The sequence below is a fragment of the Hydractinia symbiolongicarpus genome, chromosome 1, assembly GCF_029227915.1.
Source record: "Hydractinia symbiolongicarpus strain clone_291-10 chromosome 1, HSymV2.1, whole genome shotgun sequence".
NCBI classification, from domain to species: Eukaryota; Metazoa; Cnidaria; class Hydrozoa; order Anthoathecata; family Hydractiniidae; genus Hydractinia; species Hydractinia symbiolongicarpus.
Window position 1 is genome coordinate 28,842,963 of NC_079875.1, and position 72,089 is coordinate 28,915,051.

The window sequence follows — 72,089 nt, forward strand, 5'->3', positions numbered from 1 at the left end:
AAAGAAAGAAAATATTATCAAAATATGTACAGAATTGATTTAATGTATATCTCCATCTGTCATTGGTACTCTGGTCAGCTGCTTTCCAGGAGAAAAATTTGGAGAACTATTTTACAGAACTCTGAAGCATGATAAGTAATTCACGAAAATTTGATTCTAAAATGCAGATTGCAACAAGATCAAAAAAGGAACTGCAGTGGTGGGTAGATAATATATTGACTAGTTTTAACACAATTGGTTTTAGCACAATTGGTTATACAAACCCTGACTTAGTTATTGAAACTGATGCATCAAATACTGGATGGGGTGCTGTGTCTGAATCCATCAAAATAAATGGATTTTGATATTAAATTTCAATCTATCAATTGATGTGTTTGCTTCGAGGACGAATTGTCAAATGGAAAAATTTATTTATTTCCTGCCAGACCCAGATGCTTGGGGGTGTTAATGCATTTTTATTTGATTGAAAAGATTTTAAATTCTATCCGTTCCCACCATTTTCACTGATACCGAAAGGCTTGCGAAACATATTTTTTGACAGAGCTACTGAAGTAATTGTTGTGCAAAACTGGTCATATCAGTGTTTATATTTTCAATACCAAGAAATGCTAATTGGAGACCCTATCCTTATTTCCCCTAGGAAACACCATCTGACTTTACCGTCACGTTCTGAAAAAACATACCCAATGCAGGAAAGCTTGACCTATTAATTGGGATAGTGTCTGGAAAGCTAAATATGTGAACAATCTCTCTCATGCAGCCAACAATATTATTAGCTCGTCGCTAGGTGATGGTACAAGGAATCAATACCTAATACATATCAGGAATAGATGAACTATTGCCTGTGTAAGTCAATTGATCCGTATCATCATAATATTGTTGAAGGTCTGGAATTACTTAACTGACCTCTTTGTGAATAGCACAATGCATTATTCTGCACTTAATACTGCAAGATCAGCATTATTAATCATAATGGAGCCTCAGTATGGAATTACGTTTGGGAAGCAACAAAGTATGAAACGTTTTACGCGTGGAGTATTTAAATTGCGTCTGCCACGTAGCTCCTTTACGTATGATATAGATATTGTTTTACCGGACTGTGACTTTTTTATGTATTCTTTCAGGACAAAGAAATGACACTATTTCATCAATCGACGTACGTAACATTGTGTTTCAACCAAGAAAAATTGTTGTGTTTATAACAGAACTTTTGAAAGCATCTCAACCTGGACATCATGTTGCTCCTTTAGAAATTTTAAAATACGATCTATCAAGAAATGAAGATAATAATTTACAAAGAGGTGGCAAGCCACCGCAATGATGAACTCAACCTGTTAGGTCTTTGGAAATAAGCTAGAGGTTGTACTCCTCTAGAGAAAATGCCTCTAAAAGCACAATTCTCCCTTTTTACAAGGAAATAATTAAAAAATATATAAAAAACTAAATAGGACACAACACATTTGAAAAGATGAACAGAACTTTAATCAAGGGCAGGTGGGTTTCGACCCATATTTCTGAACCTGAGTACCCTGGATGTCTAGCTAGGTCACCTCGAAGAGGTCCTCGGACGGTCATCAGCAGAAACTAGACATCCCTATCTTCCTAAAGTAAGCTTTGACCACTTTCTGTTCAACTGTGCTATTCTTTGTTTTTAACTGCTAATACTTTTTTTTAACTGGGGTGAAAGGTATGGAAAGGGTACCAGGGTAAGCAGTAATACGAGAGGCAATTTTTTACACAAGGCCGTTGGCAGTACTTTGGAAAAAGAAGGTGAAATCTATGCTGCAAGATCTTTTACGTGATTAATACTTTTTGATTTTGCTTTATACTATGTTTTTTTTGCGATTTGTTGGTTTTGGCATTTTTATAGCTTCTAACAATGATATCTTATGATTGGAGCATTTATTTTCTTTTTGGTAAACTTTTAGTTAATTATGTGCATAATTATCACAATCATGTTGAAAACCAAACCAACCCTGCTCTCAGGGGCCATTTTCCTCTTGAGATCTAGAGAAAGTGCAAAAAGGATCGTGGGACCCAGTTTTAAATATTTTAGTTTTTCTAATTCAAGTTTGACTTTAGGTAACTTCAGAAGATAACCAGGGTTTCTTGTCTTCCTGCAATGATTATTGATTTCGAAATAATCGTTAAAACTTGACCGCAGATCTTATCCGGGGACTTCTTGACGAGACAGCACGCTTCCTTGTTCCCACTGATTATACACGGAACCTTTACTCACGGAAGCTAATACAGTGGCTTACAATTTATTCTAACTTGATATAGTTTTTTTACAGGGGAACCACCTGAAAGAAATTTGCGGCTTTTGTTCAAACTAAAATTCAAATAAAAAAAAAACATTTTACTAATTGCTTGTAAGTAGCAGAATGTTCTAAAAGAAAAATTGTATTGTTAATTTTTATTTACAAGAAAATAATAAATATTTAAATTTTGACGGAAGTGAGGATGAAAACGAAAATATTGAAAATATGGATATTTCAATTACACCATGGACGAATAAGTCATTTTTTGACAATTTTAAATTGTGGTTGGTTAGCCCCGGTGGTAAGTGAAAAAATAAACGTGCTAGACAAGTGCAACTAACATTGAAGGACACCAGCCGAAATTCATACGAATTATCCGTTCTTTAATTTTGAAAAAACAAAGAAAAACTGGAACTATAAAAAGTTACCTTCATTCCCTATGTCATTTTTACAAGTATATTTTGTGTGATACACCTGTCCTTTTCAAAGATTTCGTCAAGGACTGTCCAAGCATAATAGTTATCATGGGAAACTGAATTGTAAAGTGTAGAAAAAAAGCCAAGAGTGACAAAAGGATAAAAGATTTGGAGCAATTGGATCAGCTCATTTGTCGCAGAAATATCAAAGAAGTGTTGGCCACTCAAGCAATTCACCTCTGTTTGAGATTAAATATGAACTTATCTCTGCTTGAATAACGCGTCAAGGACGGGTGCTTTGGCTAACATTACAACCAAAGAGTTCATGCGAGGGGGAATGGCAAAATGGAATATATACTGTGTTTTTAACCACAAAACTAATCAGTATTCTTTCAACATTTTCGAAATAGGTTTGAAGGCCTCATTTATGAATAAGGTTCTGCCAACAACCCGTTTTTTACCCGCTGGAGCGGAAATGAAATCTCTTCTTCGATGGCCACAGGGCAGCTGAACTCATTCTGGAATAAAGCAGTGGGAAGAAGTTTGTTGCGACCACATCTTAATGCAACGCTAGTCCGCAAGACGTGTGTCCCTAAAACTCATTCTTTGAGGCCGGATTTGGAGCAAGAGTTGGCAAAATTAATGTGCTACTCCAAGGCAACAGCCAGACGGTCGTACTTTCTGCAAGAACGGTCAAAAAATGCTGCAGCAACAAATAAGGAAGTGAGATCTGTACTACACCAAACTGGCAATGAAAGAAAAGTCAACATTACATGCAAGCTTTCTAGATCTTACCTCACTACAATTACAAGATAAAATACAATGTACAATGCTTGGGAAATGGATGAAACGTTCCAAGTGTATCCACGGATAGTGAATGATCATGAGTCACATATATTTCCAATTTAGGATTGTCATAGATATTGTTTATATTGATTTAATTTAGTAAGTAATTTTCTGTGATGACCGCCTTATTAACAGTCACGAGTCATATGTTTTCTTTTTAGAAGAGCTGAGATAAGAATATTTTAACCGGAATGAGTCAGCAAGGGGGCTTGACTACACTCAGTCTTGTCTTTGGAGAGTGAATACTCCACTTATTACCCCAGTCAAAAATAAAACAAAATCAAATAAAAATTAAGTTAGCAAGGGGGTTTGATCATACTAGGTCTTGTCTTTGGAGAGTGACAACTCCACTTATTACCCCAGCTAAAAAAAAAGCATTAGCAGGAGGGTTTGATCACACATGATCTTGTCTTTGGAGAGTAACGACTCCACTTATTACCTGAGTTAAAAACAAAGAATAGCACAGTTGAACAGAAAATGGTCAAAGTTTACTTTAGGAAGATGGTGATGTCTAGTTTCTGCTGATGACCGTCCGCGGACCTCTTCGAGGTGACCCGGCTAGACATCCAGGGTACTTAGGTTCAGAAATAACGGTCGAAACCTACCTGCCCTTTGTTAAAGTTCTGTTCATCTTTTCAAATGTGTTTTGTCCTTTTTATTTTTTTAGATTTTTTTTTAATTAATTCCTTGTAAAAAGGGAGAATTGTGCTTTTAGAGGCATTTTCTCTAGAGGAGTACAACCTCTAGCTTTTTTCCAAAGACCTAACAGGTTCAGTTCATCATTGCGGTGGCTTGCCACCTCTTTGTAAATTATTTTCATATGCAGTTTAAGTAAGATGAGTTCTTAGGGACTATTTTCCGACATTTAGGACATTTCAAATTTAGAACTTGTTTGTCAGCCATTAGACTAGTTTAGAACATATATATACCAATTCATGTAAAAATAAAATAAAAAACAGACTATAAAACAAACATAATAGCGAGACTTACTCAATCTTTTCAATGTCAGATTTTGATCGGATCATGATAAATTTACCCTTTTCATCTTTTTTGGCGCGCATTTGACCATTTACGACGTAGCCTGGATATGTGTACTTAAAGTCTGCATTGTTTTTTGTCAAGTAATCTTGCAATTGGATGTAGGGAGTGTAGGTTTGAACTTTTCTGGTGTCTGCAACTTCCTGATTATCATTTCCAAATCGTAATGGCTCACTGTTGTCTCCGTTTAATTTCAGGAGATTTCTTGTTTGTCCAAAAAATCTCATGCGGTCGACTTTGTTTTTAAACCGAACAATAATAGGCGAGTACTTCAAAAACCCGACGCGGTGGGAAACATCAATTTGTGATTTGTCGAAGAGGCTAAAATTCGCGGCTTTGGCGAGTTTAACAACAACGTCTTGTGGGTGCAAGGGGTTTCTGTTCAGAATCAGTAAGGACCTGTTTTCGTCGCCTTGGCTTCCCTAACAAGCCTTTACGTTCCCTATTAAAATCCCTAACTTTAACATCCATGAGTGCTTCTTTTTACATCTGGATGTCTCGAAATTCTACCACTTGGGTTGAGCCTGAAAAGGCCCCAATCATGCCTGAAGTTTCTTCTGTTACAAATATGGAATGTAAGAATTCAAAAACCCCTGAGAAATCTTCCACAAGTCACACAAAATCTTGTAAAATCAAAAAACCCGAAAAACTTGCTACAAGGTCTTCCAAAACAACAGTCGCGTTGCCATCTTACCCTGATTTTAGGAATAGCGGTCTAAAAAACTTGGGAAACACATGTTATGCAAACTCAATCTTACAATGTTTTTATAACCTTCCAAAAGTTAAAGAAGCCATTTCTGTCAGCAAAACAACATCAAAGTTAGGCGAAGCATTTGTAGGTGTTCTTCAACGTTTGGCTGTTTCTAGAAGTCCAGTTGATCCCTCCCATTTTTTGCGTGCTATGAAACATCATATCTCAGCTGCAAAGGGAAGTGCATTTAAAGTCTTTGCTCAGCACGACGTCCCCGAGGTTCTTGAATATCTCCTACCTGGTCTGTCATTAGACTTTCCATTTCTTGGAAGTCTTTTTAGTATTGGCATCAAGACATCAACCACTTGCAATTCATGTCATATTACCAGCTCCTCAGAAGTTATAGCACCATGCATCCAACTTTCTCTGCACCCTACGTTACAATCTTCCTTACATAATTTCTTTGAAAGGGAGGAGTTGTCAGACACCAATGCCTACTTCTGCCATGTTTGCAACGCTCATCAAACTGCTCCAGTTGAAAAAGAGGTAGTGCCGTGCGGTTCCCATCTCATTTTACAGCTAAAACGTTTAGCCAGTGCCAACGGCCTTGTGTCAAAAATTGCCTCTCGTATTACTGCTTACCCTGGTAACCTTTCCATACCTTTTACCGTAGATGGAGAAGTGAAATTTCGTAAAAATTTTCAATTAAGGGCTATTCTCAACCATTGCGGAAACTTAAATAATGGTCACTCCACAACCATAGCCTTCGACCAAATGGTACACAGGTGGATACATTGCAACGATAGAGCAGTAATTTTCTGTGATGACCGCCTTATTAACAGTCACGAGTCATATGTTTTCTTTTTAGAAGAGCTGAGATAAGAATATTTTAACCGGAATGAGTCAGCAAGGGGGCTTGACTACACTCAGTCTTGTCTTTGGAGAGTGAATACTCCACTTATTACCCCAGTCAAAAATAAAACAAAATCAAATAAAAATTAAGTTAGGAAGGGGGTTTGATCATACTAGGTCTTGTCTTTGGAGAGTGACGACTCCACTTATTACCCCAGCTAAAAAAAAAGCATTAGCAGGAGGGTTTGATCACACATGATCTTGTCTTTGGAGAGTAACGACTCCACTCATTACCTGAGTTAAAAACAAAGAATAGCACAGTTGAACAGAAAATGGTCAAAGTTTACTTTAGGAAGATAACGATGTCTAGTTTCTGCTGATGACCGTCCGCGGACCTCTTCGAGGTGACCCGGCTAGACATCCAGGGTACTTAGGTTCAGAAATATGGGTCGAAACCTACCTGCCCTTTGTTAAAGTTCTGTTCATCTTTTCAAATGTGTTTTGTCCTTTTTATTTTTTTAGATTTTTTTTTAATTAATTCCTTGTAAAAAGGGAGAATTGTGCTTTTAGAGGCATTTTCTCTAGAGGAGTACAACCTCTAGCTTATTTCCAAAGACCTAACAGGTTCAGTTCATCATTGCGGTGGCTTGCCACCTCTTTGTAAATTATCTTCTTGGTTCAGAGGTATCATCTTCTCCAACTTGATAAGGTATCCCCGATATTTTGACGTTTACACTACTTCTATGGTATTGAGCTGATTCATTTGATGTAGCTTTCACTTGCTCCAACTGGGCTTTTTTAGTTTACGAAGTTCCGATATCTCATGTTGTTTCACTAGAACAAAAGCTTTCTTTCTTCATAAGAAAGTGCCTGACACTCCATCACTCTATTTCTAACATAGTTTATATTCCGCTTCATCGCCATGCCCTCTACCTTTAAAAAGCCTATCCTCTGTACTAAAGTCTGCTAAGATCAGTGGTCATCTTCTCCTGTGAGTCTCAGAGTCAACTCGAGTTCAAGAAAATGCATGGTTTCCACCAGCCATAAAAGTGTCCCACTAATTGGTACCCATTCTTACCGCAAACTTGTATCAGATGTTGTGAAGGACAATGAGGAAGACACCTATTATGCTCGAGCCGTTCAGCTTCATGTCCAAAGTAACAGGACTAAGTGGTGATCGTTTATTAAATACGATCTTTCTTCCTACTGTCTGCCGCAAAGTTTATTTTCGTTTTTCATCGGCGCAACCTATGACACGCTACCTTCTCCTACAAATCTTGTCAAGTGGGGAATTCAAAAGGACAAATGTTGCACTCCTTGTAAAAAAACCCTCTAGTAATGTTTCCCACATTTTAGGCGATTGTAAATTAGCCCTTTCACAATGTAGTTACTGTTCTACGTGTGTTAGTTACAGCCATCTAGATGTCATAAAATATCCTTTGTTCAAGCTGGTAAACGTCTTCCCACCTAAAAGCGTTAAAAGATTCAAGGAATCCTTCACCTGGCCTCTGGTTGGAGATTATTTTCAGACTTAGACTTAACTTTATTAGTACCACCTAATCTTGCTGTAACTTAACTTCGTCCGGACGTACTTGTAACTTCTGCCATGACCAAAACTCTAATTATCCTTGAATTAACTTGCCCATGCGAAGAGAACATGGAGGCATGGAGTTAAAGTTGATAAATACTCATCAATATGTTCCGTCTTGAGATTAAACAATTGGTCTGTGCATTTCATTGCTGTTGAAGTAGGAACTAGGGTTTTTTGTTCCGAAACAGTTAGAATCTGCCTCCATCGCCTCGGCTTCGTACCACTCTGAATTCTCTTGCTATCTCGAGATTCTATGTCTTGGATTCATCCTGGTAGGGATCCACAGCATACCGCTCAATTGATAGCAACTCTTTCAAAGAAATCATCCAAGTCACAAGCAACTTCAACCACGAGCTTTAAGGACAAGAAGCACCAGGGCGTAACAAAGAGCTCCACAACCTTGCCTGCACAAGAATCACTAGTCAGCAACAGCAGCTTGCTAAATTTGGGCATCACATGTTGTACAGTTAACACTGGAGTTGTGTTGATTTCGTGTTAAATGATACTATACGTTCGTTTCGTGTCCAATATGTTTGTTATGTGCATGTTTTATTGTTCTTTTATAATGTATTGCGTAATTAACTTGTGTTTTATTTTCGTCTCTCAAGTATGCTATTTTCGCTCAAAAAGACAAAGTAACAAGTTAAAATCAAGTTTCAAATACAAAAGTTACAAAGTTTTGTTTTATCAAATTTCAAATAAATTTCGTCAGTTAAAGAAGTTCAAGAAAGTTATACACCCACAATGTTCATCCTGTCAAGCCCTGTAAAGAATAGTTGGTATATGTTTGTTATTTATTTAGTTATTATTCATTTCAAATTTAGGCGTTGTGTTTTTCTTTGTATTTCATATTTTCTGTGTATTTGTTTTAGTTTGAACCTTGTTTAACAAAAAGTTTCAAACAATTCTATCAGGGTTTTTTGTGATCCCGCGAAAACTTAACATTCAAACAACTATAACCCAAACCTACAAAACTTGGAACCTTACTTCAAAAAATTCATGAGTAAAAGAGTCCAATCCAGAATTGATTATAAACTTTTGCACAATACGGGCAAAAAAACCCAAAAGGAAATCGCATCAGTGTGTGACGAATCAATAAACGAACTTTCAAATTTACTTCAAAACATCAGTGTTGATGATTTAGATATGGCAAACGATAAAATTGTCAAAATTAATGCTTTACTTGCCGCCATAAACGATTTTGTTGATGAGAATGAAATCGACTCATTTGCCGCTGTTATTTCAGATATTGATGTTTGTGTTAAAAAAATCGAGATTAAAAGGTCAAATTTGCGTTCGCTTTCTAATCAAATCAAATTAAATATTGGTAAAACTAAATTCAAAGCAGAATTTGCCAAAAACGTCGAAATGTCTTTTGCTAACATCAAAACTTATATAAAGTTTGCCAAAGATGTGAGAAAATCAATTAGAGCAAAAGAGAAAGCGGATTTTACCAATAAAGAAATTTCAAACGAAAAACATCATTTTGAAATTACGAAACAAAAAATTGAAACTACTGGTTTTGTCATCAATGAAATTTTTCGCATGATAAATGAACTTTCAAAAGATTTTCAAGTCAACAAAGACACAAACGATGAAATAGTTAAATAGGAATCAAATTTACAACTTAAACTTTGTCAATGTGAAAAATTAGCAAAGAAAATCCAGTATTTGTTGGACACTCTCCCGTCTAAATATCCAGATAAGGAAAGTGTTTTGCAAACGATAATGGAAGCTTATGAAAAATTAAATTTTCAAAAGAAGGAATATGTCGAAAATCTTAAAACTGAAATTCAAACCAGGAAGTTATCCAAAGAGAAATTTTTTATTTCGTCAAATCTTATTATAAAATTGGAGAAATTCAGAGGTTATGAATCGAAGCTTGATATTTATTCATTTCAATCCATGTTTGAGGAGCTTTATTAAAAAACAACACCTTCAAAATTGTTACCAGACTTACTTAAAAATAATCATCTTGACGAACCTGCGCTGTCTTTAGTGAAAGGTCTTGAAAATATTGAGGACATTTGGATTGGATTAAAAGGAGCATATGGTGATTCCAAAACAATTCTTCAAAAGAAACTCGAAGATGTTAAGAAATTTGGTCCGCTATGGAAATTAAAAAGTCACAATACGTTGCAATACGGTTTATCAAAACTTATTACATTACTCCAGGATATTCCTTCTCTGTCCAAAGTTCATAATATTCAAAATAGGCTTTATTTTGGTGATGGTTTGAATATGATTTACCATATTATGCGAGATGCGAGAGTTACTAGGTGGTTTTCTTCTATCTATGAGGAAAGTTTACAAGAACCTGAAAAGTGGGAGAGATTGATTTTATTTCTTGAGAAGGAATTAAGGATACAACAAGAGAAGGCTTTGGTTACTAGGCATCAGGCTCCTGAGTACAAAAAAGATAAAAAAAAATTATCGCAATGATTCGAGAGATAAGTACAAAAGTTACCATATAAATGATAGGCAAAGCGATAAAGCCCCCATATGTCACATCTGTAATGAATCTTCTAGTACTCATATTGCAACCAATGGTCCAAATGGTACTAAAATTATTCAGTACTTTTCATGTCAAAGGTTTGCTGAAATGACTCCCTCAGAGATATTCCACACTATTAAGGCTAAAGGTTTATGTATTCAATGTCTTTTTCCAGAAGCATTACAGTCAACAGGTAAACATTCACAAGGAAAGTGTCAACGCAATTTCGTATGTCCTCATTCTCACCACGACAAACACACGGTAAAGAAACACGTTTTGGTATGTCAAGACCACTGTGAAACGAATCAAGATGCTCTTCAGAAGTACAAAGACAGATGCATCCTTAAACAAAAAGTACCTTTGCCTGAATTCGCAAAGAACATCAAGCTGTCATTTCATACCCAATCAGCTTACGTATCACTGAAAGGTAATGCGAAATCCAACTCTGTAGATATCACTGAACATGCGTCTACATACTCCAAACAATCAAGATACAAAATGAGACGTACACCATATTCTTTGATAATGGATGTGGAGATTTCGTATGCAGACATGAAGCAACTAAAAGAATAAATGACACTCAAGAAAGAGCTGGTCCAGTTACACTTGGAGGAGTTGGCAATTTAAAAACTGAATCACCACATGCCATCTACAGCGTAACGTTACCACTACATGATGGAAGACAAGCAGTCATGACAGGAGTTTGCATAGACCGTATCACAAGTGACTTTCCCTTGTATCCTCTGAGAGTGAAAGTGTCAGACGGCATTCAAAACCATTATCGCAATCATGGAGGCAGATAGAAAATCTACCACAGTTACCAGAGTCCGTAGGAGGTCAAACCGACTTTATGATTGGAATCAAATACCTGCGATATTATCCCGAAATAGTATTTCAGATGCCTTCAGGTTTGACAGTTTATCGATCTCCTTTTTGAATGCATTCGGTGGCAGAGGAGTAGTAGGAGGACCACATTCTGTGTTTACAGAAATAGACAAATTTCATCATCATAATCGATCCATTATCAGCCAACAATCGTACCCTAGCCAGCAGTATAGTCTATATAAAATGGGCTATCAAGTCAACCCAGATATAGGAATTCTAAAAGACAGTCATCAATTTGTACACCAGCTGTCAGTAGAAAATCATGAAAGTCCCGAAACCTACATCGTCCGGAAAAATGAAAATATTCGATCAGGTAGAAGAAGTTGGTTCAGAAATCAAATATAGACGTGTTGATTGATTGTAGATCATGTCAGAAATGCAAAAATGGGGAGAAAATTGAAATTCTAAGCTTAAAGGAAGAAGTGGAACAGGAATTAATAGATCGGTCGGTTTCAGGAGATGAGTCAAGTAACCTCACAATAGCCAGACTACCATTCATTCATAATCCTGCAGTGAAACTTGCTCCAAACAAGAAAAAAGCATTGAAAGATTACTACACTCAACTCAGAAAGCTTAACAAATCTGTTAAAGATAAGGAAGATGTTATCAATTCAGAAAAGAAAATGCAATCACTTGGATTTGTGGAGTTTGTGCACAACCTTACACCGACACAACAACAGTCATTAAAACACCATCAACTCTATAACTTCATTCCCTGGCGTGCGGTATGGGGAAAATTGTTTACAACACCATGTCGACTTGTGTTTGACGCGTCACAACCCACTGACAGTGGAACAAGTTTAAATGACATACTTGCTATAGGTACTAATAACATGAATAAATTGCTGGAAATCTTAGATGTCAGTCCAGGATCTACATGGATAGAAGGATTCGAGTGGATGAAGTCAGACGTATCAAAATTTCCTGCATACAAATTTATCCGAAACAATAAAAGAAATTGCACACCATGAAGAATCACCAGATATACTTGTTTTCACAGGTTAAGAAAAATATCTGACGAGGTAATATCCAGGTACGAATTGTCAAATTACGTTATCGATCCATTGAAACATAGATTCAGTCAAGTTATCCGATTACTTGGACTTATTTACAGATTTATCAGTAACTGTAAAAATAAATGTTTTATTACAAAATCAAATAAGTCCATCTCTGAAGTGGAAGCAATTATCTTGCCTAGTGATGACTTGAAGACTGCCAGAGAGTACTTTTGGAAAAAAGCAACTGCTGAAGTTAAGAAATTCACAAAAAAAGATGCTTATGCTAAAATATCAAAAGAAAACAACAATATACTGTATTATATAAAACGTATTCTACCAGATCAGAAGTCCACTATGACAGATGTTATGTTACATTTGACAAGTTCCACATTTTTTGCACCAATTGTTGATAAGTATTCACCTATTGCTTATAGTATACCGTATTTCCTCTAAAGAACGCCGCGGCGTTCTTTACAAAATGCAATTTTTAGGTGCGGCGTTCTTTAGAGGGTGGCGTTCTTTGCAGGGCGGCGTTTATTACAAAACCATGAGTGAGACAAAAAGCAGAAGTTGACGTTAAGTATTTTCTTTAAGATTAAATATAGATAACAAAAGAATTAAACTATGAAAAGTCTATTAAACAATGTCAATGTCAATGTCGCTATCTCCGTCCGAGTCTTCGTCGATAACATGAAAGGACTCATAGCTTTCATTTACATCACAATCGTAAATTTCAAATGGGTTGTCAGAAGATTGGTCTTCTTCCAATGCCTCAGTTGCTTTTTTCATCAAGGTAGCACCAGATGAACAGGACGATCCTTCTTTAAAACAATGGATTTGTCCATCCTCTGATCCATCAAGAGCTAAATTTAAACCACTTGAAAGATTTGATAATCATTTCCGTGCTCAAGCCATTCCATGCGTCTAAAACCCATTGCACTAGCTTTCGTCGCGATGGAGGTTTCTGGTTTCCTCTTTTTGTGAACTGTTGAACACCTTCAACCATCCATTCGTTATAAAGATCGATCATCCGACTCTTAAATGGTTTATTCCATGGGACATCTGGTGCCTGTATATATTTAGTGCAGCCTTATGAGAATTATGACATTCTCAATTCTGCCTTTTGACAATTCTTGTTTCACGGAATCCATCATGTGGCATTGAAATGAATCCCAAGCTAACAAGCGTCGATTAAAGGAAAACTTTCCTAAAACTGTTTGCACATAGTGTAAGGTGAGTTCCTCGTTCATCCATGCATTTTTTGAGGACACAACTACGCATTTATTTTTGAATTCAGTATTTAGTTCTTTGCATTCGCGTTTTGCACCACCAAAAACAATAAATGGTTTAAATTTACTTCCGTCTGCCTTTGCTGTCAAGCATACAGAAATTCTGACATTTTCATGACCAGTCGATTTAAGCATAATTTCTCGTTCGCCACGCTGTGACACCGTTGTAGGTGCTGTCATATCCGCCCAAACAGCAGTCTCGTCCATTGCAAGAATCGAACCGGCGTTGAATTGGTATTTCTTTGACATTCGGCGGACATGTACTACATACTGCACCAACCTGTCCACAAGATACGCTGGATCCTTTTGAACTGTTGTCGTTCTACGACGTAATGAAAGACAATTTCGTTTCATGAACTTTTCCAACCAACCTCGACTAGCCTGGAAACTATTTTTTGCAACAGTGTCCTCTCCAGCTTTTTCATCGTGCATTGCTTTTGCTTTTCTCATTATCAGTTTTCTCGAAACACGCAAAGAATTAGCTCTCCTATCATGTATCCATTCGAGCAGATCTTCTTCTAAATCAAGATTCTTGATTTTGCAACCTCCTCCTTCTAGTTTGAATCTTTTCGCTGCTCCTTGTTTCAACTTCTCCACATTAGCTCTCCATTCTCTTACTCTTTTTTCATCGACACCGTACTTTCTTCCTGCTTCGCGATTTGATATACTAATTGCATGATCAACAACTGTTGTCTTAAATTCAAAGGTAAAGCTTCTTCTTTTTTCCCCTTTATGGGATATTAACTGCTTCTCCTCGTTGTGCGACATTTTTCTAATGAACTTTCACTTACAAACATAAAAGTGTGTAAGGTTGATATATACAGATTGGGAGCAATTATCTTGTAGTATTGTTTACTGGTGTCAACTTTTTCTTTAAACACTATTAACAATCCAAGGGAGTGTTATTTTCGACGAGATCAAAAGCGCGGAAAATGATTTTGAATAGAATTTTTTCTCTATAAGAAAAAGTTCTATTTTTATCAATCGTTGATTGCACGCTCATACGAAATATATGATAGCTACACGTGGAAGTCAGAGATTTGAGAAGAACATGGCTCGAGTGATTCCTAAAACATTTGAAATGTATTTCATCATTAAATTCTCTACAAATATTCGCGGACATCATGTTTATAAAAATATATGGACACCCATTATAGGAGAATCTTTGGTTTGCAAAGAAGACAAGAGAGTAGAGGCTCAAGAACTGGACAAGAATGCAATTGGAACGTACAAACTCATGGACGGCAACGAAACCTTAGTGGGACATTTGCCAATAGAGTTGTCAAAGCTGATATCGTTTTTTATTGAAATTGGAGATAATCATGTAAATGCGACAGTTACTGGGAAACGAAAACGAGAGATTGGTTTGAGTGTACCTGCAAAGTTCATTTGTTTTACATCTAGCAAAAGTTATGCTAAAATTCTTCACGGTGAACTGTTAAAGCGTAAAACTAAATATTCGTGTTTGTCATTAGATGTAGAAGAATTTTGTGAAAGAAAACAGATCAAATTCATATAAATACCAACTTTTTTTACTTTCCCTATTAAAATGGTTTTTTTCTAATAAACGCCGCATCTAAGGTGCGGCGTTCTTTGGAGGGCGGCGTTCTTTGTACCACAACATCAGCCATAAACATAAAAGTCATGGAAGCTTACAGCACCTCAGGTTCAATCCAAGCGTTTATTCGGTTTTCATGTAAGGTTGGATATCTAAAAATCCTTTTACCAGACGAAGGAAGCAAATTAGTGAGTGGATGGAAAAACATGAAAATCACGTTTATGGATTTAAAGGGTGGAATTAAAAAAAAATGGGAATTAAATTCGAGACATGCCCTGTTGGGGGACACTATGCATGGTAAAGTAGAAAGAAAAATTAAACAAGTTAAAGAATCTATATTAAAATCAAATTCAAATGAGAGACTTTTTATACTACAGTGGGAGACTCTGGGTACAGAAATAGCCAATTGTATTAATGATCTCCCATTAGCTATTGTAGATGTCACAGCTGATTTTGAAAATGCTGATCTAATAACACCTAATCGTTTACACCTCGGCCGCAACAATGACAGGTCACCAGTTGGTCCTATTGCCTCAACTGTTAAGCCTTGGAAATTTATTGATCAAAACCGTAGGATATTCAATGCATGGTTCAAATATTGGTTAAAAACCTATGTACCTAAACTAATGAAACAACCAAAATGGTTTCGAAATGATCTTAATATCAAAATTGGCGACATTGTCCTATTCCTAAAAGCAGAAAATTTGTCAGGACAATATATGTATGGTTTAGTAGTTGATGTTGAATTTGGGAACGATGGTCGTATAAAAACTGCTGTTGTTAGATATCGAAACTCAAGCGAATCGACTAATCAAGTGCAAACTGAATTGCATGAAGCTGCGTTGAAAGCAAAAGCGATGTTAAATTATATTCATTAAGACAAATCTCAAAATATTAATTATCGATATCAATTATCAATCAAAAATTTTCATTTGTCTGGGGGCAATGTACAGTTAACAATGGATTTGTGTTGATTTCGTGTTATATGATACTATACATTCGTTTCGTGTTCAATATGTTTGTTATGTGCATGTTTTATTGTTCTTTTATGGTGTATAGCGTAATTAACTTGTGTTTTATGTTCGTGTCTCAAGTGTGCTATTTTCATTGATAGAATTTATATATGTAGTTTTTTCACGTTTCCTTATTTATTCCCGCGTAAAAAGACAGTAACAAGTTTAAATCAAATTTCAAATACAAAAGTTACAAAGTTTTGTTTTATCAAATTTCAAATAAATTTGCGTCAGTTAAAGAAGTTCAAGAAAGTTATACACTCACAATGTTCATCCCGTCAAGCCCTGTAAAGAATAGTTGGTATATGTTTGTTATTTATTTAGTTATTATTCATTTAAAATTTAGGCGTTGTGTTTTTCTTTGTATTTCATATTTTCTGTGTATTTGTTTTAGTTTGAACCTTGTTTAACAAAAAGTTCCAAACAATTCTATCAGGGTTTTTTGTGATCCCGCGAAAGCTTAACACATGTTACATCAATTCCATCTTGCAATGTTTTTACGTGTTACCCCCAGTCGCCACAGTTATCTCTGCAAATGACTCCAATATGGCGATAGGTAAAAGTTTTGTAAGTATTCTACGCAAATTTTCCTCCTCCAAGATTCCAGTGAACCCTTCTTCATCCTAGAGATTCTTGAGTATCTCGTACCAGAGTTGTCTTTAGCCTTTCCTTTTTTATAGATTATTTAACACTTGTGTGAAAGTCTGTACTACTTGCAGCGCTTGCAATAATATTAGCACCTCTGAGCAAGTAAGTCCATTTCTTCAACTGCCTTTGACATTAACTTTACAATCTTCAGTAGATAACTTTTTGGAGAGCGAAGAATTGTCAGGTGTTAACTCGTTCTTCTGTCACTACTGCAATAGTTACCAAAATGCAATAGTTGAAAAAGAGGTCGCAGAGTGCAGTTCAATTTTGTTTCTGCAATTAAAGTGATTTGCCTATGGGTCTTGTGTCGAAGGTTTGTTCTCATGTCACATCTTACCCGGGCACCGTTTCTATACCTATCACTGTAGACAGTAAAGTCTCATCTTACCCAGGCAACGTTTCTATACCTATCACTGTAGACAGTAAAGTCTCTTGTCGCAAGCACTACAACTTAAGGGCTGCAATTAACCACTCTGGAAATTTAAACAATCGCCATTACACTACTGTTGCTTACAACCAAGTGCATGGTAAGTGGTTTCATTTCAACGACAGAGCAGTGGTCCCTTACATCCTTTTCCTTGAAGAGGTTAGGTAAATTGCAGTTAGGACCACAACTTAGGTTTATATCAGCAAGGGGGTGTTTGACTATTCTTACTTTATTTTGTAGTCTTGTCTTTGGAGAGTGACGACTTCACTTATTACCCCAGTCAAATTAAAAGCGAAGAACAAAATAAAAAGGATCTTGGCTAAACTTTTCGTACACGTTCTCATTGGATAATTGACTCACCGCCTCCTTAAGATAATCTTCCCTATCCCACACGACTACCCCAGATCCTTTATCAGCTGGTTTGATAACGATAGACATGTCAGAACGCAGATTTCTAAGCGCTTCTTGTTCTGCTATTGAAATATTACTATAATTTGATTTCTCAGCTTTTATAGACATTTACTTCTCCTCAAGAACACTTAGATAGATCTCAATAGCACTATCAACGTTTTTGGGATGAAACTTAGAAGGTACCCTAAGGCATTTAGAAATTTCTTCACCCTCTTTCTCCCGAAAATACCGAATGCATTGTTTTAATTGAGCTCTATCAAGTTCCTTTGGAGTGGATGAAAATTTAAGCCCTCTTAATAAAACTGAAATTTCGGCCTCCGAAAATACTCTTTTAGATAGGTTAAAAACATTACTAGACAGAAATTTCCTGTAATACGTCCATCACTCGAATTATGTCTTACCACACTTTCCACCTCTTTATTACTTTCATTTTCCTCTATTCCAGAGTCATTTTTTCTTTCTACATCGTTGGTATTTCTTTTTCGACAAACGTTAACTTCAGCAGGAACCGGTTGTTCAATTTCTGTAATCACATTTATTTCGGGTAAGTTAGCGGAACAAGAGTTACTCACCATAGTAACCTAATTTAATAGGTCTAAATTAATACACAAATGACTTCAGAAGTACCTCTCTGATGCAATGCGTAATTGTAAGCCATTGTCCAGACACTAAACAAAGATATAACGATATACACGCTTAAAGTGCGCAAACAAGCGGAGAGTACGGCTTAGTCACACACCTACCTAAAGTACAAAATAGGAAAGGTAGAGTTACGCCTTAAGAATACTAAACATAAAAGTATACCTTCACTCCTTTTACGTTAAATGTTCGTTCTAGTAATAAATTTAACAAACCCTAACCACACAATGAGGGCAATTTCTTTCAATTACGCCCCAAGTCTCTATTACAGACCCTTAATAACCGTTTTTTGCGGTGGGTAAAGGATTAGATCGACCGGCATAAAGATTAATGTTAAAACCGCCACAACCCATAATACTCGAGAAACATTCCTAGCAATATTTTGGGTAATTTAATGTTCTTCCAAACTTTTGACGTTTAACGCAGGGTTTTTGTGGAATGTGTTGCCTCTCTGGCGTTTTCACCGTTTTTTTTTTTTCTTCTTCAAAACTTTCATCAGTGCTTTCATTAACACTATGATCGCCAATAATGTCGAAATCTTCATCCTCGTCATCTGAACCATTAACATCATCTTTTAACGAAATACTGCGATCTATAAAGATAATATTTAGGTGTTGTATAAGTATTGGTCTGAATTACTCATATTATATGCCTCCAAATTTTAGGCTACAACTCTCTGGACACTGTGATGGTAACACGTCCACTCAAGATTCCGAAATAGTTATATGGCTTATTATCAATAAAAACAAATAACCATGACGACTGTGTACTTTGAAATCAAATTACCTTTTCTTTGCAATGTATATTTATTCATGCACCTAAACTTTTTCGTCATTCTGAGTTTTAAATTAGAGCATCTGGTACTTTTACATGTTTAGTACAATTTTTATCAGTGCCTACTCTCAAGGTTTTAACTCGCACTTCAACATTTGGCTTCTTCGTGTCTCCAGTATTAATTTTAGAACCATGCAAGTCCGATTGTTGATTTGCAATTTTTTGTTTGTCAATCATCGCTAAGTATCTTCCAGTACTAGCTAACTGCTTCTCTGCTGGCGGTGCCTGGTAAATAATGCGATTGATGTCACCACTATGACCTACAATCCTGGCCAAAATTGTTGATAAAATTTCCAATGCAACATAAGCTTATAAGATAAACAAAGATGCAAGCCCCCCTCTCCCCCCATTTCAATATTTAAGCCAATGGCTGGCTGTGGGTTGAGTGGCCAACTGCATTTTTCAAACTGTGACAATGTGACAATGACTTCAACATTGAAATGGGGGAGAGGGGGACTGGAAACTAGCTACTATTCTATAAGTGAAAACCTGCACTGTTTTAGTATACACATACCACAATTTTGCTGGCTAGTTTATGTCAACAAAACAGAGAATCTCTACACATGGGACGACAGAAACAAAAATAATGATAATAAAGATAATAAATCCACATGTGTTTGGCCTTTTCTCAACCAATTTTGGCCAGGATTGTAGATGTTCGAAGGCCAGCTCTTGTTCATGTTGAGGAAGACCGAGGGCTCCGATTAGGGACGAAACCCTATGCCGATTTATTGTCCTATTTATTTTGGGAATAATGTCACTTTTTTGAACGTCGACATAAGACTGTGCCAGCCTGCGCTGATATCTGGTCCGGCGGTATGAATACTGGCACCAACTTATCTCTTTTTCCCTCTTGATACGTTAGTCGATTTCCACTGTCAATTTCCTTCTTGTATTCTTCTCGGACATGTGACCTAAGCCATTCCCTGTCCTGCGCTTCCTTCCACTGATATATAAACTATATAGCGGGTTCACCACCCCTGCTCCCATTAAATATTGTCAAGCGACCACAAGCAGCATCCCTAACGTCACAAAAAATATTGGAAGGGAATTTAAAAATGAGTAACCTTCTTAATGTGTTCCATTAATTCGTCGACTAGATTATATGCCGGCATATTGGCAGGTTTTCTTGTATAAATATAAATAAAAGTCACAAGTACAACATTTAGGACCAAAAAAATGCGATAACTTTAAATACTTTTCTCTTTTCCGTGCGCCATTAGCTTCCAATTTATCTGCTGATCAAACAAATGAACTAGATAATTTCGACTGCTTTCTTCCAAATATTAGTAAAGTCGTTGCTATGTACTCACCTAGAAAGAAAAGGTTAATTGGGTTCATCCGGGCGAGTAGCTTCCAACATAAAGGAATTATAGCTGAGGCTGATGTCACCATGCTTCTCCATGACAATACCGAAGTATGTGTCATTCTGATATACAGACACATCCTGGAACATAGAAAAAGAGAATTTGAACCGCGTTTGAAGATGCTTATGTCAAGTAAGAAAAATCACCTTGGTATGTTCCGAAAGTGTTTTCATAACATTAGCCTGCAAGGGTGCTGTAAAAAATTATTTTTTTACTAATAAGTCTGATTGGGTGAAATAGGCGAGAACATAGTTCCGACATTTACCCAATTAGATGTGCGTTTTTGAATGTATCGTAGGAGTATAAAAAAAAATGTGTTTTGCATTGTATAAACTGCCATGATTTTAATTATATACATAAAACAATGTTAAGCAACACCACCACCACCACCAAAATTACTAATTACAAAAGTAGTTACCCGAATTGTATTGCATTACATATTTACCTGATTTTGATATTAAATGAAAATATTGGTTTATAAGATCCGTGCAAATTCTTATTTTGGCATATGTTCTTAAGATGTTCGTATGCTGTGGAGTGTTTTTGCCTAAATCCAAACTGTTGAGAGTACAAAATATCATGTTGTAGATTGTTTGTAGATCAGTTTTTGAAAAACTTTATCAAATTAGATAGCAAAGAGATCGGTGTGTAATTTGTACAGTCAAGTTTGAATCCTTTTTTAAATACAGAAAAAACATTGGCAATTTTTAATTGGGATGGAAATACACCAGAAGAGAAAGAAAGATTGATCAGAATTGAGAGTGACTTGGCAAATTTAAATTTGAGAAGAGCCAATAATTGACTAGGAATACCAAAAGGACCAGATTCTTTATGGCAATTTAACGAGGCAATACATGAGGCTAATTCATCAGTGTCCAGTTGGTGAGAGAAAAACGAATTGAAATTTATGTTTTGAAGAAAATGAGAGAAGGGCTTTTGAAGAAAAAGAAATTTTAGATTGTATGGTATCAGCAATAAAAGAAAAATAATCATCGAAGGAATTGGAGATTACAGAAGGATCAGTGACATTAGTATTATGAAGATTGAGACAGGTAGGAAAAAAAGATTTAGACTTTTTAGTAGATATGATAGAATTGATGCCTTGCCACACCTTGTAAATATTGCCAAGGTTATCACTGAAATAGCTTGCATAAAGTATTTTCTTGCTCTGCTTGCACAAAGTTACAATTAAGTTTTTATACTGCTTATAACGTTTATTGAAAGGATTTTTAGCCTTTATAGAGGATTTATAAAGACGATCGCGTTGTTGAATAGACTAAGTGATCCAAGGATTTCAATCACGTTTATGTTGACGCTTAGTGCTTTTATAGGTGCATACTGATCCAGGAGGACCTCAACCCTGTTAAAGAATTTGTCGAAGGAGAGGTCTACATTGCCAGAATTTTTTTCAAGAGTTTGTTCCCAGTTTGTATCAAAAATATCAAGAATAAAATTTTGCTGATCAAAATTTTTTTCAATCTCTGACACTAGTCTTAACATTAGAAGGAGAATATACTGTTTTATAACGAATTGAGGCAAGTGGTCGTAGTAGTACAGATAATACCAGTCATGGTGTCAGAGAATATATTATCTATAAGAGTACTGGAGGAGTTAGTTATCCTAGAAGAAAAGGTGATGTGAGGAAGCAAGGAGAAAGAGGAAGTTATATCTAAAAAATTCTTGACAGGCTTATCTGTGTCACAGTTTAAGAGGTTGATGGTCAAATTCTTTAATTTCATGATACAGTTGGCTCCTCCCACGTCATAGGACTGATCACAAATTTCTGGTGAAAAGGAATTTAATTGCGAGAAAAACGGTCTCAGTGATTCTTTGCAACATTCAATACAGTGCCAATCATTATAGGAATTTAGGAGGAATTTTGGAGAATTTCGCATACCTTGGACTCAATGTTGCGATCTTGTACAAAATCATTTATACCTGTAATATATAGGCACTCTCTGTGACTGTACTGTTCGTTTAACCAACACTGTCTTTCCAAATCTACGATTTTTTCAGCACATCTGTCATTAACACTGTGTGAAATAGGTAATTCAAATTCAAGCTTAGTGGAAGTCATCAAGGTGTGTAAGTCATCGAAAATTCCAGATATTTTATTAACAAATTTTTGAAGCGATGATTTGTTTATTAGCCATAATGTTTGTGTGGATAATATGAAACAAGTTGAAAAGATACCACGTATTTCGGATTTTGAATCACCCCATGACAGGTTAACTCGGAGCACACCTCCGACCTCAACGACGGCTGAGTAACGACTAAGCTATAATATACTATGTTACTACTCAATAGTAAAGGAATAGCTAACAAATGTTAATTTTTATGATAAGGGATTAAATATTGCAATATGAGAATAGTAAGAAAAAAAATCGAATAGTAAACTGCTACCTAGCTAAAAAGGTTATCTGGATAGACTGCAGGTTCGAGTCCTGTCTCTTGCTTACACAAGAGTAGCTTCGTTGGCAAAGCGTTTCAGTATAATTCTTGGCTTAGAGCAGTTTAGAGCATTTAAATCACCAGTTAGCTATACCTTTTGGGAACTAAACTAGAATTGAAATTTTTACGCATGTATTCAAAAATTGGTTAATTGCACATTCGCACACAAATTAATTATTACATAGTTTAGTAGCTTATCATTCCCAAAAATATTTTTTTAGTTATCTTGCTATTTCTTTAAAATTTCTTTATAAATATACGTTAATCGCTTTGAAATGGCTGGCAAACGTTGTCAAAATCTTTTGCTGAAACTGCAAAAAAGAGTCAAAGAAACGTAAAAAGAGGCTGCATCCTTCGTTAATCAATGGCAAAAAGATTATTTTGTAAAAAAACGGAAAAGAACTCATGAAAGAGGATATACAGAATAATGAGAACTGTTTTCACATGTGCATTATTCTGTTGTTAGCCCGTGGAAAAATCCACGGATCGCCCCTCCTTAAATTGACCTGTCGCAACAAAGTGGATAAAAATATGTTGCATTTGATATTCGTGCTTCCGTTGGCATGACTTTTTTCTTGCTCACAGACGGAATACGGGCATTATTAACATGAGGCGTGAAGTATATATGTAATCCAAACCACTTACATCCTCATAGCTCATACTTTCTCGCTGGTTTGGTATGTATTTAACATCCGAAATCTAAATAGAAAACAAGAAAAATTTAATAATAAAAGATAATTAAAATAGGAGCCAATCAATTTAATCAATTTGGCAAACAGCTGCCTTATCAGTAAAAAAAACCGGCTAAATTTTTTAGTGGGTACAAATATTAGTCACTAGCATCCCACTTCAGGGTCCACAGAGGTCCCGAAATTGGAGAATAATGGCCATGCTGACGTCAGCAACAATTAGAGTATGTTAAAAGTTTGAACCTAACTTGATTACCTAAGTTCCTAAGTCCGCTGTAAACATTGACAAGTGGTAAACAGTGACAGGTGAACTATAAACATTGACAAATAAACTTTGGCAAGTTCAAATTGGACGAATATAGTAAGTACTTTCTAATTTCTTGTGGGGACCAGGTTTGAAATTTGCCCCTGTGTCTTAATATATTTTTAAGGGATAGTGACTCTATTTGAAATGAAAATGGATAATAAAAATTAACAAATTGCAACTAAAAATGTAAACTGAAGATGTCCATACTTTAAAAGGCATTTTGGTTCTGAATGCACTGAAAAAGGAGAAGCAAAATTCCGGTTAATTGGTACGGTTCAGAAGTGAAAACAACACAAAGTATTGGTAGAAAATGTATTCTTAAATAGTTTGCAATTATATTTGGGGTATGGGTTGAGGTGCTCGGGCTTCGTTAGAAATTTAGTACTGAAATAAATTACTGACATTGTTACTGTTAATTACTGACGGATTCTTTTGACAGTATATGACAATTAATGACAATTAAACGTTTGTCTCATTGTAACGGACTGACATGAACTGACACGCTCTATACTTTCGAAATACTTAATCAACTCTATCACTGTCAACAAAATAGACATCAGCACCAAGCTGGCTGACGAAGGAAGCCCAGCACCCCCCAAATTTCCCTAGATTGAAAAACCAAGAGTTGACTTCTATGTAGTCTTCTATAAGTATGACATTAGCTACATACTATGATATAACACAACATCTAATCATAAATAATTATCGGCAACTAATGAACTGCTGTCCTATTGAAAAATATACAAAGGATAGGGCGACGTTTATAGTATTCTTACAGGCGTTTAGAGGATCGTAATAACCTACATACTATACAAGTTGAGCTGAGCTTAAAGCACAAACTTAATGTCCCAGATTTTTTTCATTCCATTTAAGTCTGCTATGCGAGTAGACTATTCTGTCAAAACGTTGTCTGCCAGGTGAATGTACCTTCTGTAGCAATCACTACTCCAGCGTCCAAAAATCTTAATAGCGGAATCGGGTATCCCGCAGGAAGCGGCAGCCGAAGCGCCACCAATGCGAAAACTATGTGTATTAATGTTAATATTGTTAGGCAAGCTTATTGACTTGATGGGCAAACATACTCTGACACTCTTAACAGGCCAAGAAATGCCACTAAGATAAGACAAGTCCACATTGCTTTAATAAACATTATCATTTTACGCAGATCAGCTGGTGTAATTGGTAGTCTCTGAGAAAGAGAATTTGGATGACATCTTCTGATGCAGTACAGGCAACCCATGTGGGCTATCTTTGTGTTAAAGCCACATATTACACTCTCGTACTGAACACCGCGAAGATAGACTTTAATAGTAGCAAATTTGTCGCGTCTTGCCAAATATGACAGTTGATGTGGTATTTCTGTCAAAGGAAAGGTAGGTACAGATGTAGCTTCGCAAAATTTTTTAAACGAGAGATATCCTGACCGATATGTTGCCCTGGTGTTTTTTGAAATGGAAGACTTTAAATAATGACTTAAATCTCTTTGAAGAGTTGTAGTATTGATAAAGGAATTGGTGTTGGATCTGTTTTGGCTTCTGGGCATAGACGTTTGCAGTGTTTTACCTGCAATCGAGACAAAAGATCTGGGTAAGTATTGTGCTGGCCGTTAATGTGGCGTACCAGGAGGTTTATATTGTGTTTTGCTGTGTGAAAAAATAAAAAACGTACGAGATGCTTGATGTTTGGACAACCCTAACGACCCAGAGGACCACACATAAACAATAGCCAAATTATCTGTGTATTACACTAATTGCTTGTTTTTCCATGCTTTGCCCAAAGAAAAAACTGCTACAACTATGGCCGATCACTCAATGAAGGTAATACTCTATACCTATGAGTATGGTGTAAGGCAATTGAAAACCGTGCACCAGAAAAATATCCTCCTATGCCTACTCCAGAAGCATCAATAAAGAGATTTATTGAAGAGGAGTCTAAGGTTTCAGTGTGGATAATAGCGATGCCATTTTAAGTGGGGATAAACTCACAACACCATTGAATATCGTTGTGAGATTCTGATGTAATAGAAGTATGATGGTGTAAGGAACGAACTGTAGTGGAGAGATCAATAAGACGTCGTAAGAACATTCGACCACATTTCACATCCTTGCTCGCAAAAGACAAAAACCCTATAAGAGATAACAGTTCTCTCTTTTATGCATTTCTTCTTCCCTAACCAATTACGAAGTGAAGATAGTAATTCCGTGAACTTATCTTGTGGGAGACGAACAACAAAATTTACTGTGTTTATTTCAAAGTGCAGGTATGTAATTACTTGGCAGGGGCCTACCATCTTATTTGGAACCAACGGAACACCAAGCAACTGAAAAACGTCCTTAATCAACTTTACTATAGCCTGACATTATTTTTAGACAGGGCAGCTGTGATGAAATCATCTAAATAATGTGAGAGATTTTTGACAAAATAAATCCACAATAATATCCACTCTAGAATATCAGCAAAGTTGTTAAAAATGAAAGCAGAGGAACGCCCACCAAAAGGTAGAACTACGTCAAAAAAGTATCTTCCCTTCCACTTATAACCTAATAGGTGCCAATCACTAGGATGCACAGGGCACAGTCTGAAAACATGCTTTATATGTCCAACTTAGCCATGTAACAATTTCTAACCAACCTTTTAACCATTTCAACCGCATCATCAAATGATGAGTAGGAGACCGAATAGTCCTCTTTGGTAATGCCATCGTTAACTGAATGTTCGTGTGGTGAAGAAAGGTCTAATACCACTCGCGCCATCCCGTCCTTTTTTGGTGCAGCACCCAGTGGAGAACAATGCAATTTAAATGGTGATGAAGCAAATGGACCCACCGTATGTCCCCTCTGCAGCTCTTTCACAATCGCCTCATCAACTTTGGTTTCATACTCTATGGAAGATTTTTGTTACTCATGCATGATTTCAACTCATTGTCCTGAAAACCAAGTTTGAATCCATATCGAAAACCTGATACGCTACACACGAGACTCTCTAATGCGTCAAGCTTAACCGGGTTGTAATAAGCGATTTTACAGCACAGAATTCATTTGGTACTTGGCCTAGAGGACCTGAGTGTGCAATGGAGTGCTGGGTGTCCTGACGATCTACATGAAGAACACCTGTGAGAGTAGGTGCATGGGTGTATGTGCAACTCAGTCCTCTATTAAATTTAATGCACCATAGTTGCTCGGAATTACTTCAAAACTGCTGGGGGACATTCCAAAAATGCTGCTCATCGGCCTTCCCAAACCGTCAACTTCGAGTGTGGCATTGGTTAGCGAAGTGCCCTACTTCATTGCTGATAAAAACATGCATAGCTCAACCTGGAAGATGTAGATGAAGATTTTCCCCCAAGCAACAGCATCCCTTTTTGGCAACACAGGAGCGCCTCTATGGTGCTGGTTGTATTACAGGTCATCAATAACATCCCACCTCTTGCTTGTATCATTTGCCAGATGTATTCTGTGCAGATTGGGCGATGAATGTCTGATATCTAACTAACTGCTGAGTTAAATGTGGTAAGTAGTGGAGCATACACCCAAGATAATAGCTCCAAGCCAAACTCCACGAAGCATAATCTTTAATACGAGACTTGGTTACGTTTTTTCTACACACAGCTAATGTGCCATCCATGGTGCGCATCCTCATCTCGTACTCATCTCCATCGACCATGGGCAAGGACATTGAGGCATTGAGTGATGGAGGGAATAAATCGTCAAAATTTACATACTCACTGGCCTTAATCTTTTCCGAAATTCGCTTATGAACTGGAGGGAGAGAGATTGATAAAGTTGGACCCTACCACCTCCGTAGACAAACCCGAAGTAGCAAAACTAAAAGCATTAGTAGTGGGGCCAGCAACTGAACGACCTGCAATTGACACGCCATCTTTAAGATTGGCATGTTCCACAAAACCAACGACCTGCGACTGACACGCCATCTTTAAGATTAGCATGTTCCACAAAACCGGCTGTCGGAGATCGCTAGGGGGGGGGGGGACACGAAAAAATGGCTGGCTTGACTGTGGACGGTAAGTCCGAGCTTCCTGTTGTGCCAGTATTTTTTGTTTATTAAATTCGTTTTGAATCTCATTCTTCAAAAAAGATAAGTTCATGTGCCAAAGCCTTTTTCTTCTTAAATTTGTCCTTTAAAGATTTTTCTTTGTTCCTGAAGAGAAGCCATGTGATATGAAACTGATTTCTACGTCAGCGCCTTCTGCTGCAGAATTCAAGGTTTTCGATATTGTATTCTGGTAGGCTTTCTGCCTCCTAAAATTTTTTTGAAACAAGAAATGCGATATCTTGCAATGTTTTGCCTTGAGTTGAAATTTGAAAGGATTTCGCAATCATAGAGTTTAAAAGCCTAACTCTGACCACTCGTCAACAGTTCTAAGACGAGGCTCAGCCATCATTTCATCGTATGTTACCTTTGCTTCTTTTCTTTTTTAGTGCCATCAAGTATTAAGTTGATTGAGCTATTTCAAACCAATGTTAACAAGCAACCACTTTCTGAATGTATTCTGCAAAACGTCTGAACTGTTCAAGAGCAAGAAGCTTACTGTGTTTTACTTCATATTTATAACCCCCTGTGTGTGGTTTGGATCTACAGGCTAAGTAACAAGCTTAGGCAGTCTATTGTTTTGGTTAAATTAATATAGTGTTGACTATTAGTCATAGGTCACTAACACATTTGCAAAATTAATAATGCAGAATGACAGAACACTAGTGAACCAGGTTAGCCTTATGCTAGGAGTCAATGGAGACACCCTTTCCTTCTGTAACCCCATTTAACATGTGCTAAGCTTTTATTTTAGCACCATCAAAAGATAAAGTCGGTATAAGAAGCCGGTAAAAAAATTTAAAAATTATTATTTTAGTGTGGATGATGACAAAATGCTGTCCCTACTTAGGAAAATGATATCCATTTCTACAACATTATCTTGTTTTCAGATATTTATCCTGAACCCACATTTCTTAAACTTCTTTGTCGAAAGCTTTCGACAAAGGGTACGGTACATCAAATTATTTTCATTAAACTGTTTTTATACCTTAACAAGTAACATTTCGATACAACGAAAATAAGTCCATTTTTCACCGTAATTGTTATCAAGATGTGCTATATCTTCACCGGAATCTTCATCGAATGATTCGTGAACATAAACTTTCCGGTTCTTTTTTTTTGGAAACTGAAATGACAAATTTAATTTATTTTGGTGGTATTTTACAAGATATTATATTTGATTTATACCATGCTTCACGACGTTCTAAATTCAATCATTAAGAAGGAGTACACCGTATCACTGGTAATAAAATCAAGCACTTTTCCCTGAAGCAGAATGTTCCGCGTCTTTGCCAGTTTGTCCACTGACTAACCCTTTGTTTTCTTCCATAGAACTGTCTGTCTGTTGTCCTAGTAATAAATACACTCAAAGTAAATAATGTTCTTAAAAAAAAAAAAATATTTCAGCAAAAAGAACAGATAGCATAATTTATATTTCTTAGAGTTACACCCACTCAAAACGTTTTCCATCATACCAGGCATGGTTTTTTCCTTAATCTTACCTTTGTTTGAAGAATCGCCTGAAAAAGGAACAGTACCACTGAATATATAATCTTCCTAAGACTATAGACAGGTAATAATTAAATTACCCGGTAAAAGTTTGCGGTCAGAGTTATTTAACCCTAATAGGTATGCACTTCTTTGGCTCTGGTAGTTTTACCGCCGTAGTCTGAGATTAATGGAATAAATTAGCATACTTATTTTCTTGTAAAGCCAGCATATTTTTGTATAATAGCATTCTGGCTAATATATTTTGGTATTTTGACTTGATTTTCTGCTAGTGACCTAACTTTTCTTACACATGGATTATTATGTCAAAATTTATACTATTTTCCATTTAAGTTTGTTAAATATGGTGGTTTTAAGCAACGCCTAATAAATCCTGAAGGTAAAGTTTTGGAAAAAAAAGTCACACAAAACATAGTGATTGACAATCACAAAGTTATTGAAAATTAAGCGAGTGTTTTGGAAGATATTGAAATTTAAGTTTTGCTTGTGGACTTTATGCCCCCTTCCCTTTATTTCAAATAGGGTTAATAATATTCGTTTATTGGAGAGAAGATTTATTTTTGGGTAAAAGAAATTTTGTCATGGCGCTGAAACCTGCTGAATGAAAGGTCACGAATTTACCTTGCAGAAGAAACAATGATATCCTCATTGGATTTTAAGGACTTGTAAAAGTTATCCAGTTGATAAAGTTTCTTGTCGTTCAAGAAACATTTTAGCCCTTGAGGTTTTCACTGCCTTTATCACTACATAATATATATTATGTCTTAAGCCTGCCCTTATAGTTTTATCATCCTTGGCAGTAATAACATCTACAGCATCGCATAGATAATCGAAGTTATCTATGTTAAACATATCAATGATTTTAAAACTTTTTTCATAATTACCATCAAACGGCCAATCTTTGCATATGTGCTGTAATTCTTTAAAACATTTTACAGCCCAGGTTAAGAATGCTCTCATCTTTTCTGACAATAGAGCCGATTTCATCTTCCCTGATTTTGCATAAAATGTTATTGACAAATGTCTCAGGCATTTTATCCTTATTAGGAATAGATTCCATATATTATGGCAAACCAACTGATGGAGCATCATTTTGTTTTCCACAAGATCGTCTATGTTGTGAAAAAACCTTTTCGATATCTTTGCTGAACATGAACTGCAATGGAAAAGTTCAAAATATTTTCTTTCTTTTTCTTTCCCCTCCTGCCTTATTGTACTTCACTATGCCTTCCCTTTTTATTTTTCTGAACGCCTTTATTCTTGATGATTTGTTAAAGGTCAGACTATCCGCTACTTTTTTCACCTTTTTGTGGACTGTGCTGACATGCCGTGTCAATTTCCGGGGTTTTTTTCCCGCAAAATAAACACAGTCTTTTGGGCTTCTGATATGGCTTTTGTTTCTAAAAGGAGATGAGTTAAAGAATTGCTCAAATAATTAGTAACACGCCTATTATGCGCTAATACAAAATAATATGATACATAAAATTTCAAAGTGGCTCGAATAATGTCCAAGTGGCTGGTACAGTTTTCCTAGTTACAAAGATATAAAGAAAATGAATTCCGACTTTTGAAAATAAAAGTTAGAACAAAATGTTGTAAAATATTTGCTGTTTGTGTTACATGCAGCATAATGGAACGCATTACAAATTTCACTCACATATACACGATCCCCTGGACTATCGTCGAAATTAACAGATTTCTTAGCTGCCAGATGTTTTTCCTAAAGCAAAATTAGAAAGTACTTGCTTAGTTTTCTAAATATTTTCCATACAGATCCACTCCTTCGCAGAGTACTTATATGAGTCTTTAAAGATTGATGGTCGAAAAAAGAATATTTTACAATTGTAGCGATAAATATACCTTTATTTTAAACAAATGTTACAAAGGTTGTGGTTGATACACCTTTACTTAAAAGAAACAAGTGTTTGGTAATAAACAAGTAACTCAATTCTCTTATAAAGTATTTAACTCAAAATTGCAGAACTAAAGTTTCTTAAAATAGGTTTGTTGTAAAATTTCCTTGAAGTGTTTTCTCCAATCTCCTGCTTTATTAATATCCGCTAAGAAAAGTCATTTCGCTCTTGCTTTGGAGGTAGAGGCACTCCTCGTGGAATGGTAGAGTAAAGCTTGGTATCGATACCAGCACATTCTAGAGTAGTTGTTACCCAACGAGACAAGGTTGACGTACACACAGGTTTATGTGGTGCTTGTATGCTTCTAAACAATTTAACAAAGAAAAAGTGATTTTCAAATATTGTTTTAAATTTTCTACTAAACATATATTTCTTGATAGGTCGTATTTTAATATTTCTAAAGGAGCAACATGATGTGCAGGTCGAGATGTTTTAAAAAGTTTTCTTATAAACACTAAAATTTCTGTGGGTTGAAACACAATATTACGTACGACGATTGATGATATAGTTTCATCTCTTTGTCCTGAAAGAATTCATAGCGCACTCACAGTCCGGTATATTAAGAATTTTCAAGGGTAGCTTGTCAGGATCTCCAAGTGACTCGAGATGTTTTAGGACAATATCTATATACGTAAAGGAGTAACGTGGCAGACGCAATTTAAATTCTCCATGCATATAACGTTTCATAATTGGTTGCCTCCCAAAGTTAATTCCATATTGAGGCTCCATTATGATTGTTAATGCTGATCTTGCAGTATTAAGTGCAGAATATTGCCTTGTGCTATTCACAAAGAGGTCAGTTAAGAATTTCCAGACCTTCAACAATAATATGATGATACGGATCAATTGACTTCAGCCAATAGTTCATCTATTCTTAGATATATAGTAGGTATTGATTCCTTGTACCATCACTCAGCGGCGATCTTATAATATTTTTGGCTGTATGAGAGAGATTTGTCACATTTTTAGCTTTCCAAACACTATCCCAATTAATAGGGTCAAGCTTTCATCAATTGGCTGTGTTACTTCTAGACGTGATGGTAGAGTCAGCAGGTATTCTCTAGGGTAAATAAAGATAGGGTCTCCAATTAGTATTTCTTGGTATTGAGAATACAAACTCTGATATACAGTTTCGCACAACAAATACTCCAGTAGCCTTGTCGAAAAATATTTTTTGCAAGACTTTGGGTATCAGTGAAAATCGTGGAAATGCATAGAATTTAAAATCTTTCCAATCAAATAAAAATGCATTAACACCCCAAGCATCTGAGTCTGGCCGGAAGTAAATAATTTTTTTATTTGACAATTCGTCCTCAAAGAAAACAAATAAATTGATGGATTGAAATTTAATTTCAATATAGAGGATTGTAGTACTTTGGAATCTAATTTCCACTCAATGAAACTGTCATTCTTTCTAGATTATCTACCTGCAATATTATTTTCTTTTCCAGGGATATATGAAACAGATATCCATATATCCAGACTTTTGCCAGAGTCCAGATTTCGAAAACTATGTCGTTGCAAATTAATGGATGAGAGGTACCCATCTTATTAATGCAAAAAACTGCTGTAGTGTTGTCAAATTGCTTTAGTTCAAGAGCATTTGTGTGTAAATCTCTTTCATTATGGTCTCAAAATCCATTTATTTTGATGGATTCAGACACAGCACCCCATCCAGTATTTGATGCATCAGTTTCAATAACTAAGTCAGGGTTTGTATAACCAATTGTGTTAAAACTAGTCAATATATTATCTACCCACCACTGCAGTTCCTTTTTTGATCTTGTTGCAATTTGCATTTTAGAATCAAATTTTCCTGAATTGTTCTTTAAAGCTGATGTCTCATCATGCTCCAGATTTCTGTAAAACAGTTTTCCAAATTTTACTCTTGGAAAGCAGCTGACCAGGGCACCACTGACAGAGGAAAGCTTTTGTATTGATGTAAAATTACATCGAATTAATTCTGTACATATTTTGATAATATTTCCTTTCTTTTCTTTATCTAAGTAAATTATCATTCTTTTAGAATCAATAATAAAGCCAAGAAGTGTAATCACTTGTTCTGGAATTAATTGAGATTTTGTAACATAACAAATCCATGTTTGCCAAATAATTTTAAAATTGCAAGACTCCTTCAAGACATTCATTATATGGCATGTGTGTGTTAAATATGTCGGCTAAATATTCTGCTATAATATAATTTAGTAATTTTTTGAATTTTCTTGTACTAGAACATAATCCATTTGGTAAATCTAAGTACTTGTAAAGAACATCATCAAAAACAAATTTTAAGTATTTTTGTGCTTCATTACTCATTGGTACTGTGTAATAAGCCTCTTTGAGATCTAATGTGGTCATATAACAAGAGGTCTGATTAGCTTAAGAATAGTATTTAATGTATCCATTTTAAAATGCACATAGGGAAGGTAACCATTTAATTGTTTAAGATTAAGTATTGATCTAAAGCTGTCCCCATCCATAGGTACTATTTTCCAATGCACCTGCCTGAAATAGCTTTATTTTGTGATTACAGTAGTCAAAAAGATTATCCAAATTTTTTGAAAAATTACTTACATTTACTTTTTGTAGTAGTAGCGTTTGCGATGATTCTGTTTTTTGGGAGAGCCTAAAAAAGGCTTTTTATATAAGTTAGATGAGGAGTACTGGTTTTTCTTTTTATAATTATTTACATGCTGGTTACTGATGTTTAATTTTGCAAATTTCCTTTTTCCATTCTGCAGCATTGGTGTTATCATTGTAAACTTAGAAGATCGGATGTTAAGGGCAAGAGCGGCGTTTTGATAGAAAGATGCAGAAGAAAATATTCAGGTTTATCCAGAACCTATATCAATACAATGCATGTCCCTAACCATCCACGATAGCCCTTATTAGAGAGATATATTCGAACATATTGATTTAGGTGCCATTTTTAGTACTTGGTGAATCCTTCGAAACTACATCTATCACAAAGGAGTCAATTTAGCTTGTGTTAGTACTATTGTATTTTTTGCCGACCATTGCATTCAAGTATTTAGGGACTTCGGCTCGAGCCAGTTCTTGGAAAGTATCCACTTTGGCATTTATTCGTATTTTTGGATCAGAAACATTCTTCTGCTGCTCTGTCCGGATGGTTCACCTTTAATGTTCATTTTCAATTTCGTAATTTCTGCATCCAGCAAGTCTGTTATTTCGCTAAAGGTATACATTTCAAAGTCATTTGAATATTTCTAACTAACAAGGTTCTAGGCTGCTTACGCAAACCTTTTTATTATTATAAAAAGCGACTTAAAGCGAATGTCATTAAAAATAGCTCTGTATGACATGTGTATATTTAATTTTTGCAACGACCAATTTAACTTTCGGCATATTCACTCTTGCATTGGTTATACAATTGCTCTGTTCCCGCCGATTGAAATCTTTAATTGCAGCACCCCAACACCACTGTCCAGCGCATCGCCGCTGTTGGTCATATAACTCAACTTGTTCCTGAAAAAGTTAAAATGTTAAGGTTAAAGCTAAAATGCAACTGTCGGAGTTTGGAAGGTACGGATTAATCATGTCATCATAGCAATCTTAATCTCGATCACAATCATTAATGGGGAAAATAAAATAAAAAACTTAGTTGCTCCTTGACCAAGGTACTGTCAGCGGAGATACTGAGCCCGGGGACAATTGTGAAATCTAGCAGGTTTGTCATCACCAAAAAAGGACGGGGAGAGGGGGAAGGGAGTATATTTATGACTACTACTATTACTTTTTACTACTAATACCAACTACTATTTTATTGTAACCTTACTATTTTCGAATTAATTTCCTAAACAAGTACCACATTTTAGACATAACTTAGACGTGACTTGGATTGTTTAAGAAAACTAATGTTTGCCTGAGAAAAATGTATGTATTAGTTCACTTAAATAGAGTTTTAACACTAAATTTTGATGAGAGAGAGCATCTTACTTATAATCTAATCTCCTGCTCTTAACAGCAAACTTATCGATGACCGATGAGGTAGATGGTACAAATTCTTTGTGTATGTGTAACAAAGCTAGCTGCGATTTTGAACTGCTGCGATTTTCTCTCTGTTTTTCTTACCAGCTAGAAAAGGTGTTCAACTAGATGTAGCTAGCTAGCTAAAGGCTCGAGTGTTGGAACCAGGAGCAACAGCCTGGACACAAAAAGTATTTTTGGTTGTAGGGAGCAATTCCATTATATATATGCATTCACAGGTTTTTTTATAAGGTTATTGCATATATATACTTGCAGCAGACAATCAGTAATTAAACGGCAACCATTTTTCACTGCCTTCATGAACTTCTGCTACGGTTATACATTTTGTCTTCTACTTCTGAATTGGCAGGTATCGTTAGTACCGATTTAAGTATCCTTAAGAATTATTAAAAAAATATTGGACATTTTGAGTTCGTTTTAGGACGTTTTTAACTTATCGATTTTATTTTATTGTCTTTTTTAGACGTCCTGTCGATATCGTTTGGTTTGTCTGATACTGCTAGACTTGAAATATGTTTTATATTTTGGTTCAGAATTGGGTTTTTAGATTGTCTTTGAAATTCAGGAATGATCTGTTTAAACAGCCACATGTTTTTTGTTTTAACATTTTGTGTACATATGTGGTGATCTGTACAATCCTACCTCAGTCTGCAAAATGCATATTCAGTTTCATAGTTAAGAGAAGCTAATGCATTTTTATAATTCTCATGATGCTCATTTGTAATTTAGGAGCGGATCTTTCATTTGTTTGTAAAATACTCGTTATGGTCATGTGCAATGTAGGTTGTTAACATGTGCTTCCAACACAATATATTTTGCAACCATTCTAAGTATAAAAGAATACAATTACCCTGAGCTAGCTACCACGAACAATAAATTTTGAAAATGTCCACTGTTACTCCCCTCTAGTCTCTTGTTCGGCTCTGCTCAATACAATGAACATCAACCAGAAAGCTAGTTAGCCAATTCTTTTAACGTGTTATTTATATACGTTACTTTGCTGGTTATATACAATATACTAATTATAAAATGAAGCCACTCCTGTGTAAGAGAATAAAAAAGTTAGTCAAGCTTAAAGATGATAAAATAAAAAGCTACATTAATTCCCAAAAGTTGTAGCGGATAAGGTTTCGGCGAAGAAAATTAGGACAGATTTGCAAAATAAAAAAGAACGAAGCAGAAAAACAACAAAAATAAAATAGGAGCAAACAAACTAGTAAACAAATGATTTGATGATGTCTCACAATGAAGCAAGATGGAGATTTTTTTTTATGTTTCTGAAAGATGGATTTCTGGCTTAATAAATTCAAGGCAATGTATATTCGGAGCATGTGTTGATGGTTCGCCACACTTTCTCACTATACCCTGCGTCTTGCTGATATAATTCGTCTGATATTTTTCTGCCTAGCCTGTTTATCATCCGAGCATTGCATTGTTTTGCATTTTCTTTTCTGGCTCTTGAAAAATCGGTTAAAATGCATAAATACGTATATGAATAAAATATTTTTCTAAGACAGGATAATTAGTTTCTTTATAGTTTAGCAGTCAAAATATAGTTAAAGGCTTTAGAAGCCAAATATTTACTTCTCTGAACCCGTCGTTCAATTTTGCATGGACAATCTCTGAGTCCTTCTAACAAACGATATGTCACATTTTCTTTTTCTTGAAATCTGATGAAAAACAAGGCAGTGGTTAAATCTAGGTATATAATCAAGTTAAGATTATGGAAAATTCTTTTGAAAAAATTATATTTAAATAAAAAGCATAATATGTCACCCCAGATTAAATTTCCATCCTTTCTCCTGCTCGAATGAAAGATACAGATCACGAATAATTCTCTAAATAAAAAATACAGAAATATTTTCCTGCATTACAATATTTTATATGCAATACAGAACAAAAATTAAACAAAACTAACACACAGTCATTCCTGAAAGTGCAGCATCAAGAAAATTATTCATGGTTACTCTAAGATGTCCAGGATTAACGGCGAAATAGGGGTGGGATGCGGCTCGGTGTATGTGCGCTGCTTCTTGAACTGGTTGTCCTGTAAACGGGAGAGCAAATCAGCGTAAGTATTTGATTTCCCATAAATATGATGCAATAGAATATTTATGTTATGGTTAGCAATGAAGAAGAACAGCAACCGCAAAAGCTTCCTTACACTTACAAGAGCCCGTTTTCCATATGTGCACAAGGGCTTTATTGTTTGTGTAGATAGTAATTTTGGGATCAACCCATTGCGCACCCCATGATTTGTGCTTATTTCAACGTTTTTGTGCATATTTTATATATAAGGCAAAAAATTTTTTTAGATGCTCTTTTTTTATATGCTCAATACCTTAAAGTTTTTTATTATCTATATTATAATACCCGTATACGTCTGTAATGGTAGCTTAGCTGCGCAAGTATAAAAAGGACGAGCGAACTCGTGGATTTTTCCACGGGCTAACGACTAGTTTATATTTTATTGTAGTTAAAAATTGCTTATTGAAAACAGTTTGTATATATAAGTATTTTATTATTAAAAGAGAAAAAATTTTCTGAGCGTCAATTTTTAGTGGGTTAGTTTGTACACATTTCCTTCTTTTTCTAAAGTAGCAAAATTAGAAGTTCAACTGCTACGCTGGTCGATATGCCAATACGTCATAGAATCAAAGTATTCATCATCAGTATTTTTCCGTATTCGTTAAGGACCGTTTCGCCATTTCCGTATGATATCAGTATTCTCCGTATACTACGTTCTGTAATACAGAAATTCGTAAATCCGTATCAATCTCCATATCAAGCTTGTATCCGTCTGTATTCCACATTCCGTTTACGGATAGTATCCTATTATCCGTATTCAAATAGTCCCAATACGGTGTGATACGGATTAAGTATACGGAGTTTATGCTGTCGATTTAGTCTCTGAATTTGTCCGTATTCTGTATATTACGGGGAAATTCGGATGTAAGAAAACCCCGTATTTATGCATGCTCCACACAGTGTGAACTGTTACGGTATACTTGCAGGAGACAGTAATTAAACTTCTGCTACGGTTATACATTTCGTCTTCTACTTCTGAATTGACCAAGTATCTTTAGTACCGATTTAAGTATCATTAAGAATTATTAAGAAAAATAACAGCCACGTATACGTACTTTTTATTGCACGTATCGTTCTGTATATGAGGAAAATACGGAGAGTAGCGGTAATTAAATTTTCCATATTAATTCTGTGTTTCTCTTCCGTATCACACCGTATTGGGACTCTTGGAATATGCACTGTGTGTGTGGATTTATATACATTACTTGCTGGTTATATACTATATACTATCTATTAGTGTTCTACAAATACATTAGTTAATAGTTATGGTTATATACAATATTTCTACTATAAAATAAAACCACTTTTGTGTGAGAGAATACAAAAGTTAGTCTATTTTCAGCCCGGTCCATATACAACAGGACTATCTTGTCACTTATTACTTTTTCACAATTAGGGACAAAAAATCGTTTGGTTTTAATAGGTGTCCTGTCTAATTTTCTCTTTATATGCAGTATTTTTAATATGGTAGTAAGTAATACCTGAACGTCCATTCGGCACTATAGCGTCCCCAAAACTGTGTCAATATATGCTCTCAAATTTTGGGCGTATGCTTCGGTGCTGTGTTGCAGACGTGCATATAAAATTAAATGAAAGCATTAACTATATCCATATGTTTAATGACGAAGTGTTTTTACTCACAAAATATCTGATTAAAGGATTATTGGACTCCGTTGTCCATTTCAGCCTCTTTAAATCTATCTGCCGAATATGTTTCTCTGTCCCTCGCTTTAGGCATTCAAACCGATAAAAGTACGTGTTCACATTTCTGTCTTTTTTTATTAATTTATAACGAATGTTTATAAAGGATTTTTCCATTCATATATAGTAAAATATACAAAATATATATAATTACAAAATGTCTGTTTTTCCATGTGTCCTGTTTCCTTGTCTTGTAAATTGTTGATGCAGTCTCGATGGTTAACTGAGGTCTGATTCTCTGAAGCAAGTATAATCTCCCTCTAACTTTCTTGTATGTCGACTCGATGTGCTCACAAAGTGAAGAGTTTGGAGTTTGCATACTAAAACATGCAAAAATAGCATTGTAAATGCTACTTTAATAAGACTACAAAACTAACACTATTCAGTAAACGTAATGTTATGAGTAAACGACCGTGCATTGTAAAAAAGAGTTCTTTTCCATCTTTCAGAATTACTACACGTCATGTATCCACGGATTAGTTGCTCCAATATATGCATGATGTTTATACTCGATACAACACCATTACTAAGAACATTGTTCGAATATATGGCGGACCCCTCTAACTATTCTTTCATCTAAATAACGCATTTTACAGAAATAGCGTATATTGGTCCCGACCTTGCCTGATGTCTTTTTTTAAAAACAAAAATAAACGAAAACTTGTATTATATTTGGGTCTTTGGCTGATTTTGTGCATGAATTGACTATTTTGGAGCTGATAAAATATCGCAATAAACTGACGTTGGCACATTTGAGGGTCTCTTGTTCCCTGCCATTGTGCACAAAATCGAAATAAGTCAATCCTAACAAATATCTAAACAATGTATTTATTTGTGCTATGTTGGAGTCGATAAGACTTTTTATTTTATTAAAAAAAATGTATTTCCAGGAAACGAGTGGCGATTGGCACAGTGATGCATACAAGATAGGAATCTTTTCTTAAGCTCCTAAGTATTACCCTTACACCTACTAATTGACCAGTTTAAATGATTGATGATGGCAGGTATCCATTGTCCTAGATCTTGACATGCTATAATTGTAGAACACAAGATCAGGGATCCAATATATATAGGATCAATTATTTGCTCATCATGTGCCTTGTTATATTCAAAGTCTGGATCAGATTTTTCCGATCTTTGCAAGGATTTTGCCAGCCAATCATCTTTATGGCCGTGGAATTGATGAACGAGGCATTTAAAGGAGACAAGTGTTATATATTTGCAATTTTTCGTATTGATACAAGATTGTTGTCACTTAGGGTCAACAACCTCGTCTCATGTTCTATATATTTTAGCTGTAAAATTAATAACACGTGTTATTGCAATGTATGGTGGAACAACTAAAACGGAATCTAAATCTGACAGTATTTTCCAATCGGAAGCAAGGTGAAGAAGGCCTGGACACTTTGTATGCCTCTTCTTAGATGGTGATTGACCGGCCGGAATGAAATTAATTTTGTTGCACTTGGAAACCTTAAGAGGCTCATATGATACCAAAAACTCTTTTAATGCCTTAATCAAAACTATTAAAACCGAGTCATGACGGTATGTGTATCTACCCTGCGTAAGGGAGGTCCTACAGGCACCCAATATGTGAGAGACATTTGAGGATAGTTTCTTGCACAGAATGCAACTTTTGTCTTTCTCAATTCCCCATCTCACAAGATTGGTTGGAGAGGGAAGGATATCGTAGGTTGCTCCTATACAAAAGGAAGTTAGACATTGTTGCAGTAAAAGAATTGTTCTTCAAGATAAATTATTTTTTACATAAGAGCACCATTTCGTCCAATTGCCTTGTAAATGCAACTGTACAGCTCTGGCATGGTAAATATCTTCTATCTTCAGATCCAAGACTTTTCAGGGGAAGAGGACAAGGCGATGTCGAGGAATATAAAGAAATATTGGAAATTGAATGATGTAGTTTTAACCATTTCCTAATGAAAACAGAAATTCTTTGCTCTAGTTTTGTAATAGTAGATAGAGAAACTTCATAAATTAATAATGGCCAGCGAGAATCTGGGAATTAACAGATGGTGTAAAAACCAAACCTTATGGACCCCTTTATGAAAGGACCTGTCTATAGCTATAAGTTTGTCTTCGGCATCATTTAGAAATTCTTGTATTGCAGCAGAATCAGACAAGGAAGAGTTTATTGTTCTGCCTAAACACCTAATTGGATTAGAATGAATGGATGGAATTTTTTCGCTGCCAACTGTAAACGGTGAACTTCGGACGACTTTTCCCTTATCAATAACAATGCTGCGTGATTTAGAAGGCCTATACGACATGCCTACCCAATCAAGAGCTGTTGTACACCTGTTTAATAAATTTTGAGTACTTGGAATTAACGTAAACATTAAGAACATATCATCCATGAAAGGTTTTATTGGGGGTTGGTCTGGGATCCGGGAAAGTCACAATATCAATTTATATTTGATTAATTTTATGACAGACAGTTAATATTTAAGTAATAGTTGGTGGCCAGTGAAAAAATCCATAGTTCGCAAGTTCTTTATACATCATTGCGTGTATCGCACTACTTAAGGTACCATTTTGACAGACAGACGTATTCAGGTATTATAATATACTAGCCGGGAAACCCGGCGTCGAAACGTCGGGTTAAGCCACAAGGAAAGGTGTGATCCGGCATTGAACACTCTGTGAAGCGCTTAATAAGAGCCGTAAACTGTCCCACACGATCACGTGGAGCGCTTTAGTACAGGTATACAGTATGTCGTTAATCATTTGAAGCGCATACACCATTATAGTGTGCGACTGTAACATATTTTTCAAAAAATAACTTTCCCGCAACGATAACTGATATAAAAACAGAGTTTACAGTGGAGGATTACGAGAGCCGCTAACAATGTCTTATTTGCAAGGGGTGCACCACCGGTTTAATCTTCTGAGGCCACGCTGTTTTGTTTTGGAAGAGTGTTCATGCTTGCAGCAGAAATCATGAAAGTTAAGATTGTGAATTCTTCTATCAAAGGCTACCATATATACCATGTCCGTCCACACTTGGATATAGCTATGGATGTGAGACCTGAACCAGAAAACCAGTATGACCCTAATGCTCACTGTGTTTGGCTGCCCAATCAGGAAAACATACCAAAAAATTTACTAAAAGAGGTAACTCGCCCTGAAAAGGAGAGTCAGAAGGAACAAACTGTTCATCAAATTGCAGGCAAGTTAGTTGGTCGAGTACCTGCTAATCTTGGCATTATTTTTAATTGTGTATCAGATGCATTTTTGAGCATCAAATGGTAAGTTTTAAACTTTTAACTAATTTAGACTGTCAGATTTCGTTAGTGTTTTTGTTTGTTACTACTGAATAAGGGATGATATTTAGTATGTATTGCATTATTTTTTTAGCATTGCAACTGGGGAACCTGAAGTTAGCAAACAGCCTGTAGCTAGCACAAAATACCGATACAACCCTTGGGGTTTTAGTAAACGTGGTGGTGGTGCTATTGTTCCTTGCTACTATGAACTGGAGGTAGCCACTGGAAAGGTCGATTATGTTAAGGAACAATTTAACAATTTTTTTGCTAATTTCAAGGGAACAGACACTTTATCAATTAAAGATTAGCCTCATTCTAGTTAAATCAAAATCAACTGATGTTTACATGTAAATGTGTATTAAAGCAATAAATCATACATCTGTTATAACGTATAAATTGTTTTCTTTTCTGAAATTGTTTTGGGGCCTTCTTTACAAATGACTATAATTTTTCTTCTACAAATTTCTACAAATTACAATTTTTCTTCAGGTAAAAGTTCAAATAACAAAACAAACAAAGTAATGGAGGAGAACTTTAAAGAGGACACCATCATCTCTTCCTCTTCCGACGAAGAGTTAAATGACCTAGAGTCAAATGACAAAACTACAAGAGAAGAGGTCATAGTTTATGATGAAAATTTGCAACCTGTAAATTTACAAGGTAATAAAAAGAAGAGACGCATTGACGTAACTAGTAATATGCCTTTTGAAAAAATCAGAGGAATTAGAGGTAAGTAAATAACATGTGAAATCAGATATATTGCATCTGTTAAGCTTTTTTCTCTTTTTTTGGTACATTAAGGTGGTAAGTATGAAGAATGCCCAAAAAGGAGGGCTGGAAAACGGTATAATCACATTAAAGGCTTCCAGAGAAAGATCAGCGAATACAAAACTGTAACTGGAGATGATGCCACAGAAGATTTGCCACATCAAAAGAGTTAATTGTCAATGCCATGTCTTCTATGCATCAGGGTCATCAACTGTTACTAGCAATACTTGCGAGAGGAATTGATGAAATTATTTAGTGATTCATCGATAATGGACTTTCAAGAGCTAAATTTCACTGTTATTGATGCTAGAGGCCAAAAAGAGTCAGGGATTGGGCAAGGAGTCACTAAGGATGTAATGTGTACAGTTTTTAATGAACTTAGCAACTCCCACATGATTGGTTTCTCAGAAAAAGTTCCTTCCATCAGACATGATATGAGTAGAACCGCATGGCAGGCTGTTGCAAGAATGGTTTTATGGGGACATCAACTTGGATATTGGCCATTGTATCTATCACAGGCTTTCGTAATTGTTACATTGTTTGGTGAGAAATTCCTAACAGAGAAAACTCTATTGGATTCATTTAAACAATATGTGTCAACAGATGAAAAAGAGACTTTGATATCGATGCTTGAATCTTTTGAGGAAAATAACGAACCTCTGATTGATTTGCTTTCTTCCTATAAGTGCTTCAGATTACGTACGAAAGATACATTAAAAGATATAGTATTGGAAATCGCACATCAAGAACTTATTCAAAAACCCAAGTATGTATCAAATTGCTTTGCAGAGGTTGCAAATACGTTGCGAACACCCTTATTAAATAATCAGTTGAAGATGTAACTTCATTGTATAAAGGCAGAATACCGACATCACGAAAAGTAGTGAAATGTTTGCAACCACCCGAGAAAATGACCGAGAAGCAGCAAGTCATAATTGAATTTCTAAAGAAAATTATCAAAAGTTTGGATAACAAGGATCTGTGTCGTTTTTTGCGTTTCATAACAGGGAGTGATAACATTCCAAGCGACAAAATAGCTGTGGTTTTTACAAAACAAGTGTTTAGAGCTCCACGTTCAAGAGTGTGTATTTCTCAATTAGAGTTGGATGAATCATATGGACAATACAGTGAACTTGCTGAAGAACTTACTAAAATTTTGAGTTGTGAAGATAGTTTTAGGTTCTCAATAGTATAGCTTTGATTTTGTAAACAAGATGTTTTTACTTATTTTCTGTCTTAATTTTGTTGGTACCTAGGTTGGTACCTAGTTGTGCCTTTGAGAGTAAATTTAGCATTAGGGTTTAAAAATTGATTGATTCTTCAAATAAATCAAAGTTTTTTTTATAACTTTTATAGTTATTCCTAAATAATTGCGAAATGTGATTTTTTTAGTCGTAAATCAATCCACAAGTTGTAGTATGTTATGTTTGACCATTTTATTATACATATATAGAGTTTTTTTAGATGTATATTTTTTATATATATTAAAGTTATGTTAATAAAAGTTTTTTTAAACTTTCTCTTCAAACTGTAAAGTTTTGTTTTAACTTTTTCTCATCAAACTGTCAACTACGAAGCTGTAAACGACTAAAGTTTTTTTTATCGATGACAATTTGACTGGAATATTGAAAAATGGATCGAATTATGTCGAAGTTTTTTCGCGAGAAACTTTCGTAGCTTCCTTATTGCTCTAAGGTAATCGATGAATAAATTTTCTGATGTGTGGTTATGAAATAGATTCTAACCTGTTCCATGAATACATGTTCTGCGTTATGTTTTTAGAAAATAATGGAATGTTTGAGTTGTAATTTAAAAACAACAAATAAGTACTGTTCAAGGTGTGGTAAGAAAGTACCTGCATCTACTTTTGAGACTGTTGTCACACAATACTTCAGAAAAGGATTTACCTACAATGAAATTTTGGACTTTTTAAGACAACAGCATGGCGTGAAAATGTGTGTACGAACTCTAAAGAAAAAAATCAAGTCATTTGACCTTAAAAGAAAATCTTTTGATGAGGAACATCTCGCAGGTGTTGTTGATGCCGTTAGGCATGAAATCGACGAAAATTCAGGTTCTATTGGCTACAGAACTATGTGGCATAAATTGAGCCACGAAAAAGGAATCAATGCGCCGCGTGATTTAGTCATGAAAACTATGAGAGATCTTGATCCGCAAGGCTCATCCGCGCGGAAAGCAAAGAGGTTGAAAAGAAGGCACTATAAATCAAATGGGCCCAATTATTTATGGCACGTTGATGGGTATGATAAGTTGAAGCCGTTTGGATTTCCTATACATGGCTGCATCGATGGTTTCAGCCGGAAAGTTTTATGGCTTCGTGTACTTAAATCAAATAACGACCCAGTTTCAATAGCTACGGTATATTTAGAAAAAATAGAACAGTTGGGTTTTTTTCCTAAATGTGTACGAACAGATTGTGGAACAGAAAATGGTATATTAGCTGCCTCTCAATGTTACTTTTCACGTGATCATGATACTAGTGTGCCGCACATGTACGGATCATCTCACCACAATCAAAGAATCGAAGCTTGGTGGTCGCAATTGCGACGGCTTAAGACTAATTTCATGATTGACATGTTCAAAGACTTAGTCAATTCAGGTCTTTACAATTGCGATGATGAGTTACAGAAAGCGTGTTGTCAATTCTGTTTCGGACCGCTTATTCAAGCCGAGCTAGAAAGCTGCAAGGAGCAATGGAACTGCCATTACATTCGGAAATCAGAGTCTAGTGAAGTATACGGGAGGCCTGATCATTTATATTTATTTCCGAAAGAGAATTTCACCGATCACGGTATCACAGTTGCGGAAGACGATGTAGCCGTAATCAAAGATTACTTGACAGAATACGGTGTAGAAAACAAAAATGAACAGGGAAGCGTTTATTTTGAATACTTCTATTACCTTTTTTCTAAATTGAACTTAAGTGTACCGACTTCAACATCGCGAAAACTAACTTCTTGCGCATGTTGGAAGTTTTTTAAATAGAAGAGATAATATGTCTTATCAATAAATGTGTATTTTTATTCCTTTTAAAAAGTGACACTATTCACGCGTCCTCGCGCTTCTTTTTGTCAGCAGCCGGCAACCGCATTTAAGGGTAAAAATGTGCTGGTAATTTGCCTGTCGCTTAGTCGTGCACTCTTCATTTGTCTCCATTGAACGTTTGTAAACGCACGTCTTCTTTGTTTCGGAACCAAGCCATAGACCACTGCACCGAGTTCTTATTGGTCTATCAACTTTCGTCAATGTTTCTGTACACGTTTAAAAAAAATTAAAACAAGGAGCATGTGTATCAGCGTCTTTTCGCTTGAAAAGTTTTGAATTCTTGTTTTTGTGCGGGTCTTGATTCATTATTAAAAAATAGTCAAGTCCTGGGGACGAGGTTGCAGTACGTCCCGCCGCTTCAGACGTAGCCACTCGCAATTTTGAGAAGTGGTTGCCAAGCATTATTTTTACGCATTTAACATTATTTTTATGCATATAACATTATTTTTACACATTTAACATTATTTTTACGCATTTAACATTATTTTTACGCATTTAACATTATTTTTATGCATTTAACATTATTTTTATGCATATAACATTATTTTTACGCATTTTTAAAATTTACGCAACAAAGATTTTTTTTATGCACTTATCGGCCACGGTACAAAAGACATAATCGTGTAGCAAAACGTTTGCTAAAGTATTGCGCCAATATGTCTTGTTATAGTCTGGCTGAATTAAAAGTAAGTGGACCTTGCAAAAATTTACGGACTAGCTTATTTGGTACCGTTAGAACCGAAATTTTATGTAGATTAACATACTATCAATATAGAAAGAGTTGCGGAGAGGTTGCCAAGGCAAAGGCATTAAGCACGGCAAGGAAAGGGCAAAGGCAGGCAAGGAAACAGGAAGAGGAATCAGGAAGGCAGGGGTGGGTAAGGCATGGTAGGCACAGGCATGGGAGGCACAGGCAAGGACATAGTAGGCAGGCACCAAAAAAGGCATAGGAAGGGTAGGCAAAGAAAGGCACGGTCAGTGCTGGCAAGGAAATGGAACGGCAAGGCAGGGGTGCATGACTTTAATAGAAAATATCCACCTCACAACTCAAAGATTGTGTATACTCAATATATCTAAGATAAGTATCATATTAGTCCAGGAGTATAGAAAGCATTGAGGTGCAAATATTTCAAATTCAATATCTCAAAAAAAGTCTCAAATTTATCTCAGGTCAATATACAGTGAATCATGTTAGCAGAATTATGTGCCATAACAAGTATTTAAACAATCGGTCATAACGCCATATGATTTTTTGATAAATCTGAGATTAACTTGATTCCAATGACAACAACATTAAAAAGTCAAGATATGGAAATAATCAGAGAAGTCCACGAGAAAGGCAAAACAAATTTAAAAAACGCCTTTTTTAGTTTCTTGTGGCTACTGGGTATGTCAACACAAAACTTTTTACCATAAAGTGATGGATCTATTACAAAAAACAAAGCACTTTTGGGCTCTATAAATGAAAGTGATAAATGTATGCAACTCCCCCCCCTCTACAACTCAAAGATTACCTATTATATGAAAGCCTGGTTGTTGTAGGTGCAAGATAATTATGTTTTTCCTAGCCCTGTCCAGGATTCGAACCTGGATTTCTCATTTGCATGAGTGTCATAGCCATTAGACCAGCAGGGCATAAATATATATATATACACAAAACTTTACAGGTGAACATTATATACACTTAGGAATTTACAGCACACAGCCTAGTTAATTAACCTTTTGAGAAATGCTGGTTTAGCCACAAGTAACTGTGTTAACTGGCGTAAAACGCTTGGTGGAACAGTTAATACAAATTGAAAACTGTACCACACATTCATGTGGAGCGCCTTAGTACAGATGTGCTGTATATCGTAAATCGAGTGAAACACACAACATTTAAGGTGTTTCGGGTGTAATTATATTTATCCTTTAGCTTGAATAAAAACACAATTTACATATTGTGCCATGTCATAGCGTAAACAGTCAGCAAACCTTTTTTTTTTCACAAAATGTTCCCGGTGAAACTTAAAATATATATGTACTTTGATCTGTGGTGCGCCATTAGTATAGGTAAACAAACCCTTTCAAAAAAACAGGTAATAGCTTGTCGTTAACACTAGGCTGAGTGATTAGTACAGATATACTGTGGCGCACACATACGTTTCGACATAATACCCCTTTCCGAAAAACTATCCTAACTTCGGTTCAAATAAACAGACAGTAAACACCCTGTTGTTATCCTACACAGCTAAAACAATCATTCAGCAATTTTATTTTGCGGAAAAGTTTTTGTAACATTTAAAAATAAAAACACAGTTTAAAACCCGTTTTTACACTCCTAAAGCCTAATGAATATTTTAATTTTTAAAATATTTTTGCTAGTCATCAGAAAGCAAACGTGTTTTTCAAATTTCACGGAGTTGAAGGATCGATCACGGCATTATCGGATGATAGTACATGTCAGATCCGGCTTATTTGTCCACAAATAAATGTATTTTTTTCTTGTCATCCCCCCCGAACGGTCCGCGACAGATAGCACTACGATAATAAAAGTTTGAAATAACCAATATGTTAACGATAATAAGGATATAAGAACGTTGAACGTGTTTTTTTCACGGAGTTGGCGGATCATACGCATACTGTTTCGCACATACGTTTCGGCACAATCCCATTTCTAAAAAACTATCCTAACTTCAGTTCAAACAAACAGACAGTTAACAACCTGTTCTTATCCTACGCAGCTAAAACAATTTTATATACTTTGTGGAAGATTTTGTAACATTTAAAAATAAAAATACAGTTTATAACCTGTTTTTACCTTCTCTAAGCAAAAAAACCCCGCAATATTTAATGGAAAAAGTTTCTGTTAAAGATTAAAAATTAAACACGGCACTATGATTGAGTGTATTATCTCACTCACTGTGTAGTATATGTAGAGCTATAGCTAGCTATAGCCAGAAAATCTATTTATTTGTAGCTAGCTAGTTTTATACTAGCCATTATGATATCTGTTGTGGCTCAGCGGTAAAGCTGCGGTTTCGTAATTGATACATCATGGGTTCAAACCCCATTGACGTCATACTTATTGTGGCGCCGTAGATTAGTGGTTATAGCTCTCGTACTCTGTGCGGGAGACCGGGGTTCGATTCCTCTTGACGGCGATTCAACATGGGCGAGTGAATGTTACCATAGCCCCAGGTTAACCCAAGCCATGTGAGGGAAATTGGGAAGATGGCACACTGTGTGGGCCGTTGGATGTTGCCGGGAGTTGTCTAGTAGAGCGCGGGCTCTAATTGGGTCTGCGTAGCTCAAAACGAGCATTAAATACTCTAGGACTCTCCATCTACGCCATGGCCCCTCCTGGAAATAATAGACAGGGTATATCCCTCGATATTTGTGAGGCTAGCCATGTAAAATATGCACATCTATCTATCTATCTATTGCTTGATCTTTTTTATGCTATTAGCTAGCTAGCTCTTCAATTCAAGTAGCTCTAGCTAGCTATTTAAGTTCTATTATTATTCCAGATCAGTCAGTAGTTTTATGCTAGCTAGCCTTAGGTGTGAGTGAGAATAAGAAAGGGTTCATTACATACCCTTTCTGTCTTCGCTTTCTTGAACATAACAAGCCCTTCCGTCAGTTGCGATATGGCTTAGATTTAGTTTGAGGCGCTATGTGTCCGAGAAAATGTCATGTGATGTTAATAAAAGTGATTTATGTATCACGTGGCTAAAAAGTGTAGGCAGATTTAACCTAAACTGGAAACGGCACCATTTACGCTTGGTACCATATTTAAAAAGCAACAAAAACTCCATCGCCGTGCTAAAAACATGTTGTCTCGCTCACTAGAAAAATGTACTTAAGAATGACCATATGAAATCGCTGGAAGACTGGGCCCCAAAACGACGGATTTTTGATATTTTTGATGTATAGGGGGACGGGGCGCGGAAATCGTATAGAAATCCTAAATACTCTCCACCGTGCTTACTTTTTTTTTATATTTGGCTTATTTAATGAGGAAATGGGCTCCGCTACGCTCCGCAAAAAGCCTCACGATGAGTCTCTTGGGGAAAATATTACACAGATGATAACCTGAAGGGTACTTTTTTGCAAAATTTGCCTTAGAAAATCAATTTTTACAAAAAAGTGTTAAACTTCTGACACTAAATGATATAGAATAGCTTGAAATCAAATTTGGGTTGATAGGAATTAAAGAATGTTAGAAAATATTTTAATTAATAAGCCAATGTTCTATAGACGTATTTCACTATGATGCGGTATGAGTGGCTCCCAGACTTCTGCGCATTTCGACAGGCAAAACATGGCAGCAGGAATGGTAAACAACATGCGAAAAGAGCATAAAATATTACTATAATTACTCAAAAGACTGAAAAAGGAAAGTCGTTTCGCTTATCAATCGAAGCTCTTGTTGCCATTGTATAATGTCTGCTTTCTCAACAAAAAAGTCCTTGCCCGTGGGGTATTTACTCGTTTATTATACATCCCTTCTGTTAGCATTGGAAAATCATGTTCATGAAAGCGAGAACAGCTGTCAATCATATTTTTTAAGCTATGGATGACTATATACAACAAAGTTAAACCGAGCCACAGACTACGTGCGTTTCCGATAAGACATAAAAGTTTAAATAAACCAACATATAAACGTAGCCAAAATGTACCGATTGTGTGAAGCACTTCCTCCTTGCTGATAAAAACAAACATTTAGAAGGATGTGCGTTTATTTATATTTCAACATGTCGAAAAATGCTGACTATTTTCAAAATCTTTCAAATGCAGATAAATCCCACTATACTGGAAAACTTACACTCGCAGATGGGACTATGCTTGAAGATCCTTACTCGCTGCAGACTAGCAATTAGAGCGATGACGTTTTACTATTTCCAGATATAACTTATGTTGATCTGTATGTGTATTTGGTTCACACTCCAAGCGAGTTCACACACGAGTCGCTTAAAGCACACAAATCCTTGGAAGCTTACAACTTTTATCTATCAGGTCATGTACAAGAAGTGTATTGTCACCACTTAAAAGAAGTAGATTTCTGTTACATAAAATCGTCAAAGACAGGGGAAAACGCAAAAATTATATGACACTTGGATTATAATGCATAAAACCGGTTGGATACATTCTGTAAATTGTACCTGTGTTGCAGGGTAAGTTTATTTATCGTCTTTTTATTATAGTGATCAAACGAATATTATAAATAATGACAATATTTTTTTAGACTTAGTTCAGCTTGCAGTCATGTTGCTGCATTATTATCTAAATTAGTGGCATGTGCTACATTAGAGCTGAACAAAACAGCATGTACTAGTGTTTTATGCTCTTGGAAAAAGGCAAGAGAAAGATCTCATCCTGCAGCCTTAAGTAAAATTGACTTTAGAAGACCAAAATAGACAGAGACACTTCCAAAAGTTGATGATCCTTTTGGAGACAAAAAAAAAGATTTTGTATCACCTGATCCAATAAATTTATTACTGGAAAGGATCAAGAACATCTTGATGAATTAAGGCAGATTGCTCCAGATGCAGTTATCTTTAAAAGCATCAGTTTATGGCTTGACGATGATCAAAACCCAAACAGTGACACAGATGGTGCAAACGAAAATGAACAAAACAGCCTTCCTGAACCTCTTACATTTCTTTATGAGCAAATAGCAATTAATAAAACTGATGCAGAGGTAAAAAATATTGCAGTAAAAAACTATGAAAAATATACAAAATCGTGTTTTCAAAATCAATATGATAATTTGAAAGAAGTAACAGCACTGTAAAGTATCAGTAGCAAATTGATGTTGCACAGGGCTGGGCGTATAACAGCATCAGTTTCAAAATCTGCCTTCACATGTGATTTAGAACGGACAAAAACATTAGTGGACACAGTCATGCAATACAAGGATCAAGTCGATGTTGTTGCTACAAGATACGGGAAGAGAATGGAAACAAGAGCTCGCGATGTTTATACAGAGAAATTGGACCAAATACACACCAACTTTCAAGTCAAAACAACTGGTTTACACATTAATACAGATTTTCCATATCTTGCTGCCAGCCCTGATGGCATAGTTCAATGTGACTGCCACAGTTTGGGCTTGGTAGTCCTTTTAAATTCATAAAAAGCCTTACAAATTGGAGACAGATAAGCTTTGTCCAATTAATTCACCTGGAGAATTTAAACAAAATCACGCCTACTACTCCAAGTGCAACATCAAATGCTTGTAACTGATACAAAATATTGTGACTTTTTTGTTTTTTCACAAGGCAACCGTGCAGAGGATACATTTTTGCTAAGAGTTGAAAGAAATGATAAGTTTTGCCAATCACTATTACTGAAGCTTTCAGAAATTTTTTAGAAGGCAATACTACCAAAGCTTGTAACTAGAAAGGGTGGTCCTAATTTACAAAACGAAGAAAAACTTTATTGTTTATGTCGTAGACCATCATTTCCCCCAATGATTGGATGTGATAACTTTGGCACTTGTGACATTGAATGGTATCACTATTCATGCGTAAACATTACTAGAGCTCCTAAAAAGTCGTTATGTCCAAATTGTTCCAAAAAGATTTAAAAACCTATTGTTTTTTATTAGATGTATATAATATACGTTTGTGTTATGTTTATGCATATATATCATGAAAAGTTTGCCTTATGAGGAAAAAAAAATTCTTCTTCTAAGTCAATATAAAAGATATATATAAAAAGTTAGTAAAACAAAGTCAGTATATATATATAGATGTAGATATAGATATATATAAAAATTATGTTTAAAGTTAGTAAAATGTACTACTAAAGTATATGCACTACATATAATTTATACAATGCCTTTGCTTATGTTGACTAGTGCACAAACAACCATCATTACTTTATCCAATAGGTCGACTTGGGTTATCGGAATAGTGGTGTTCAGAATCATGAATTTTCTTAATCGTCCAATCACTCTCTCAATATGTATTCGAACATTTGCAATTTGCCTCGATCGATCAACATCTGCAGCAGACATTTGGTCTTTTCCCCTAGTAAATTCAAGTATCTTCAAAAATGCTCCCCTTGTGGCTAATTCATCTGCCAAAACCATATCACCATACTCTACTAAGTCTAGAAAGCCACTTTTGATCGTTATTTCTTTATCTGATACTCTTCCACCCCATCCTCTAGATAAAAAACTGACAGAACCGGATGGAGAACAAGATATCAAATATTTTATTGTATTGGTATTTTTGTAATTGGACCAAGTCTGCCCTGGCATTCAAGTTTAATGATCGCTGAATAATTTATACCATCTAAAACATTTTGGCAATTTTTTTCTTAAAGCTTGTTTTTCAGGCCATATCAGTGTAAACAATAATGACTTTGCTAGTAGTGGTAACAACTGAACTTTAAATCTATATGCAATGTCCCTAATAAGAAGTGCAAGTTTTAATTTCATGAGGACTACAAGGACATGATCTTTTTGTGTCAACAATTTTGTTGCTGGCTTAATTTTATGTTTTACAATATTGACCCCCAATCTTCCTTTGTTTAAGCCAGTATAAAGATAAAACATTTCAGGAGATTGTGTCAATGACTTATAACAAAATTTATTCAATGAAAGTGTTTTTGTTTCTAAGTCCATGAATTTCATTTAATCTATTTGCAAATTCGCTATTCAATCCAGTGTATTTGTTTGAAATGTTCTGTTTTTCATCCCCCTCATTTTTTAATCCTTTTCTAAGCATTTAACTTTCTCCTCAAGTTCTTGTACTTTCTGACATAATTCTGACATGGAAGGACCTTGATCTTCTGGGGGTTTAAAATCATCGTCAGATTCACTTTCAGCTACTAGTTCAGATGTTAATTTCCTTCGCTTTGTGAGTCGAGAATGTCTATGTTGCTTTTCAAGCGTTCTTTTCTTACTCACCCGTTTTCCACAACGTTCAAATACTGAGGGTACCCAGTCTGGATGAGAAGAATCTTTGGACTTTTTTCCTAAAAAAGCAAACAATAAAAAATCTATAAAATTTTAAAGATTCCACAGAAAATTTCATGTGGGTGAGGGGACACAAAACACAATATGGCTCACACTACTTTACAAAATAACTTTTAAAAATGAGTGAACAAAGTCACTTACCAGACACAAAATGTAAATGACACACTTTGGCATTCTTTATTAACTCTTCTGACCATTCAGTTCTGCCAATTGCAGTCAGCTATCTCTTCCTCAACACAGGATGCTTCTTGTTAGGAATTTTGTAAAATCCACCTTCTTCACCCGTCTTCCGACGATTTGTACAATTAGGTACGCAACAGCTATCAGGCATTGTTATTAAATAACAGTTTTTTAAAGTATTTAAAAAATGAATATATCCAAACAGTACAAAACGTGTCTTCTCTTCGCAAGTTTGCGCATGCGCAAAAGTGCCGTAAAACGTAAACATTAAAATACGTCTATATAAGAAATGAGGATAGTTTTTGTTCTCTAAACATGCCTTCTTTAAACCTTCTTTCGTATGCAGAAGAATTTTGTGATTCCTCCTTCTTATACATCAGAATTCCATGACCCAACACTTCGTAATACTTCATCATTAAAAACGCAATATCTGTCCTTTCTCGCCATCTATACCGTTATTGATCTTGGTGTATGATCTCTCTTGTACGTTCTCCAAAGGTAGATGTAGCTTCCATAATTGTGTTGTATGATAGTCTCTTAGGTGTTTTATTTGCATCATCTTAACTACATTCATCTTGAGTGGTAACACTTCTGTCCTGCTCGATCCCCACATTAAAAGCTTCTCGCGGACAACGACTCGCAATCGGTCTTCACGTTTAGGGGGTTACAAAGTTTTGGTCTCAGTAAATCAAGACAAAATCGCAGTCTAATATTAGCACCTCTGAGCAAGTAAGTCCATTTCTTCAACTGGGCTTGACATCCATCGACTGTACAATCTTCAGTAGATAACTTTTTGGAGAGCGAAGAATTGTCAGGTGTCAACTCGTACTTCTGTCACTACTGCGATACTTACCAAACTGCGACAGATGAAAAAGAGGTCGCAGAGTGCAGTTCAATTTTGGTTCTGCAATTAAAGCGCTTTGCCTATACCAAAGGTCTTGCCTCTAAGGTTAGTTCTCCTGTCACATCTTACCCGGGCACCGCTTCTATACCTATCACTATGGACAATGAAGTCTCTTGTCGCAAGCACTACAACTTAAGAGCTGTAATTAACCAATCTGGAGATTTGAACAATGGTCATTACACTACTGTTGCTTATAACCAAGTGCATGGTAAGTGGTTTAATTGCAACCACAGAGCAGTGGTCCCTTGCAAACAAAGCTTGCTTAATGATGTACAACCTTACATCCTTTTTCTTGAATAGCTTAGGTAAAAAAAAAATTTTTATTATTTTATTATTTTTTTTTTTTCTAGTCTTGTCTTTACCCCAGTCAAAATAAAAGCGAAAAACAAATAAAAATTACGCCAGCAAGGTGGTTTGACTGTACCAGGTCCTATCTTTGGAGAATGACGACTCCACTTATTACTCCAGTCAAAAAGGTAAAAACAAAAACCAAAAAACAAAAAAAACAAAATAAAAATTATGTCAGCAAGGGGGTTTGACTCCACTGGTCTTATCTTTGGAGAGTGACGACTCCACTTCTTACCCCAGTCACACAAGATTGTGCAGAGTAGGACAGATGAAAAGTTATGGATGAAAGAAATGTCTAGTTCCTGCTGAAGACTGTTCGCAGACCTCTTTTGAGGTGACTCAGCTAGACATTTTGGGTACCTTGGTTCAGGAATGAGTCGAAACCCTTGTACCCTTTACAGAAGTCCTGTCCTACTCTCTCTGTCTGTTTGTTTGTTTAATATTTGTGCCAATTATCTCCTTGGAAAAAGGAAGAATTGTGTTCTTTTTTATGAGCATATTCTTTAGAGAAATCTCTGGGTAGCAAACACATGGCGCAACGTTTCGATGGTCGCTGTAGATCAAATAGAAGGCCTTGGAACAACGTCTAGCCATTTCGAATATGCGTCCACAATTACTAGGAGCATCTTTCCCATGAAGGGTCTCTCTCCCACGAATGGATCAGTGCACGGATTGTCTAAAACAAAATGTTTTGCAATGGTATTTAAAAATAATAATAAAGAATAATACGTAATTTTTAATGAATCTATACGACGTTATACAAACTACATGGAAACATTTTGAGATAGCCACTGAAGAAAATTTACCATTTTAAATATTTTGAATTGCGCCTAACAATGATGTCGCTGTTAGTTTTCCGGATTTGCAATAAATTTTTTACACTTTCAAAATTCCATGCATAAATATTTTGTTCTGTTAGAAAATGGAAAATTTAACTAACAGTCTGGTAAAATAAATTAATTATAGATATACCAACTTTATATGACATGTTCATATGAATGTATCGTAAAACCCATCTTGGCTTCTGATGTTTGTAAAAAGATTGTCTCTAGCATATTCTGAGGCTTTTTTACCACCATGACCATCAAAGACTTCCAGAAAGGTGCTTCTTTTGGCTTCTTTTTGCAATTATAACTGAAATCTTGTCTTCTATGTATCTCCTCATACTTTTATTTATCTCTCACCTTGCTCTCTACCGATAAAATGCACGACTTTCACGCTCAATTATGGGTCCACCTCATCTCGGTAAGGGTGGTTTAGTCTCTCTTAGACAGTCTCATCCTTGACTGATGACTCTATTCCTAAAATCTGCGAAAGACTTTGTTTGCCAAGTTTCTTTGGTTAGTGTATCGAAATTTTTACACCTATTGATTATGCGTGCAATCGAACCCACCGTAAACAAATTAATTAAGGATTTTTGATAATCCAGATTGTTGAAGACAAGGTGGAGGTGGAGTTTACTTCTATATTAAGATTTTTTTTAAATATTAATCAACTCATTTTTCAGTATACAAGCAGTATATATGAAGATTAGTATTGATGAGGACTCACGACAAGATTTCTCACAAAACAGAACAAGTGCAATAACTAGTGTACTAATATAAGATGAATAACCATATGAATTGCACAATTACACGTCGCTGATTCTTGCCATGAAGTCGAGACCAAAAATGAAAAAAAGTGTAAATTAAAAACCAAGTTTGCAGCTAAATTTTAAGTGGATTATTATTAATTCAAAATTGGAAAATTCAAAACATTTGTAAAAGTCGATTTTCAAGCTCTAAAGGGAAATCCCCCATCAAGGTAAGAATAGAAGAAACCAAGTAAAAATTAGCAACGTGCTTGAATTATTGTCCTTAGACTCAATTAAATTTTCTGTTTTTTACTGATAACTCGTGAATTAAAATGTAACTGCATTCATATTCATGTGATTGCTAGTACAAAAAGTTTCTATGATCAACTCTACATTCTTTTTTGACAATAGACACTCTCATTTCAAGGGATAATTTTTACCTGTTAGATACAAAAAAAAATATTGTTCAGGAACTTTTCATTTCCCCCAGCAGAATAAATGCTAAACTCTTCATCAATTACAAATTTTATTTGGTGATTATCAAGTTTCGAGGTGCCTGCAATAAGGTCATTTTCAATATCAAAATTGCTGCGTGATCTTTATTTTCATATTATTGATCTAATATGTGTTTATAGATACCGTAGACTCGTAATATTTCGCAAAAGCTTTTTGGAAAAAGTTTAAGGTGAATCTTTAGCCAAAATTTACTTGCAATATATTAGCAGGTTACCTGCAGGTAGTACAAAAAGTTTGCTCAATTAACACAAAAATGTTCAATAAATCAACCTCTACAGTTGAGAACCCCTTCTGTTTGAAAGGATGAAGTTGATTTTATTATTACTTTTATTCACATCATCAGGACTTTGTCTCAAAATTTTGTAACATTATTGACAAGGTCAATAATGTTACAAATATTTCGGGTCTCAAGGTTGAAACGAAAGACATCAGCTGGCTTTCCGTTACTACCATCTAAGAAGAGGCCATGTGTCCTTAGCTTAGTCAACATATACATATTATACATTGGTTCTTTATTGCTAGTTCTATAGCCTCACACATTACATAACTTTTAAAGTGGTGGTCCAGCGCCATTCTCGCTACTCCCCTTCTTCTTCTTTAGAAATGATTTTCTCGTCATTATCCACATCTCCAACTTCTTCCTCCTCATCTAAACTGTCGTCTTCAATGACTAGCTTTTCGACTATTTTAACAGGTTGATGGTCGTAACAGGCAATTGCAATGACTTTCTCATCACTTGATTTATCTTCTAAATCTTTTGGTTCGGCGGTGGTTTGTCGTTTTGGTTTGATAGTTGTTTTTATCGGCGTTGGACAAAAGTCGTTCAGTGCAGTCTTTTTACTTTTGATCCATTTCGAATAGTAAAAACCGACACATTAGCATCAATATTTCCTAGTTGTAGGGCTTCTTGCTGCCTGATTGTGCAGGTTACGTAGAAGAACTTAGCACCACTATTTATGTTGTGAACTCTAACCTTTTTATCATATATTTACTGTTGTATTTGTTATTTCTGACGTTTTTATCATTTGCAATTTCAAAAGCTTGATTCATTAATTGCTTTCATTAATCAACAATCTTGTTTCCTATGCCATAAAGAAAATTGCACTTCTGCTCACATTCTTGGTGCTTGTAAAACGGCTTTTCCCAGGGAAGATGTACCTTTAGACACGATTCTGTACTTACCCACTTAGTAGAAACTTTGAAAAAGTTAATTTTTGAACTTCCTTCTGAACCTTCCAAAAAATGCCACAAAATAACCTTGCTGAGAGCTTGGTCAAAGACATACAAAATCTAAAGGTTCAGGTATACTGCACCTGGCCAAATTGAAAGATCGTTGCGGACACAAACTATGTGTTTCCAAGCCATATTGCCAATTCTGAGCTTAAACAGGATCTTGTGTTATATTCAACTGAGCTTGAGCGTGTTATTATGGTGAAACTCACTTGCCCATGTGAGGAAAACACGAATGCTTGGCACTCCACCAAAGTTGCCAAACATTAATTTACATTAAAGGATATTGTGCAAGAACCACCACTGCCTGTTTAAAAAGAATAGGCTTCATCAACAAACTTGCTTATTCCTTTGCAAATAATCTTAGTAAAATTAGAAATCAGCGGAACGTAAATCCTCAGGTCCACGACATGATAAACAATCATATCGAAACAATTAATAACGTTATGTGAAGGATTTTGTCACAAATTCTTGGTACCATAGCAACGATAGAGCGGTTTGTAAATGCTCTCCATCCACTCTAAACAACAATTCATGTTATATTTTTTGTTACGTTCGCTGTGGATTCGCTTTTTCTTTCTTTTTTTCATCATTACATTTATGAAACCTCTACTTTCCAGCAGTTTTTATTACCCCAGTTGATTCATTCGAACCAGTTTACCGACAATAATACCCACAGGGTAAAGAGTTCAGCTCACTCTTCTCTGGTGACTTATAAGAAGGTTAGCAAGGGGGGTTTGCTGTTAGCTTGTCCTTGGGTGTAACAGCCCCACTTTTTACCCCAGTTCGGTAAGGTGCCTAAGTTTCCTCACTTGGTCTTAAGGCTTAACAACCCTGCTGTCCTTAGTCAAAATATTCCTCTATAAGCTCTATATAATTTTCCCAATAAACATTTCTCAAGGAATAGTTATGGGTATATGTTGCACAGTACCCATGCTTGTTAGAAGCAAGAATGTGTATTCAGCACGTTCTTCTGGTAACCTAATCCCAGTTTTATTTACAACCACCGTCCCTGTAGACAGTATGTTGAAAGCAATTTGTTGCAGTGTAAGAATTGCATTGTGGCCTAAAGGGGTAGGCAGGATCACCATAAATACAAAAAGCTTTATCATTTGTGTCAACTGCAAAATGTTGTAACTGAGCATGTCTTCTACCCTCAACTGGCCCGAAAAGATTTGCAATTAAGCCAGACTACAACAGACTGAAATTTGACTGCATGTACTTCTTTGTGCCCATTGTACAAAACCCTTTGCACTTGATTAAATCTGCTAATTGGCCTTACAGTTCCATCTACAAATCCCCAGCAGTGATCTAGTGCAGCACCTTTGTTGTGAATGACCTCACAAAATTCTTCCAGACATTGTGGACTAAGCCAAGGCTGATTAAGGTTCTTGAGAAGGTGTTAGAAGTTCCCATACGGAATATTCAAAATTTCATTCGTAATGATCTCCTTTTCCAGTTAGATCCTTCCACTTCACAGCATTTATTGTACCCGGATCAGTTTTCTCATATTTTCCTTTAAGTACCTCAATTCCATCATGGAGGAGGTAAACCTCTTCTCCATTAGCATGTGGCTTTTTTATATCCTGTGCATAATCAACCCCTATAGTAGTGCAGAAAAAGCACAACTTCAGAACTTGGAACAAAAAATCCTTCATCCTTTGGGATAAGATTAATGACACACGTTGGAGCGAATTCGACAGTGCTGTGCATAGCAAGTTATATACTTGTAAGCATCTATCTATTACTGAGAAAGTAAAAACACTTATATTTGGTTGTCAATCTTCAAAACAAACCAAAAACCTCTCCAATATTAGCAGGCATACAATTCGTTCTATAAATTTAGTGAAGGAGAAGAATATTATTTTAGTGCAGATTTTTTCATCATCCATCGAGGAAGAATTATCTGCCTTGCAAAAACTTTTACATCAAGTTAGAATGAAAATTAGGGTAATGTGTTGAGGTGAAAAACGAAGGAGAAGAAAGTTTAGTTTTAAAAATGCCAAAAAAATATTCAAGAAGGATCCCTATCAAGCAGGAAAAGACCTACTCAACCCTAAATCTTATGTACATCTTTGTGTCGAACAGTCTATTTTGGACAACCACAAATTATGCAACTTGTGTGACGATTGTGTCTTCTACCACCTCAGCAATCAAAAAACCTTTCTCATCTTCTCCTTTCAAACTTTCTGACATTGCAAGTGTTTTTTCATCCTTCTTGTTTAATGTATTTAAATGTTGTGTAAAAATGTATTGGATGGATAATGGATAATTGTTGCACGCAAAAGGAAGCATAAAGGCGGGAATTTTGGATTCTAGTTCTGTAATCGAAATGGTTGAATCTTGAAGCGGGAAATTTCTATTCTTTTTTTTGTGATGCCTGGGTAATTGTCAGACGCTTAGGTGTGCCAAAAAGTAATAAAGCACCAGAACTTTGTTCAACGTCTGTTTCCAAGCTGTGTAACCAGAAATGAGGGGTTAATACGAACTATGACAAAAATAATAAGGCCAGGACATGCTAAGTACTGTAATATCAAAAATCTGACGCATAACAATAACAATAGAAGTGTTATTACTTTTAAGATTGTGCGAAAAAATATCACATTTGCGTGTACGTATTGTAAAAAATGATATTGGTAATAGTGAAAATAAGTACCGATAATATAAAGGATGATCCCAATAGTTCAATTAGATAAATATCTAAGAACGACAGCGCGTTCCTTTTACGTATAAAGCTTAAAATCAAAAATCTATTTAAAATAATCAAAGCTGTATCTAGCTATTACTTACCAGTACAGCCCTTTAGTATCTCATCTACATAAGAAGGTACATATCAGTAAATGTTATAATATATACTTATAACCAGCTATGTTTTTTTTAATAACTGCAAAATACCAAACTAAACAACAGATTATTTTCATAAATAGTAATTATTTGATGTAGGAGAGTAGAAAATGTGCTATCTCTCTCGTATGTGTGACTGCATTTGTTGATATCTTCTCATATACCTTTTTTCGAATCAATTTGTCTAATTGAATTGAATCAGCTAAAACGAATGCTGATACAGGATTTACGAAAGATTTGTTTATAACCTACCATTATTTTCTTGGGCTGTAAGTTGCCTTATTTACCGTATTTTTCTTTTATTTTTTCATAGCTAAAGTGGCCATCTTTTGTTGGAATAAGGAATGTTATCATCTACAACTATTTTTAATATTTTTCAATATTTTTTGAACAGCAAATAAAAACCTAAGAATCAATTCTTCCAGTGACCCATCCCACTACAAGCTACAGGTGCATACTTGTCTAATATCCATACGGAACAGTACAGGTAGATGACACGCATGTTTTCTGTGGGTGCCAGTGATTAAAAACAAGTCATTCAATTCTGTACATTTTGGACATGGTCAATGACGTGTTTTCATACGTCGTCCTTAATTTTGCGTGTATTCATCTTTATAATTTTACGGGTAATCTTCTTATACGCTATATAATTTTCGATTTCAACATAATCATTTTAAACAACAGCATTTACGTTGCATGTCAGTTTTTAAGTTAGGCGTTATCACGACGCAAAACACTTTTAAAATGTAATAAATATTGCTGAAGGCATAATCAAAAAAGATTTAAGAAAATAATATTTCTACAAAACTATTTCTGGCCATGTCTCCTCAAAAAATTATTTTAAAAACCATTTTTAGCATTACTTTGCGAGAGTGTACATAAGCGGAATGTTAAGACTTTAGTAGAAAAAAAAACACGCCTTAATAGAAAAATGACCAATTTATATAGCGTTATATATATAAATGTCTTATACCACTCTAAATATACAACTAAAATAATACAACTATATATTAGGTAACAAATGTGCTCATGTTATCGTCATGTGGCCATGTTTCCTCAAAAAAGTATTTGCTTTTAAATAGCAACAATTAATTTTCAAAGTAACCTTTCAAAATCCTATTGCAGCATTAGTTTGTAAAAATGTACATAAACCAGACATATTCAGTATTTTAACTAAAAGAAGAAGACTTTCAATAGAAAAATGACCATTTTTCAAAAGAACTTTAAAAACAAAATCAAAATCCGTATGCATATTAAAATGTATCCATTCACAGAAAGCCTATTTAGAGTCAGTTAAGAAAATTTTCTGTTTCCTCGATTTTTTCTACTTTTTGCTCTGTTTAACATGGTAATCAATGTTTGCATCTTCATTATCACTCTCGTGTTTAACTTTTCTTTTACTAGGGATAGGCGTTTCCTCATCATAACTGTCGCTATCGTTTTCAAACTTATTATTTTGCAGGTATAGGCACCTCTTTATCGTCACAGGACGAAATATCTATTAGCAACTTTCGTTTAACGGATTCCTTAGTGGGTGATGATAAATTTAATGCCCCTAAGGCTGTTGCAACGTCTTGCACATAAGCGTCTGCTGCCACATTCCGCTTGAATTGTGTAAAGCCTGTGGCTGCTGGATGAAGTTTCTATAAAACAATTTGTGGGTTTTCCATTACAAATTTTCTTAGTCCCTCCTCAACGAGAGTATCAATGAATATGCTTTCTGAAGTTAAACACCTTTTCACATCTTCTAGGCCCTTCTTTATGTCTCCTAAAACATAAGGTATGCTTTGTTAAATAATTTAAAAAATAGAATACAATTATTGATTAAATTTCAATTGTTTAAAAATTTGCATACCATCTACGTATTCATTTATCATTCTCATACCTTTTGTGTCGGAACGATTTAACATGGTTATTGTAGCGCGTCTTAAATTCTCCTTCACTTGCTCCAAAGTAGATCGATGTTTCCCCGTCCGCAATAACTTCTGCTTTGTAAACGATGCATGATTTCAAACAATCACCATTTAGTGGGCAGTTTGGTTTTGATCGGCAGTTGCAGGATCGATTTTGTTGTTCATCCGTGTTATCCTCAAGCAACTCCCTGTTATGATCAACTAACGATTAATCCAACTATGTGATAAAGAAGAGTTCGATAAAGCCAAACAGTTCTGTCAAACATCACTTGACGTAAGTGGCTATAAAAATATTCTGAAATTACAATCCCCCATATAATATGAACGTTGTTACAAATGTCGGCAAGAGGTTTTTGCAGCTTGTACGAAAGCACTTTCCAAAAGACCACCAGCTGAATAAAATTTTAAACATCAATACATTGAAAGTCAGCTAATCTTGCACACCTAGTATGCATAACATCATAAGTCAACGCAATTCCAGCCTGCTCAATAACACTAATATAATGGTAGTCAATGGTAATCTGCTTGTCAGAAATACTACCACCATAAGCTTCTTATGAAAAAGCTATTAAACCATTTGGCGTAATACAAATTAACACTTTTGCCGTGTTGTGGGTCTTGTAGTTAGACCAAGTTATACGCTGTGCAGTGTGATTTTTGGGGGTTTGTAAAAAAATTTCTGTTGCATCAAGAATTGAATGTAGATTTGTATATTTTTTAAATTTTGTTGGTCTTGATGCAATGATGCTTTCCATATCTGGTACAAACACAAATGATTTTAAAACAGAGGCAATAGCTTTTACCCATGTAGAAAATACACGACTTGCCAATGTTTTAGAGACGTCAAATCGAGTAGCAAGGTCTTCCTGCAGCAAACCCAATCTAATTTTCATTAAGCACATTAAAAATTCTTCACGAGCTGACAACTTCGGCTTGGGTCCTATTTTCTTTGGAGACTTCTTAAAATTTCTTACAACAGCAGCATTAATTTGGGGACCTCTCCATTTGCGTTTCACTAGTGGCTTTACATATAGAAAAATCTTGTTAAATAATTTTATTGATTTTATTCCTGTATAAAAAAAAGCATCTTTATCGGTTAAACTTTTCACTTTGAGTGACAATGACTGATTTTTTTTAACTAAATATTTCATAGTTGTTTTATTACGACTGTCTCGTAGATTAAATAGTGCCAGCAATTTTAAAAAACCAACTACTTTTGAAATTAAAGCCGTGATAAAACATATAAATGACGTAAATACAAATAATGCCATGTCGTCTTCTTTATTAGTCTGACTTTCACTATCTGATGGTTCAGACACAGACATTTTTTAAACTTTTTTTTTCATACCCCAAACACTCAGTTGGGTAAGGGTTATCATTAGTGGGCTGGCCATCTTTAAAATGGAGAGAACAAACTCGTGATTGAACTCTCGGTTCCCACAATCGGTTGCTATTTTCTTCTTTTCTAACGATTCAAACTTCTTTAAAAAGACAGCTATAGTTAGCATTATATTTCTTACCTGAAAGGTGGTTGGTGGTTCACACGAACACAATCCTAAAACACGAGTTGTGGAACATGTGTGTGAGCTTATGTTTTATATTCGAAGGCGGCACGTCGACTGTTGAATGCGCTTTGTTTACATACGAAAATTTAGATTAGTGCTGAGGCCCCACGGCAAACAAATACAAAGAGAGGAGTGAGCAAACTCCAGTTTCACGGTGCAATGACCAACATAAATCAGCTTGAGTAAATAAAACCGCTAAGGTCATGGATTTCCTCCCACACTTGTTGTGTGACATAGAAATAAGCTAACTTCAGGAGAAGAAAAGTATGCATGGCGAAGAAATATTCAAGTGGAATGTGTCTGCTTGAGAAATACAGCGATCATTGCATTTGGACCAGGTGTTTTCTTGGTCCTAATGAAGGCCTGCTTTTAATGTACCTGAGTGGTTAATGGTAGCAACCAAGTTGTACTTGTTGTTTAAAGACACATCGTCAGTTAGGTGAGATGGTACCTTTAAGACATGATTTTTTTTAGTCTTCACACACCATATCTATCCCAAATATTTCACAGGAGGCCGTGTTTCATAATGCTTCATTGCTGCTGGCTAGTTCATTCATATAGTTTTTTCAAAATCAAACGCTTTTTACCTGCTGGACAGTTATTCCTCCATCATATGATATTTTATATTTTCTCCACCATATCTATATTTGCAACAATAATTTATTTTATGTGCTGCCTGTGACAGTTTCTTATTTATTTCAATACGCTGGACATTCACGTTATCTCATTTATATTATTATTTATACTAGTGACAATTGTCATTTACCAACAACAAACACACCTATGATGGTGGGAATTAGCTACTCCTGCTGAGCATCTAGTGCAATTGAAACTGTTAAGAAATAATTGCGCGAGATAGTTGCTTTGGTATCTACTGATGAGTCATCAGGTGTTTTCTTATTCATTTTGTTGTTCTTTTACTTTCTTCAAAACACAGGCATAAAGGTACATATGGCAAAACTTTCATTCAGAAATGGTTATTCAAATATAAAATTTAAATAAAAATCCTCTCTTTTTCATATTCTTTTTCTAAAGTGACAGATAATGTTTTATTTCACTCCTAAAGAACGCATTTTACAGAAATAGCAGCAGAAATAATTGCAGATCATCTTTATTTTTTTCAATAGTATATATCTTTGTGTAAATTGCTTATAAAGATGTAAAGCATTACTTGAGGAAAAGTCCATTCGTAGGGACTGATTTTGATAAAAGCCTTTTTGATAAAATTGATTAACAGCATCAATTAAATACTCATGCAAAATTTTCCAATAAAAAGAAACAAAGCATTTGTTTTCAACGATTTTGCTGGGTTTAACTCATTTCCCAACATTTACAGCACCTACATCGAATTTATTTTATGTTGTCAAAAATAAAATAAATAGTTGTAACAGTTTCTCCCAGCGTCGTTTAAGCAGACCAAAACATGCCACATCCAAAGGCTGCATCACGTCCTCTACGTGAGGTGGAAATTTGATAGTAACTATATTTTCTTCTAGGGCACAAAAGATCACTTAAATGGATATGTGAGTGAGATGGCCATCCAGCAGAAGCAAAAGGGGTCTTTCGGGGACAATATCGGCAAAATGGTTGCGAAAAGACCAGTATCCATCCACCCCAACAAGAAGAATCAAATTGCAACTATCATATTACCTTGACAGAAACGACTCTGCCTTTGGATGGGTCTGTCGGAAAGCCACTCTCGTCGCAATTCCAGACACGAGTAGCGTCCAGTTCAGGATAATTTAATAGAAAAGAAAAATTGTTACGGGTATTTCGCACCTTGAAGTAGTACAAATAAAATGTTAAGTCTTATAGATACCTTTTAGATATGCCATTCCTCGGAGTGCAACTCAAGAAAATCTCTAGCATCTTTGACCGTCTCACTGTCTCTTGTTTTATACCAACTGCCCTCTTTGCTGAAGCAAGAGCACTTAGCGATCAACCAACCCGCAAAAGTAGACTAGGGATCCCAACTGCGTCGGTGCAAATTTTTTTTCCGTACACGGTAGGCAGTATCATTGACCGTGGGCAGTATCATTTTAACCGTTGGCAGTATCATGCCGAAATAGCCAAAAAAATCAAATCAAGATGGTAGTTTAGCAGTGCAGAGCGGACGAACATAGTGTTTACATTTTGTCTTCTGAGTAACCTTATAATGAATATAAAGCGCAGAAGCTATTCAATATCAGTTGACGATTTTAATAGTTATGTTAACATCTTTTGACATATTTCTAGCTTCTTGGTTCCATACTCAAAACTCTCTCATCTTGTTGTTTCTGAAGTTTTGTACATAACAGACACAGTTTGTTTACAACTCATTTTCTCACTGTTGCTGGTATTGTTATATTCTTGCTGTGTGTTATATCGGATTATACATATCTTAAAAATATTCATTCATTTTTATAGTTGCTAGCTAATACTTGAAAAATGTCTGCAACACTTAGATCGTTTCGTTCCCGTTTTATAAATGTTGAAAACACTGATGAACTGAAAGCTGTAGTATCAGATATTCTTCCTTTTAATGAAAACGAATTCAAGATTAGTAATATACAAGGATCAGTCAAGAAATTTAAAGCTGTTGTTGAGTGTACCATATCTTCTGAGGAAGAGTTTGTGAAAAGCTATCAATCCAACACAAATGAAACGTTGAGAAAAGCCTGTATAAGCAATTTACATACTTCAGATGTCATCATAACACACGGTATCAAGCGACAATGAACAGTAAAATGAAGATGAAATGTAATCCCAGTCAGAGATTCAAAAACACTGATTGTCCCTTCAGCTTGGTGCTGAAGTATAAAAAAGAAGAAGGTGATAACAATTGTTTGCTAGAAATGGAATGGACTCATAATCACCCAGTAAATTCTCTACAGTCATTATCCTTTAAGGATATCAAGCCAGATGTTGTGGCTGAAATTACTCAGCTATATGAAAGAGGCTTCACTCCTGGGTTAGCTTATCGAGAGATTTGGACCAAAACTAAAAAGTCGTATGAAAGTGAAGTAGCTTTTCACAAGTTCATCTCTGACCGATCAGTGTTTCCCAGACGCACAGATTATAATTATTTATATACAGAATATCATCGAAAAAAATATGGAACACAAAACACAAGTACAATGTTTGAAAAGTTGAATAGTATGTTCATTAAATGCTTTCGTATATTCTATTTTTGTTATTTCAATGATACATTTTATGTATTTTTCAATGTTGATGTCAGTTTGATAACGTATATATAGTATATATTCGTCAAATTTTGAAATTTTGTTATATTTTTTAGCTTTGGTTGAGCAAGAAACTCTCAAAGATTCGGATATTTCAATAAAAGCTCAGAAATTTGATGCTGAACAGAATGATCCCTTTATCCTGGTAATCATTACTCCACTTATGAAAAGAGTACACGAGAAGGTTAGTCTTCAAAATTTCTCTTTTAAAGTGTCCAACATTGAGCATGAAAATATATGATTCTTATTTGTATTTAGATCAGAAGTTCTGGAGAACTAGTATTTCTTGATTCAAGTGGTGGTATGGAAGAATACAATCTCCGAGTATTCCTCATGGTAACACACTCTTTTGTTGGAGCACTGCCTCTTGGAATCATTGTCACTAGTGATGAAACAACAGACACAATAACAAGAGCATTAGAAATCTTTTCAGCAACACTGCCTGGTATGTTTGATACAGCTACATTTTTGTGGTTCTGTTATGTCAGTCAGAACTATATACTATGGGGGCTGGGGGTAGTTGAGTATGACCTTTGATTGTACCCTCTTTGTGACTTTTGACTGTTAGATGACTAATGAAGATCTTTTCATATACCATTTTGTCAGAAATTTTATGCTATGTTAAATATCTCCATTTGTAAAAAAGTGATAATTCTTTTATGATAAAGGACCATTGAATGGACCCGGTGTCATTATGACCGACAACTGTGATGAGTTGAAAGACGCTTTACATGCTGTTTGGCCGAAGTCACGCTTATTGTTATGTATTTTTCACCTAATGCAGCAAGTATGGAGGTGGCTTTTCGATAAAAAACATGGGATATCACAACATGATAGACCAGGTTAGATTTAAAATGTTGAAAAATTTTAAATGTCGAAAAATGTTTCAATGATTTCTAACTATTTCTAAGAAGCCTCCAATAAAGTTTCAAGAATGTTTCGATAGTTTCTAAATATACTTAAATAAAAATCTGAAAGTGTTTCTATAGTTTCTCATATATATCTTCATTTAGTTATTATGGCAAAATTCAGAAAAGTAGTTTATGCTGAACTTGAAACCGAGATGGAAGAAGTGTACGATAAACTTCTAGATAGTTTTGGACCGAAGTATCCCCAATTGACGTCATATTTGGAAAACGTTTATGATATGAGAGAAAGGTGGTGTTTGTGCTATCGAAGAAAAATGACCATAAGAGGAAACAATACAAATAATTTTGTGGAAGCTCAATTTTTGGTGTTGAAAGATAACATTTTAAACAGAACAAAGGAGGTACATAATAATAATACATTTCTACTGAGGTCAAACTTTTTTTCCTTGAGTCAAAGCTGCTGAGTCGAAGTTCACCTATTGGTATTTATATCAGAGATCTATAGTTAAAATATTAACATTCAGTAATATTTCAATTTTTCAGATAAATATAAATGGTTTGTTCGAGAAGCTTACAAAAGATTTCAATGATCATTACAAGTCTAAGCTTTTGAGTGTTGCTAATGGAAGGTTCGATGGCATATACAGTAGAAGATTCATGGGTAGGCAAATATTAATGATTCATTTTCCAAAAATGTCTATTAGGGGTACTGAATTAAACTGTGCATCTCGTTTTTCCCATGTCTTACTGCAACAAAAACTTTTGATTTTACGCTTTCATTTTATATTCAGGAAAGACTAAAGAAAAAGGAGAAGGTGTTGGATATAAGCTTCCACCAGAGCCTGTTCTGCGTGAAGTTGCAGAGAATATCATAAGCAACGGCAGCAACATCTACTTGGTTCCCAGTTTCACTGATCCAAGTGTACATTATTGTGTTGACATGGAACTCGGATTGTGCGAGTGTGATGTTGGTAGTGATGGATCTCCATGCAAACATCAATACGTAACTTGGAGACAACATTTGAAAAGCGCAAATTTCATTCCATATCTCAGTTCAGAAGAAAGGAAGCAATGCTCGTATATTGCAATAGGCGAATCGCTTCCTGATGTTTATTATGAAGGGTTGCGTGATTATTTGGATGCTGGAACAAATGTGACTGAAAGCTCTGGTCAAAGCGTTCACTCGTAAGCTTTCATCATTATCCTGGCACCTTCAAATGTTGAGAATGTCTATTTCATTAAATACAAGATTGTTTATTATCAATCAGTAATAATTTCAAAATGTCTTTTTTCCATATTTAGCGACAGCGAAAGTCACGATACTATTCAACAAGATCCGATGGATGAAGGATCCACTTCAAAAGTAACAGGTAACATTTTCAACCTTCTAGCTTAATTTATAATTTTATACGAGTATGACCATGGTGGAAATATATTTCGAATAAATTTTGAAACACATAGCTGTTTATCATATTTTAACAATGTCAGAATATTCCCATTTAGATGAGCGTAGAAGTGTCGAAACAGTAAACTTTCAAGAAATTCAAACTGAGTTCACGGAAGCTAGCGAAAAAATATTGAGGATGATCGAGTTAAACCGCAATAACAATGATTTTTTACGAGGAGTGTCAAAGTTTTGTGACAGAATTTCAAAGTACGAAACTCAGACTTCAAAACTCTGTTCTGCATTCCACACATTCGCAAGTGATATTCACTACAGTAAAAAAGTTACCAACCAAACTCATTCTAAAAGTCGAACTGGCAAGAAAATAAAAGTTCAACCAGAGGCTGTTAAAAGACGAAGCACAATTTCCGGAAGCAAGGTTGCTATTCAAAAAGGGATGACGAAACGTAAGAACCCGTTCAACGTTGAACCAAGTTTGAAACGAGGTCATTCGTTTACTAAAAATGTTAGTAATAACGAACCCGTTGCGAAAAAAGCCGGCCGAACAATGGGTTCTAAAACAAAGTTTTTAACTCCGCAAGTAAAGAGACCAGCCATTAAAAAGGACAGTAAACAGTAAACAAATAATTTTACTTAGAATGTATTTTCTCATGACGTTTCAGATTTCCATGAGTCGAGAATTTTTTGGTACAAACATCACATGCATAAGTTTGTGTTTCATGTACTGAATGGGTATGTCTCTTCAATGCTTGTTGTGAAGAGAACGACTTTTCACATAGAGCGCACGTGATTATGTTATCGTGAATCTTCCTGTGCTTTCTCAAAGAAATTTTGTTGCTGAATTCCTTTTGACAAATATCGCAAGTACATAGTACGCAATTCTTGCTGTGATAGTTGAACTCCTTCTGTCGCGTGAAGGTTTTCTTGCATTTTGCGCAAATCAACGACTCAGTTTGACCACAGTCATCTTCTTCTCGCTTCTTTTGCCCTTTCTTGTTCCATTCCTACGATGAATCAAACGTAAAATTTGAATTAATCTAGTGTATAATTTGAAATAATATGTCACAGAGATCTGAGTACGAGGTTGTTATTCACTCTGAGTACGAGGTTGTTATTCACGTGTTCCTACATTTGAACGTTTACTGTATGATATTTGCCTTGTACATTGTATATTTTGTGATTAGTTAAAAAAAACAACTTAAAACGAACGTGTTATTTTTAACACAGACACACCTTTCTCGAAGCATCGTCAAGTGCCTTCCATCTTTCTGATCCAATTTTACTCATCTCTGCCAGTTCTGGCGGGGCATCATCCGCAACAGTCGCTTCACTCATTAAGGTGTTCTGAAGGAAATAATGTTTCGATAAAATCTGTGAGCATTGTTTATACGGAGTTGACTCATGACACAAAAGTAGGGGATTGTACTTACCACTGTTTCGCGATAAAGCAAATGAAAGCC

The 72,089-nt window shown here is 35.4% G+C and overlaps 5 protein-coding genes across 5 annotated transcripts; 3 read left to right on the forward strand and 2 right to left on the reverse strand.

Moving 5' to 3' along the window:
* Nucleotides 1-13,151: 13,151 nt before the first annotated feature.
* On the reverse strand, nucleotides 13,152-14,129 carry LOC130629508 (tigger transposable element-derived protein 1-like). The gene has a single exon (XM_057442745.1). The coding sequence runs from the start codon at nucleotides 14,127-14,129 to the stop codon at nucleotides 13,152-13,154; it is 978 nt and encodes a 325-aa protein (XP_057298728.1).
* A 37,757-nt stretch (nucleotides 14,130-51,886) lies between these two features.
* Nucleotides 51,887-52,663, forward strand: LOC130629513 (uncharacterized). Its single transcript, XM_057442750.1, has 2 exons — nucleotides 51,887-52,189; nucleotides 52,448-52,663. The coding sequence occupies exons 1-2, from the start codon at nucleotides 51,887-51,889 to the stop codon at nucleotides 52,661-52,663; spliced, it is 519 nt and encodes a 172-aa protein (XP_057298733.1).
* Nucleotides 52,664-52,906: 243 nt separating this feature from the next.
* Nucleotides 52,907-53,707, reverse strand: LOC130629521 (uncharacterized). Its single transcript, XM_057442761.1, has 2 exons — nucleotides 53,373-53,707; nucleotides 52,907-53,258 (listed from the first exon to the last, which is right to left on the reverse strand). Exons 1-2 carry the CDS (start codon nucleotides 53,705-53,707, stop codon nucleotides 52,907-52,909), a joined length of 687 nt encoding a protein of 228 aa, XP_057298744.1.
* Nucleotides 53,708-67,144: 13,437 nt separating this feature from the next.
* Nucleotides 67,145-69,019, forward strand: LOC130649091 (uncharacterized). The gene is made up of 3 exons (XM_057455295.1): nucleotides 67,145-68,269; nucleotides 68,412-68,539; nucleotides 68,614-69,019. The coding sequence occupies exons 1-3, from the start codon at nucleotides 67,849-67,851 to the stop codon at nucleotides 68,890-68,892; spliced, it is 828 nt and encodes a 275-aa protein (XP_057311278.1). The 5' UTR covers nucleotides 67,145-67,848; the 3' UTR covers nucleotides 68,893-69,019.
* On the forward strand, nucleotides 68,996-71,248 carry LOC130649070 (uncharacterized). Its single transcript, XM_057455274.1, has 6 exons — nucleotides 68,996-69,197; nucleotides 69,369-69,625; nucleotides 69,768-69,885; nucleotides 70,016-70,409; nucleotides 70,527-70,594; nucleotides 70,728-71,248. The coding sequence occupies exons 1-6, from the start codon at nucleotides 69,050-69,052 to the stop codon at nucleotides 71,246-71,248; spliced, it is 1,506 nt and encodes a 501-aa protein (XP_057311257.1). The 5' UTR covers nucleotides 68,996-69,049.
* Nucleotides 71,249-72,089: the final 841 nt, after the last annotated feature.

Excerpts from the sequence above, each read along its gene's own strand:
- LOC130629521 (XM_057442761.1), bottom strand. The coding sequence starts at position 53,707 with ATGGACTTAGAAACAAAAACACTTTCATTGAATAAATTTTGTTATAAG. Across the intron at positions 53,259-53,372 it reads TTGCCAAAATGTTTTAGATG|TTTTTTATCTAGAGGATGGG; the intron begins GTATAAATTATT and ends CGGTTCTGTCAG.
- LOC130629513 (XM_057442750.1), top strand. The coding sequence starts at position 51,887 with ATGTTGCACAGGGCTGGGCGTATAACAGCATCAGTTTCAAAATCTGCC. Across the intron at positions 52,190-52,447 it reads ACTGCCACAGTTTGGGCTTG|AAGGCAATACTACCAAAGCT; the intron begins GTAGTCCTTTTA and ends GAAATTTTTTAG.
- LOC130629508 (XM_057442745.1), bottom strand. The coding sequence starts at position 14,129 with ATGTCGCACAACGAGGAGAAGCAGTTAATATCCCATAAAGGGGAAAAA.
- LOC130649070 (XM_057455274.1), top strand. The coding sequence starts at position 69,050 with ATGACCGACAACTGTGATGAGTTGAAAGACGCTTTACATGCTGTTTGG. Across the intron at positions 69,626-69,767 it reads TTTTAAACAGAACAAAGGAG|ATAAATATAAATGGTTTGTT; the intron begins GTACATAATAAT and ends TCAATTTTTCAG. Across the intron at positions 70,595-70,727 it reads ATCCACTTCAAAAGTAACAG|ATGAGCGTAGAAGTGTCGAA; the intron begins GTAACATTTTCA and ends ATTCCCATTTAG.
- LOC130649091 (XM_057455295.1), top strand. The coding sequence starts at position 67,849 with ATGAACAGTAAAATGAAGATGAAATGTAATCCCAGTCAGAGATTCAAA. Across the intron at positions 68,270-68,411 it reads AATGTTTGAAAAGTTGAATA|CTTTGGTTGAGCAAGAAACT; the intron begins GTATGTTCATTA and ends TATATTTTTTAG. Across the intron at positions 68,540-68,613 it reads TGAAAAGAGTACACGAGAAG|ATCAGAAGTTCTGGAGAACT; the intron begins GTTAGTCTTCAA and ends ATTTGTATTTAG.